At 32.0% G+C, this 72,089-nt stretch overlaps 6 protein-coding genes and 2 long non-coding RNA genes across 11 annotated transcripts; 3 read left to right on the top strand and 5 right to left on the bottom strand.

Moving 5' to 3' along the window:
- The first annotated feature begins 25,461 nt into the window (after positions 1 to 25,461).
- On the top strand, positions 25,462 to 32,234 carry ebo (ellipsoid body open). 3 transcript variants are annotated; one of them, XM_040724458.2, is made up of 10 exons: positions 25,462 to 25,854; positions 25,916 to 26,217; positions 26,270 to 26,770; positions 29,118 to 29,499; positions 29,562 to 29,654; positions 29,715 to 30,022; positions 30,100 to 31,006; positions 31,065 to 31,343; positions 31,407 to 31,637; positions 32,008 to 32,234. In XM_040724458.2, exons 1-10 carry the CDS (start codon positions 25,657 to 25,659, stop codon positions 32,125 to 32,127), a joined length of 3,321 nt encoding a protein of 1,106 aa, XP_040580392.1. In that variant the 5' UTR covers positions 25,462 to 25,656; the 3' UTR covers positions 32,128 to 32,234. The 3 variants fall into 3 exon arrangements, with proteins under 3 accessions (XP_040580392.1, XP_071749050.1, XP_071749051.1); XM_071892949.1 differs by lacking the exon at positions 32,008 to 32,234 and adding an exon at positions 31,816 to 31,953; XM_071892950.1 differs by lacking the exon at positions 32,008 to 32,234 and adding an exon at positions 31,813 to 31,952.
- Positions 26,770 to 28,889, bottom strand: LOC121128879 (tetratricopeptide repeat protein 1). Of its 2 annotated transcripts, none has more exons than XM_040724484.2 (3): positions 28,323 to 28,889; positions 27,988 to 28,262; positions 26,770 to 27,935 (listed from the first exon to the last, which is right to left on the bottom strand). In XM_040724484.2, exons 2-3 carry the CDS (start codon positions 28,013 to 28,015, stop codon positions 26,815 to 26,817), a joined length of 1,149 nt encoding a protein of 382 aa, XP_040580418.2. In that variant the 5' UTR covers positions 28,016 to 28,262; positions 28,323 to 28,889; the 3' UTR covers positions 26,770 to 26,814. The 2 variants fall into 2 exon arrangements, with proteins under 2 accessions (XP_040580418.2, XP_071749066.1); XM_071892965.1 differs by having other exon boundaries at positions 28,323 to 28,884.
- Positions 32,235 to 33,162: 928 nt separating the features above from the next.
- Positions 33,163 to 34,805, bottom strand: LOC139907024 (uncharacterized). The gene is made up of 3 exons (XR_011783328.1): positions 34,677 to 34,805; positions 34,297 to 34,410; positions 33,163 to 33,285 (listed from the first exon to the last, which is right to left on the bottom strand). It is a non-coding gene; the product is annotated as an uncharacterized lncRNA (long non-coding RNA).
- On the top strand, positions 33,315 to 35,218 carry LOC121128897 (uncharacterized). The gene is made up of 2 exons (XM_040724493.2): positions 33,315 to 33,451; positions 33,505 to 35,218. Exon 2 carries the CDS (start codon positions 33,627 to 33,629, stop codon positions 34,488 to 34,490), a length of 864 nt encoding a protein of 287 aa, XP_040580427.1. The 5' UTR covers positions 33,315 to 33,451; positions 33,505 to 33,626; the 3' UTR covers positions 34,491 to 35,218.
- Positions 35,219 to 36,256: 1,038 nt separating this feature from the next.
- Positions 36,257 to 39,379, bottom strand: RpL4 (ribosomal protein L4). Its single transcript, XM_040724467.2, has 6 exons — positions 38,481 to 39,379; positions 38,128 to 38,305; positions 37,523 to 37,893; positions 37,242 to 37,340; positions 36,788 to 37,059; positions 36,257 to 36,602 (listed from the first exon to the last, which is right to left on the bottom strand). The coding sequence occupies exons 1-6, from the start codon at positions 38,481 to 38,483 to the stop codon at positions 36,365 to 36,367; spliced, it is 1,161 nt and encodes a 386-aa protein (XP_040580401.1). The 5' UTR covers positions 38,484 to 39,379; the 3' UTR covers positions 36,257 to 36,364.
- A 116-nt stretch (positions 39,380 to 39,495) lies between these two features.
- Positions 39,496 to 43,030, bottom strand: LOC121128849 (protein CDV3 homolog). Its single transcript, XM_040724450.2, has 4 exons — positions 41,167 to 43,030; positions 40,959 to 41,096; positions 40,484 to 40,887; positions 39,496 to 40,408 (listed from the first exon to the last, which is right to left on the bottom strand). Exons 1-4 carry the CDS (start codon positions 41,263 to 41,265, stop codon positions 40,300 to 40,302), a joined length of 750 nt encoding a protein of 249 aa, XP_040580384.1. The 5' UTR covers positions 41,266 to 43,030; the 3' UTR covers positions 39,496 to 40,299.
- Positions 43,031 to 45,535: 2,505 nt separating this feature from the next.
- Positions 45,536 to 61,421, bottom strand: LOC139907025 (uncharacterized). The gene is made up of 2 exons (XR_011783329.1): positions 61,297 to 61,421; positions 45,536 to 45,775 (listed from the first exon to the last, which is right to left on the bottom strand). It is a non-coding gene; the product is annotated as an uncharacterized lncRNA (long non-coding RNA).
- On the top strand, positions 46,730 to 49,220 carry LOC121128839 (methylcrotonyl-CoA carboxylase subunit 2). Its single transcript, XM_040724444.2, is given in 8 exon segments — positions 46,730 to 46,998; positions 47,305 to 47,558; positions 47,629 to 48,139; positions 48,195 to 48,516; positions 48,583 to 48,689; positions 48,691 to 48,879; positions 48,881 to 48,942; positions 49,010 to 49,220. Coding segments are annotated over 8 exon segments (1,695 nt in total). The 5' UTR covers positions 46,730 to 46,866; the 3' UTR covers positions 49,128 to 49,220.
- Positions 61,422 to 72,089: the final 10,668 nt, after the last annotated feature.

Here is a 72,089-nt window from a genome sequence, read left to right as displayed (position 1 = left end):
TATTGAGGGGGAAGAATATCTTAATTGGAGGAAAGAGAAGAAAAAATTACTTTTGAAAATAAGTAAGCTTAAAAAAAAGAGTTATTTCTCTTCGAAAGAAAAATCTGTACCAGAAGGTATCAAAGAGACAGGAATCACAAGCCATAAAATTCAAGTTACAGCAGCGATTCCCATCAAGCCAAGTCAATGTGTTAATGAACAAAAAGATGAATGAAACTGGACTGCAGAAGACATTTAAAGTTGAGGTCAATGGCTGGAGGAAATGCATATAATTATCTTCAGAAGAAATTTCCCTTCCCTTTGCCAACTTTATCAACTTTGAGAAAAGGGATTTCAAAATTTAAATGTGCCCTTGGGACTCAACATAAACTTTTAGATATTTTGATGAAAAGAATGAAGGGCAAGCGCATGTAGAATTACATAGCAATTGCAGTATGGCATAAATATTTATAAATAAATATTTTAGATTGTTTTCGCTTCCAGAATTTTCTCTAAAGAATGATCAGTTTAAGCATCTTGGAGTGCTGTCTTTTGATGAAATTGATTTAAATGAAGTTACGATTAATCTCCTTCCCATGCTCAAGTCTTTGGCTTAAACAAGAAGATTCAGGTTGCAATGATTCGTGGACTTTGCGAATCCTGGAAAATGCCTGTTTACTTTGATTTCGACACTGCCATGTCTATTGAAAATCTATTCAATATCAAATAGAAATAGAAAAAGAGGAATTTGTGTAGTGGCTATGGTCTCATATATGGGTCCATCAAATGTGGGACTGTGTAACACATTAGGAATCACTGAGGATTCTCCCTATTTTTCGAATCCATTGGGCACATCAAAGATACGTCTTTCATGATGTGCCTCACCAAATCAAACTCCTTAGAAACTACCTTTTGGATAAAGAGTACCAGTTACCTGATGGGCACCAAATCACAAGGAATGAAGTAGGAAGACCATTGATGTTAAAACAAATCCCTGTGGATTTGGCATCCATTTGGATTAACAAAAATAGGTCCTCAATAAGATGAAGAAACAATAAAGAATATCCGGGAAATTGCTAAAGAAAAATCCCTTTTTCCTTTCCAGCATGGAATTTTGATTTCCATATCATCTTTTGGGAATCCTATAATCTTCCAAATAGTATTGATTGTATAAATCGATTCCGATTAGTTATCCTTGGCCAAGCTGATAGGATCCATATTGGATCATGAGCAGTTCAAATTGAAGATAAAGAAAACGATAACTTCCTTGATTGCTTAATTAAGGACTTGGAACAAGAAGTGAATGACCCAAAAATAGATTAGGAAGAATATGATGATGCTTTACTATAAGCAGCTGAATTAGCCTTACATCTTAATTTGGAACACAAAGTATCAACAGATTCCTCCTTTTCTGCCTTGGACTGTGGTATTCAAGGACTTGGTTACATAGTAGGATACCTGGCTAAAAAGGTTGAAGCTAAATACCCTAAATATGAATGCAGGACACGAGATCATCCTTCTTGTACTGCAGATTTAACACCATGGTTATCAACTTTATCCAGAGGAGAGTTGACTAAGTCAGAAGTTCCATTTTTTACACAAACAAAACAATTCGAGGCAATCTTTGAGGCTGATCATGGACCAAAAGTTTCAAATCAACCTCAAGTTATTGAGTCATTAATATCTGTTCTCCATGTGTCAGCTCTAAATTTACCTCATGATGTCATGATAAAATTTGCTTGATTAAGAACCTTTATTAGAATGAAGGAACTAAATAATAGTCTAAATGGTCAAAAACAAAGAAATTGGCCAAAAATCAAAGAAATTATCACATTATATAATATAACTTTGCATAAGTTATATTATATTTCTTATAATTGGTTAATAATAAATTTACCATATGTTGAAAAATTTTATCCAGATAATTTTTAGTATTAAGTTAAATCAAATAAAAATAGACATTTAATCATTTTATTATCAAATTACATTAAAAATTAGACAAAACATTGCCTACTGCCACTAATTAGCATGATCCATCTACGTCATAGCGTCAACTTACTTGATACACCTTGAGTGTTCCTCTATTCTATTACCCTGACTACAACGATTTAGCCTTTTTTTTTATTCTTGAAGAGAGAATATCTAAATATGAAATAATTACTTGTGCGTATTTTAAAAAAAATAGAACGATGTAGTTCAATGGACAACGTGCTCAGGATAAATTATTATCTTGAACGGAATATGCGTAAGCTCGATACTCGACGACTCCTAGGGAAGGAAATATTCATTATATATATTGACTTTAAAGACAATGTTCAGGTTATATGAATTAATTGTAATACTATAATGCTTCGTTATACTTAATCAGTGCGACTCTATCTGAACAATTAAAGGAGCTTTTTATAAAAAGTATAATAAAATATTAAAGAGAACAATATTACTTTCTGTCTATTAATTATAATTTAACTCGAAAAGGTTCTCCTCTTTATAGCAGTAATTCATTTTCTTTCCCCGGAATCATATAACAGGCAGCTGATGTTAACAAGTGACTTACTTCAATTTTGCTGCCACCCTCTACTTACGTTCTACAAAAATTATATATCTAATGATAGTGATGATTCAAGGATTGATCCATGAAGTACTTTTGTGTTCTAGTTAAGGCATTTTTTATTAGAGTATAAATTAAAAACGATCAGCATTTTCTGACAACAATTTCAACCAATTTATCTACCTGATGGTATGTATTTAATACCTTTAAGGCATTTATAAATTATGATGGCTATGATCATTCGTGAAATGTTTAATTTGTTTGAAAAAGAATCTTACATCTTACCCACAAGCCACAACAACGCCCATTTAAAATTATTACATAAAATATTTTTTTTATTTAGTCGGGCCAAACTATAGCACCTAGACGCCATTGAGTATTTTTGTATGTCTTAGGGAGTAATGCGCTAGGGATAGAGTTTCATCTTCTGCCCATGTAAGTATGTAATGTGTCTTCATTAGTGTTGTATTGGTACTTAAAAATTCGGTCCAGTCTAGTCCAAGGACAAGTCCTATTGATCCTTAAGATTGTCGTTCCCTGGGACTGCCAGTACTAGAACTGATTTATAAAAAAGAGAGATAAAGTTGAGTGTCATCATCAAGGACTGAGATTTATAAGTTTTTAGGACTGATATGTAGGACTCAACTTGACTGGATCGAGACTGGACGGGACTTCAGTCTTCACTCCTCCATAAAGACCAACACAACACTAGTATTCTTCATATATTGTGGATATTATAAAGGCTATCACATAATACATTCATATTAGAGCATATGGCTAACTGCATTGGATAAATTACATTCATAATTGCACATTTTAGTAGTATACATGTATATGTAATTTGAAAAGACAATATTCTTAAATTATTTCTAAGTGCAATGTCCATACAGACATAAATTAAATCTTGTGGAATTAAATGTTATTATTTGTGTGTCGATCAATCTTGTTTGGCTCTTTTTTTCCTACAATGCTCGTTCTCAACATACTTACAATACTACTATTACACGACTCTTGATGAAATAGCTAGGCTGTTATGTTTGAGCAATATGGTCCACTGCAATAAGAATTATGTATTTTGCAATATACATATCATAATGGCACTTGTAATAAAAGTTTTTTTTTTTATTGATCTATCAACTCTCTTCTCCTAAAAGCTCTACAACAATCCCCTTCGAAACACTCATAATGCATAATATTCCAACACTTTTATGTGTACAAGCAATGTGGTTTTTTTCTTTCACTAGACAAACTATTTTTTATCGATTTATTACCTAGAATTATGTTTTAATCAATGTACTTCTCTGATAAAAATGAAATCGTTCATTTCTCATTCTAAAATCAATTCTCAATTATTATGTCAGTGCACATTTCCGCAACGTTTGCACCGTTACCTTGTTTTTGAGAGATATAATGTTAGACGTATTTTGGTGGTCTCTGCCGTTTTCTGCTATTGAAAAAAAAATGAAGGAATTAATCAAATATCTGGGGAAATTTCGTCAAAAATTTTGAAAAATTGTTTATTTTTCCAATTTAGCATTTTGTCAAAAATAACCATTTTAGAAAATATATGCAATCTTTTAAAAGAATATTCCTGAAATTATTTTTTCCCCCATCATTTTCAGTGGTATAAAAGACGTCTAACCTATTTTATCTGTTTTATCAAACTTTGAATATAACTTTTGCTTTTAGAAAAACAATTTTTAGCCTCTTTTAATTTGGAGCCCCCAATGATTAAAGCTAGCAACACTCCTAACATACTCTTTCAGTTACACGTTGTTACCTTTATTGTGTCTCCCAACCTTTCCTCCCAAAAGAAATAGAAAAAGGCCCAAATCCGCTGGTAGCTAACTAATTCTAGGCTAATTCTTCCAAATTATATAATAATTATTAAATAATTATAGGAAACTTTTTATAGCATCGCAGGAGCGAATTCAAATTAAAGTAATCAACGTTCACGTGGTTAGGGCCGTGAAGTAAAATATATCTATATTTGTACAAATTATACGGTCATATGCTATTTTATAATTATGATATTTTGTTGATTTGATGGATTTCATAAAATGACATTATACGTAATTTATAGCAAATTATGATATTAATGATCCATGGTTATCCTTCTAAATAAATTTCCTCTGGCAAATAGGGGTAAATGAATTTAAATAAACTCAGCAGGAAGTAGTTACATATTGATTATAATAAATAATAAATTATAGATAATTTAACCATGTTTAATGCGACCGACAAAATGCACTCAAATTTTGATTGCAATTCTTAATCTTAGTTACATTTATCTTAAGTAATATTTGAGTTAGCGATACTGTTATGAATATTGTATTCATTCTCAAAATTTATCCAAAAGTATGAAGAATTTTCATAGGAAATTTCAAAAATATATTTTAAACTATACAAGGTATTTAAAAAAGAAGTTTTAGGTAAATTTTCTGTCTATATTTATCATTTATGGAAAACAATGCAAAGAATCACTAATTCTAAAAATATTTTTTGTAAAAATATTAAATGAGCATTAAATAATGATGAAAATCCGGTTTATTTTATTGTCTCGACCGTTTTTTGGAGTAACAATCTAGAGAGGTTTTTTTTCCTAAGCTGTTGTTATTGTTATTTAACTGTTTTTTCTACTAAAGTCAATTATATTCCAAACCTGATCTGTATTCATAAAAGAAGGAGAGTAATCTCGGAAGATTTGTTGTCGAGTTATAAGTGTAAGTCCTTGTTGGACTCGGAGTGTAATTGAAGATTGACATCGGAGTAATTCTCGTCAATGCCTTTGTTTGTTTCCTTATTCCTTATCAGTTACAGCTGATTTGTAGCTAATGACCTTTTTTTTAAATTATAAAAATGACGTTTTAAAAACAAATATTAATTCATATAAAAAAATTCGTTAAATTAAATACTAACATATTCTAGTAAAAGTGCCCCAAAAGTGTTGAGTTTTTTTAGAAAAAAAGTCATTGAAAAAATGAAATTCTACAAAAATTCGATAAATAAGTGACAAAAATATATTATTAAGAAAGGCCCTTTATACTTCGGAAGGCCCAAATTTTATTTTCTCAAAAAAGTCATCTCATATGTCTGTCGCAAAATTTGAAAAAATCACAGCCTTCCTTTTCTTAATTTTTGTTCGAGATTATTTTTAGTTTGACGCACAATATACTAGGTGTGTTCAAAGAGTAAGGGGACTTTTCAAATTTAATGGGGAATGGGTATCCTTGGTTTTTTTTTTATGTTAGTACATTCGAAAAAAACAACATATATTTATTGTTTAATGTTTAGTTTGTTTGTGAGAGGCATATTAGTTAGAAGTATTTTGTGTTTTTGACGATTTTTTACTATTGAAAAAACAATGATCTAAGAATTTCAATTTAAATATGTATAAAAACTTGAAATGTTGACAGTGGCATACGATGAAACTGTTCTGAGTAAAAAAAATGTTTATAAGAGTCAACAGCTCTTCCAAGATGCCCGAGAAGACGTCAATGATGAGCTCCGCTCTGAACAAGGTCAAGCAAGGTGAAAATGTTGAAGCAGCGGAGAAAATTGTTTCTGAAAATAGTCGAATGACTACCAGAGAATTTGTAGATGAATATGGAAATATCGGTTGGATCGTGCCATTATTTTTTTTTTTTTTTCGAATGTTTTGGGCATAGGACGTGTGTCAGAGAAGTTTCTTCTGAAACTGATTAATTTTGACAAATAGAATCGTTACATGAGCATTTTTAATGAGCTGTTGACAGACATCAATGATGGATGATCCTGATTTGTTCAAAAGGGTTATAACTGGTGACTAATCATAGGTATATGGTTTAGAAAAAAAAAAAAATGAAGGGACCCATGAATGGACATAAAAAAATAAAAAAATTGACGAAAACGCAAAATACTTCTTACCCTTATGCCTCTCGCAAACAAACTAAACATATTATATAGCTTCATACTATAAATATATGTTCCTTTTCGAATGTACTAACCTAAAAAATAAAAAAATTAGCCTACCAAATCTGCATACGTTGCCACAAAATTTGAAAAGTAGCCTTACTTTTTGAACAGACATCGTGTATTATAATTTTAGATATGTAGCGTCGGTTTTTCATTCATAGAGATAAGATGAGTCATATGAATTTTTATTTTTATATTACTATGTACATATGTCTAAATTGTAATTGCATTGGTGTGATCAGTTATTTAACTTATTTTCATTTAATATGTAATTTGCATAAATGTATGTACATGATATATTTGCGTTTCATATGAAAAGTTGGCAAGAATGCAGTCTCTTAATTAATGTTCAATTTGACCCTTTTACGAGCTACGTACATTGTATAATAAACACTACAATATGTGTTTTTGAAATCCCGTATAGAAACAATTTAAAGAGACGCCATTTTGGGATCTCGTAGTTGACATTTTTACTATATAAAATGTCCAAATAATCTAAACTAACCTGAACCAAACACTTTTATGAATAAAAAAGATTTCAAGTCTGTAATTAGTACTACTTGATGTCAATGCTAAACAGTGATATTTTAAATTAATAAAAATAATTTCTACTGAAAATCCCTAAAATTTTTAGATTTGTAGATTTTTTTTTGATCAATCAGGGACGAAAGGCATTAGGATAATAGAGAAAAATATATTATTCTTTCAATTGTAATAATTATTTTTATCTAAAATATGGGAAAAAGATTGTCTAGAGATGTAACACTATATTTCTAATACATATTAGGGTCAGCTATATAATAAAACTATGAATTAGAGGATAAGTGTTTTAATCTTTTTAATTGTTGGCCCCATTTTGGAAGCACTAGGAAAACTGCACTGGGGAAAATTGCACATTGAAAAAATTGCCCTGAAGGAAATTGCCATTTAGGAAAATTCCCCGTATTTTGTTCAAACTTCATGACGAATAATAACACATTATAAATTGGCTTAATATTATTTAGGACAAATATCTAAACATATTTGTTTGTTCCTTCCCCCAAGGGAGAACCTTCAAGTGTGAGTAATATTATTGCAGTACAATTTCGTTGCAATTTTTTAAATTAAATCCATTCTTCTAAGAAATGGATTGAGTAATGAGGGGGAGAGAAGTAAATAGCTTTGGGCCTTTTATAACATGGTTGAATACCCTCCGCCCTCAGATTCGCCCGGTGGTAGTATGGTATTCCTAAAAACTACCGCCAATTCATCCAATACATCCAAGGAACCTCTTTAATAACAAAAATAATAGTTCCAAGCCCTCAAGTTACGCGGAGCACTTATGGGTACCTCTGGATCCTTAAAAACCACATCAATACATACAAGGAACGCCTCTAATACTACGTTACATGGAAATAACATTATTTCTATTTGAATAGTCATATTAGTAATTATTTTTTCTTTAATTTTGTAAATTTTCAAAAAAAAATTACAAAATACGAGAAATTTTCCTAACTGGCAATTTTCCTTCATGACAATTTTCTCCAGGGCAGTTTTCCACGTACTCATTTAGACATCACGATAGTTCACTATTTTCCTAAATATTAATGTAAAATTTTGTTGCATTGTTATAAAACTTGTTTTTTACGCCCCCAAAAAGCGTAGACATCAACAATGCTGACGTCACGTGAAAAAACTTTATAGAGCGTTTTCACTGACATCATAAATGGTATCATAATTGATGGAGACGCCCTTTTGGGGACTCATAATTGATATTTTTACTGCATAAAATGGACAAATTTTAGTTAAATCTTAATTAAATTTCATCAAATGGCGTTAAAAATATAAGACTGAATACCTGCATTGAATTCAACTTAATACTAATGATAAACAGTGATCTTTGAATATAATCAAAGTAATAAAGTACTAAAGATCCCCCTGAAATGTCTAAAGTAGGATAAGTAAAGAAATATAGCTTACTATTTCCATTGTAATAGTTAATTTCTATCTAGAATATGGAAGTATGATTGTATAACGATGAAATAGCGTATTTTCAATACATTTTAGGGTCTGGTATATGATAAAAATAGGGAATAGGGTATATATTTTGATAGACAGTAAGGTTTAAGTCATTTTTATTGTTTAGCCTATATTAATATCCTATTTACTATTTTCCTCAATGTTAATGAACAATTAGTTTTTACTCTTATAAAACTTGGTTGTTTGGGCTACCAAAAATGAACATCGTCAACAATGCTGACATCACATAAAAACGCCGAACAAAAACCTGCTGACGACTCTGCAACGCCAAATGAAAACACTCTATGTACAAGAATGGCCACTTGTGCACCCGTTATCCAATCAACACATGACAGGATCTGAAAAATTAAAGTCTAAGATGAAGTCAAATGTCATCATTTTTTTTTTGATATAAACTTTGCTCTGAACAGTCCCTATAGAGACTGTTTAACGTCCGGCACGACTTGTCTCCAGATGTACGGCGCTCAATGGGGGTTTAAAGGATAATTATAACTAAAAAAATATTGAAATGTAAAAAGTCAAAGTAAACAAGAAAATGATATCATGGAATAATTTGACTTTATGACAGAAATTCGACTTCCTCAAAGTGTTTAAAATTTGAACTCCTTTCAGATTTTGATTAGATTAGTGATTATTCATGTACATCAAAGAATCCCTATAGGAATATTCTGTATATCTTCTTTTTGGGGAATACTTTTTTAACCCCTTTTCCAATTTATAATCCTTTTTATACAATAATCAGAACAATAAATATAACCTGGGTAATATGTACTAAGTATGTAAAGCGATATATATTCAACGAGAAGATGTATACAATGTACAGTGTATGTACATTGTTTGTATTTATTACCACAATATTGTGGACATTAAAGGAAAATATATAGTAACAGATGGAGGAAGTTCCATTATTATTTTTGTTACAACCTTATTTTAAAGAGACAATAATAATAATTATATGATCTACATAAAATTCTTGAAGAAAAGAGGCTTTAAGCTTGAAAATTTGTGTAGGTACAGTAGTATACTTCTCATATACTTAGATGTATTATACAGCTGTCCTGTTTGTGTGTTAATATTTGTATTCCCCCTGCACAAATACATTTTATGCTGGAGACAATCAAAAACCTAAGGACTCTCAGGCCATTTTAGTTTTTGAAAAAATTGTATTTTTTGAGTCAAAGCTAGTCATTTTCAGACCTCATATACACCTTTCAAAAATAATTTGCTCTGAGTCATAACTTGTAATTTTTATTATCAGTTTAAAATATTATTATGCACCTTTCTTATGCATTAATATATTTATTAAATTTTGAATTTGTACAATGAACAATATTATTAATATAAATGTTAATAGAAAATAAAATAAACAATACTTTATTAATTTGAATAAAATATTTTTTCTATTTAATAATAGTGTTACCTTTTCCCATCTCAAAAATGATGTAATGCCCCCTTGTTATCTTTGATTCAACATTAAAACATATTCGTTTAATTTAAAAATTGAATCTTTTTTTTGATTTTATATCCTAGAAGTTTATTATATATATATTGCAAAGTATATCATTAATATATTTGAAACTACTTCTAAAGATAGGTAGAAACTTTGAATAACTGGTAGTTTAAATTTGTTTGTTCAATTAATTTATTATTTGTTAACATTTTTTAATTATTCTCTATAGTCATATTTATTGATGTAAATGTAATGAAATTTTTAACTTGCCAATCTTTTTTTTTTTTGTAATTAATTACCTGAAGAATGAATTTTCTTTTATTTAGCAGTTGTCATTATTATGCAATTCCTGAGTAGTTAACTTCTTTCTTACAATATATGCAAAACCTCCTTGAGAATTCGTATGTGCTCCTAAAAGACGGAGATGATTTGTTAAAGAGTTAAAAATGTAAGTCCTTATTGGACTCAAAGTAGAATTGAGGATTGATATACGAGATGTCCTTCTCTAACTCTTTCTTTGTCACAGTTGATTTTAGTTGATCTGATGACAGCTTTTCTGCTCTCCTCCAAAACCTAGTTCTAATTGTCAGGGTTACCATGTGGATTTTCGGTTTCTTTATTTTTTAACATGCCCAAAATACACACGATTAGAATCACTGGGCATGAGTGTTGTTTACTTATACAGGGTACGGCATCAATACATGGTAATCAGGCTGTATACCTAAGTAGTAACAGGGTGAGCGTGGTTTAATTCTAGAGGTAAGATTATAAAGTTTCCCAATGGTCTCGATTAGCATCACTGCTAATAATAAATCATAGATTCAATTAATATGACAATTTGAAAAATGTTTGGAAGGAAAGCAGCTTGACTAAATTAGATGCGAGCAGCTGTTAGATGAAGGAAATAAACACAAACCCCACTTCGTATCTTAATAAGATATGGGAAAGAATAACCTATTGATTTTCGGGGTCTATTTTTTTAACATGCCCAAATATACACGATTTTTATCATTACTAGTGGCGTCCACAGAAGAAGGGTTGAAGGGGCTGTACCCCCCCCCCAAAAAAATTAAGGAATTTTTGAATCTTACAATTAAATTTAACATTTGATTTTTTTTTTTTTCAAAAAAATTAATATTTGAAATTTAATGAAATAGTCAATTTAAAAAAAAAAATTAATCATATGTGAATAGCTAGAGACTTTTGAAATTTTCCCGAAAAAATGTAATATTTGAAATTTAATTTTAGAAAATTTTCTACAAAAAATTTCATTTTTTGTGAACAACTCTGAATTTGTGAAATTTTTGTATAAATAACTTGGGATTTTAGTAATTTTTCTCCGAAAATTTAATTTTAGACATTTAATATTTTCTTGTAAATAACTATGTATCTTTCAAATTTTTTCTCCCGAAAATTTAATATTTGAAATTTAATGAAATAGTCAATTTAAAAAAAAAAAAATTAATCGTATGTGAATAGCTAGAGACTTTTGAAATTTTCCCGAAAAAAATGTAATATTTGAAATTTAATTTTAGAAAATTTTCTACAAAAAATTTCATTTTTTGTGAACAACTCTGAATTTGTGAAATTTTTGTATAAATAACTTAGGATTTTAGTAATTTTTCTCCGAAAATTTAATTTTAGACATTTAATATTTTCTTGTAAATAACTATGTATCTTTCAAATTTTTTCTCCCGAAAATTTAATATTTAAAATTTAATTTTTTAAACTTTTTTCCAAAAAATTTAATTCTATTAGAATGGATATAGATTTTTGAATTTTTTTGTGAATAGCTGTGGATTTTGAATGATTACATATATGTATTTATAAATTATATCTATATTTGAAATCCCAATGCACTGAGAGATAAAAACTAATTTGATGAATGCAGATCAAATTACGCGTTGTTGTTGTTCTTGTTTTTGAGTTTATATCGTATACATAAATAAAAAATGAGCCTAAAAAATTGCAGGGAATTTTACTAATCTTCTTATCTAATACTGCAAAAAATAAATATATATATTTTCTACATAAATGCATGTAACCTTAATATTTGACAAGATACTTGTTTTTATAGAATCTGCATACTTTTTTTATGCAGTGAACTTTTATTTCACAAAATATATAATGTAAACATACTAAAATTGTATCAACTTTTAATGTGGGAGTTAAAAATTGGGTCATCTCACACCTCGTCCCTGTTATTGCTTCTTGAAAAAACCCCAAATTGTAAAATATCATTCTCACTAATATTATAGTAAATTACCTCAGTTTACATTTTGTATTATTTTAGTGTGGTGATATTATTGTATCTATCCTTTGTACTGATTGTTGATATTATGTTTGCGAATAAAAGTATTTATGTATGTAACAATTTGTTTGTTGGATCTTACTTGTAGTAGAATTATGTCGAATAAAGCCATATTCTAGGTTAAAACATTTAGTAAAACTTTAAATATCTTTAAAGCACGTAAATATTTTCACATTATTCTTAATATTGATGTAATTAAAGTCTAAAAGAGGCTGATTAAAATTATAGAACAGTAATTAATTATGACGTCACTGGTAGAAATAAATGATGAAGTCATTTATTAAAGAACGACTTTTGCGTCCGATTTCCACGTGTAACTAAAATTTAGGACAGGACTGTCAAAGGTTTGGAACCGATACATCCTAATTCGTTAAACATTCCTCCACATCTAAACTTTGATTGGCTTACAATTATGAAAACAGATCCACTGAGTAACTAGATTATTCTAGTTTTGACTTAGTATCCTAGACCTGAATAGTAACTGGACACGCAATTTATATAATAAAAAGGGAAATAAAAGCTTCGATATTTTTTATTGACATAAAGAGAATCCGACGAATATTTTTTTGATAGGATATGTATATTTCATAATCGACTTCGGCTAGTCAACTTTGGCGCACCGGAGCAGGCATTGAAAAAAACTTTGGATTCCGGAAAACCTCGAATCCGAAGAAATTAAAGTATAAATAAGAAAAAAAAAAATCATTTGACCTAAAAATTATTAAATTATAGTTAAAAATAATGAACCATGTCTTAAGTTATATTAAGTGCCAGACTTAAAAAAATTCATTTAAGGGTAAGAAAGGAATTAAAAGTTTCAAAAATAGTATGTGTCTGAGTAAATGGTTGAGTAATTTAAAAACTTTTGATCTAGATTTTTTAATTGTTGATAAAAACTTTGACAAAATATCGATTGTTCTCAAGCAGCCAATAATTTCATAAATTTAGGACTTTATTGGGGTACTAGGAAAATTGCCTGATGAAAAAAATTACCAGAGGCTGAAGACATAAATTTTATCTAAAGAGGGCATGTCAAAGGCCCTGAGATAGATGTGGTTTACCTTACCCTCTAAGTGACCGCGTGATTTGTGAACTTTCTCAATGTCATTTCAGGGGGGCTTGATTTTCTTTAATATTTTGAAAAAAGAGTTAAATTTTTTGGTTTCCTGTCTAATTTGATCGAATGCCCTTTTAATCCTTAGAAAAATCCTTCACTCCATTTAGTTTAAGATGAGTCCTAATTATTCCTGTCAATGTATTTTAAGGAAATGTGAATGACATTTAAATTAAAATTATCAACAATTTGGTCACATTAACTAATTAATAATCAATTAAAATAATTTTTTTTTGTCCTTGATTGTTGAATGACCCAGGAAATTTGTAATTATATAAAAATAAATTTTTGTTACTTAATTAACTAACCGTTATTCAAGTACATAATTTGTAGATGAAATAATTAATGATTTTCTTAACTGATGAATAAATAAAACTATGCAACAAAACTCAGGCCTTGGTACGGCTGCCGATTAGACCCCACATTTATTATTATTATTTAAGCAGTAAAACACTTAAATGACCATTAAAATTTTCAACCGCAATAGGTTTGACCTTTAAATTGGTTTTTTAATAACGTTTTTACTGTAGAGTTACGATCCAAAGATTTTTTCAACGTCAAATAACTAATTACAGTTAAATTCGGATTTAAGAAAAATACGCTTACAGTATTAGATACCATTATTTTTTTAAATCCATTGGCCTATGTCCGGTTCCTAATGTAACACATCTCAAACGGTGGATCCAAAGTTTTAAAGCAGCTTTCTTATGAAATATTGAATAAATAAGGGTTTATTTTTTTTAAAGTTATTTTCCGAAATTCAGTATAAATAAGTCACTTATTTCACAAATTGTAATAAGTAATTAATATTTTAGATGCAAAGAGGCAATTTAAATATGTTTCATATTCCATGTATTTGATTAGTATAATTAAAAATTAAACCACTTAATCGACTTTTCATATTTAATTTTGGAATTTTTGATGCAACCTTTTTTGCTGCTTATTAATAAAATATTTAATAACAAAATTAAGAGTTAAACTACAAAAGTCAATAAAATATTGAATTTTTTATGTTTCAAACTAAGGTTTATTCTTAAGTTTTAGCTATAATATAAAACTATTGAAAAAATGATTCTTCATTTTACTTGTTTTTTTTGTATGATTAGACACATTTATAGGAACTGTATTCAATATAGCTTAATAAATCAAATAATTTTTGGTTACTGAAATGTTTTTATCAGTTGTTATTACCTTTAATTATCATTTAGGAGTATATATAGTCATATTTGGATACAGTAAACTACTATTTTTTCAAATGAAAAGTTGACTATGTCCAGATTTTTCTTATTTCCGAAGTATACAAAACCACAATTTTTGGATTCTTGTATAAATCAGTGTCACTCCTTTAACAATATCCTCCTTATTCCATTTTCCAAAAATTTACCACACTTAATGAGTTTGCATGTGGATTTAGTTAACCCCTTTTTCAAGATCTCCTTTTCATCACTTCCTTAAAATTAGATTTTGATTTTAATAAACTATTTCCTGATTGGAGGATTTTTACTTTTTCGTAAAGATGCGCATTCTGTTTTCTTAGTGAGTCAAGTTCTAAAAAATGAATGGATCGTTTCTGGTCATAGACGCCTTAAGTTAATTTTTATAACCTGGGATACAGATGCTTGATTCTATGCATTAACCTTTATATCACAGGTGTTTGAGTGGATTTTATGTTGGTTTGGGATGATTTGTCAAAAGTCTCAAAATACATTTGAGTAGAACCTTTTTCAAAATGGTCCACAATATTAATTCTTTTGGTTTTCCTAGAGCTTGCTCAAATTTTTCTCCAGGTATGAGACCTCTAAATGTAGAAGGATAGCATCTTCTTTCAATTTCCTTTCTAAAAGTAATCCAAACAACTCCCTTTTTCAATCTTTTTTACAAGCATTTTCCTCAAAATGATTATCATAAATTCTAAGGGATTTTTCTAAGGGACCCTTTTGATGACAAGCAGTTTTCCACTTTTTTCTCCTTGAGGGATCCTTTAGAACATTATGACAAATTGCGTTATTAATAGAATTTCAAATGACAATGCTATAACTAAAAGTTTTATTGCGCGAATCCATTACACTTTTTTCCGAATGGCGAATAGATATTATCGTAATAATAATAATTATATAATATATTTAAAACTAAGTGTCGATACGAAACTTGCAACCCAGTCTCGTTGACCCTAGCTGACTACTTTTTGATGACGTCAAAATGGAGGCAAGTTCAGTGTTACTGACTAGTGTTAAGTGTTAACTCATATTATTTCAAAAATAATGTGTTCTCCTAGAGGTACTAGGCGTATTTGTGCTTTGGCAACCTGTATAAATTAATCAAATGTTCACTATTTTTGTATATGTATTAGACAATTTATGTTCTACCCTATTTTCCATTCGAAACAACTTTCAATTAATTTTAGTACCGTTATCGTTGGAGGGTAAAAATTTACACTAATAGTATTGTCTGATGAGAATACCAAATACTATATTTCGTATTAATACAATTTGTTTCATCGAATTTCCTCCTAAATTTGCTCATCTGTGACGTCATCAAAATAGCCAATAAATAAAACCAAATAAATCTCTTATTGATACACACCGATCTATACAGGGTCGACAAGGTAAATCCGGAATAACTTTAACGGCTAATTATGAGAATTGTAGAAGTTATGTGATAAAAAATTTAATCTTGTTACAACCTAAATGAATCGAATTTAATAATATATTTTTTGAGTATCTTGTCATTCAAGCATGGAAATGCTCAGGAGAATTTCCATCATCGAAGCTCTGATCGAGAGATAATTTCCTTCTTCAAATATCCAAAATCAACAGTTTATGACGTGATTAAGGCCTTTGATAACGAGAGAAAGACTGAGAGAGCTGCTCATTCAACAAGATCTGATAAAATCCATATTAAAAGGTTCATAGCTGGCTTGAAACGATCAATTGACACTCATCCACACACGCCAATTGCTAAGCTGACCAAGGACCGTAACGTGAGCAAAGGGACCATCAAAAATACCATGAGGATTGACCTGCATTTCTTATCTAGGGTCAGAACCTCAAAACATCCGTTCTAGAGAAGAAAAAGGCAGACAGAATGAGCAAAGGTAAGATTCTTATTAACCAAATGAAGACAACTGGCGGTTACGTGCGGTTTTTGTTTTAGGACGAGAAAATCTTCACCATTGACACCAAGTATAAACATAAAAAAGATCTGTCCGGACCCTGATGAGGTCCAGCCAGTCATGAAAACAAAGAATCCAGCTTCGGTTATGGTCCTGGTGGTCATCAGCACGGAGGGACAAGTTATGCACCCCACTTCTTCCAAAAGGCCAATAATGTGACCAAGGAGGTCTACAAGAACATAGTCATCCCACGGATGAATGAAGTCACTGATGAGAAGCCATATACATTCCAGCCAGACTCAGCACCTGCTCATTAGGCCAAGATTGTCCAAGAGTTCTTAGTACAAAATTTACTAGATTTTGGACCTGTATTTTATGGGCCAGCCAACAACCCAGGCCTAAATCCCTGTTTTACCTCTGAGCAGGGTAGAGAAGATCGCCTGCAAGAAGAATTATGCCTAAGTTGAGGCCTTGAAGGCCCCCATCGTCAATACAATGAAGGGCATGGATCCGCACGAGGTAGCAAAGCATGCAAGGAATTCAGGCGCCGTGTACAGATCGTGATCGAGAACAAAGGCTTTCATTATGAATAATAATTTTACATTCAATGTGGCTTTCAAATGTATACAAAATTATCTTTCTATCTCTTATACAAGTTGAAACTTGTATAAGCACATTGTACAAGTTACAATTCCTTCGGCTTCAAAATGCATTACTTAATTACAACATAGTGACATTCTGAACTATAAAGAGGGAGGTAACATCATTATTTTCATCACTTCTATCTATAAACCCTATTTTATATTGGACTCTATTAATTTCAATTCTAAAAATTATTCAATCATTCATTGGGAATCATTCACAGCTTTAAAAAGTGCTAATTCTAATTCAATCAATCAACGTTCAGAACAATGATAGGGACACAAGAAGAAGTAAAATCAACAGCTGATAACAAAATACACTGTATAATTTTGTGTTAGCAAGCTGAGTTAAAGCCGTGTTATATGTTAAATATAATCACCCCTATATTTTACTAAACAGAATTAATTACAAAATTTTCGTATAAAGAGAATCCAAGTTTACTAAATATGGAAAGAGCAAGCCCCTCCCTCCTCCAACTCTCTCACTATTCACAATTTTTGGTGAAGGCTACGTTTACTTTTTCAATGCTAAGCAACGTTATATAGACACTAATTAAAAGTATCCGTTTTTCTTTAAGAAGACCTGTGGTCAACGGTAATGTCTTTAAATCTGTACAATATAATAATATATTGAACTTTTATTGTGATAAACACTGGGATTTTTTAAAATATTACCTTGAATAAAATAGGAAGTAATCTTAAAAATTATAATTAACGCCACTAATGGCCATAAGGTACTCATAGGCTTATTCTATGTAAGTACAATTTCGTTAAAATCATTGTATTAACAGATGTAAGTATATTTGTATATTTGAACATAGCTTGTTAAGTTGTGTCTAAATTTAACACAAAGTTTAGAGTGAGTGTGGATTAAAAATTATAAATTAATTGGGATAAAAAACAAATAAATAAAATAAAACACATTCGTGGATAATAATGATAATCAGCTAGAATTGGCACTCGGTAGAGCACAAACCTCCCCCTATGTCATTTTTCATGAATTGACTTTTTCCTATATTAATCTTTGTACCAAGGTTAATAGAAATACAAAGTTATACCATAACGCGTGTACGACTGATGTTTGATTTCCACCAACATTTTTAATATAGACGTCATAGTGTATGAGTGGTTGTATGTTTGATCAAAATCTGTTTTTCTTGCCCAGTAGTCGGTACGAAACATCAAATTGAAAATTCTACAAATAGTGACGTCATAGACTATGATTGGTTGCGTGTATTGTCAAAATCTGCCTGTCTTGCCCAGCAGTAGGTACGATACAAGAAATTGAAAATTCTAGTAAGCCCGATTACATTATGGTCTAACCTTTTATATCTATTAACCTTGCTTTGTACCAAGCTTGGTCAAAATCGATTTGTAACTTTTGCCATAACCCTATTGACCAGTGGTGTCGCTAGCACCTTTTGGGGGTGAGGGGGCTTGAGCTCCTTAAAAAATACTGAAGCTCCCTCCCCCATTTTTTTAATCATATCTTATAAATTTTTATGAGGCTACTTTTATTGTTATCACACATGTAATTCAAAATGTTCGAACAGATCAGTCTAAAAATTTAGCAAGTAAACGTATAAAATAACCAAACATGTTCAGCATATTTACAGAAATGCCCAAAACACTTCTAGACTTCCGCTCATGCCTTCTGCAAGATTTTCCCTCCCCATAAATCGGCATTTTATAACTACCTAGAAAGGGCGTATCGGAGCTAAATTAAGCTCCATAAATCAAATGAATTATATGGGTGAGGTAAAATGGGTGTATTTTAGTTTTCGGTCGATAACTCTACAATCGTAAAATGCATAGAATTTTCCTTTGGCTATTTAAATGCAGCCCATACTATGGGCTATGAAATTGCATCAGTTTGATCAAATTTATATAATTGATTGGTAGCAAAATATGCTTTAAAAAATAATAAAGGAAAATTCACTTTTTCTAACGTGGGGTCAAACGGGGCTAATATAACTAAAATTAAATTAATACATGGTTATGTCAACAATATATTATGTGGGGTGTCTCTAAAAAGATTTTCCGTCCTCCACTCTTTCTAATCTCCTTCCTCCACTCACTGCATATGAACACATCCTATTTCCCTCCCTAGATTTAATTGTTTTCTTCGATACGGAATAAGACACGGAAAATTCTTCTTGTTATTAAAATGACAGTCCTTCTATATTTTTAAAATGAACTTCTAGACAAAACGATAATCTTAAAGTATCAAAACTTTAGTATCAAATTCTTAAGATTCTTTAGATGAAGATAGGCCTTGATCAAGGTTGTGCCCAGTTCAGGTTCCGCGGTTCTATTGGTACTGATCTCGGTTCTTTCATTTCAACGGTCTCGGTTCAGTTTTATCAGTCTCGGTTCCAGTCTTTAGTCTCTATTCTTTTTTTTATACACGCTCTGTTTGGTTATAGACACTTAAAACAAGGGGCCCAGAAAATGATATTAGATACAAACAGGGCCACAATGAAAAATATTCACCCAATTAATACAAACATCGATAGCGGAATAAAAAATAAATTGTAAATTTTTTATGTTAGCGCGAGATAACGATGTGATATATAGGGCAAATATAAAGATTTTTGTTACAAGGTTAATAGTTTGTTAATAGCCATTATAGGTATGAATTATTATACTATATATCTATTAATTCATGTTCTAGCCAACTGATGAAACATCCTCATAATGAAATGAATCAATTAATTATTAATTAATAAACAATTAATGTTTGGAATTAGGTGCTAATAATTAACTTTTCATCTTTTAAAATTTGTGAAATATGAATGGGAAACATAATTAGATAATTTAGCAGGATGGATCATAATAAAATATGTTTCTTATTTTTTAGCTTAAGTAATCATTCCACAATATGACGTTCGGAAAAATGGTTTTCATTAAATTACCTTTAGGCAAAAATGTTTTCGACAAAATGTCCGAGAATGTGTAATATAATTGCTTATAGAAGCAGTCTCCATAAGTGTAAAAAGTTTATTCTAAAGTAAAATATATAGGTGATCAATTATATAAATTAGGTTTTTAAATAAATTATTATTTCAAAGGAAAACTACATAACTTGATCAGATTATTAGCCTATTTTAATTACATAAAAGGCCCCAAATCAAAGATTAATATAAACAAAATTTCCTTGAAATATTCACAGCATTTTGTCTATGCAAAAAATACATGACTTTACTCTATGGTATATTTTGGTCTCTAACGGCCTTCTTAGGCCATTCAAACATACAAAAGAAAGAGGGGGTAATTAAATTTATAATTATCCACTCTTTCATTCTTAATTAAAAATAAATTAGGGGTCACTTGTAAAAAAGATATAAAATTGCTAATTGAAAGGTTTATGGCAAAAAAAAAAGTTGGCAAATTTTATTTCACTTGATTACCAAAGGCGCAGCAAAATCTTTACTGGACAAATTTCAGGATGATTGTTCATCCAATTGCATGTTTACCCCCAAAGAACGAAATATACATTATTATTGTTTGTTTGTTTTTTTGTTAATATAAAGATTAAACGTAAATCTTCGGAAGATTTAAAAGCATCAACAAACCTCATGTCTATGAGTTTAACTCTGATTATGTTACACTCTCCTGACATAAAACATCAAATATGGACATGTGGTATGAAAAGAAAAAGTGACGGCTGCTATCCAGAAGAAACGTTATCAAATGAAATAAATCATATTATACAGACTGCTTCAACTTTAAATTCATTTAATTTATATATAAAAGTTCAACCAAAAAATTTTCTTACAAAAATAATTGAAAAATCTTCCTTTATTTAAACTGTTCAATGTATAATTAAAAGGGTTTATGAATACAGTTACAATTATTTTAAAGGAATTATTGAATGGAAATCACGCAACTGAAATAATGATATACATATAAGTAATATTCTAAACATTCTAATTCTGTAATAAATTATTCATCACTGCGTTTAATTTTTAAAACATATAAAGGATTCAAATATCATGACACCTGATATTAATATCAATAGAAATTATTATAAAAATGCACATTGGATATTTTCTTGAACCCCTGCAGATGAGCAAAACGTAGAGAAAGACAATCATTTGAAGATTAGAAAAGGAAAAACGTTTTGGTCCTATTAATTAATAAGATGTGGTGCTAACCATATAATCATACATGTAAATCCGGTTTGTGTTTTTGCTGTCCCGTTAATTTGTAATTGGTAGTATAAAGAACGAATTTTATTATTTAATTCTTAACACTGCGCATCCTTTCCTTTATAGATTCAATTATATTCCAAACTGTTTGAACGTTCGTGTTTGGTCATAAATGACGGAACGACCCCTGAAGATTTGTTCGAATGTACTCCTACTCCTAAAAAGAGGCCTGTGATAGGCTTGATATTGGAATTCAATAATTTCATAAAAACTGAGATTTAGAATTTCAAAGGTCTTATTTTCTTATACAAGCATATTTTTGACTATTTAAATATAGTAAATATTTTTCCTTTTCTTAAAAATATGACAATTGGTCAATAAATGGCGTTATAAACTTATGTTATGACATTGTAGTAATTTTTCTATCTTTCTATCCCATTTGTAGCGGGTATGCTTGAACCTACAGGTTCATAGCATTATATGTGTCAACATCTCCCTCCAAAAAAAAAAAAATTATTATCGCTAACCTTTGGTGTAAATTGTTTTAAAAATGTATAATATAATAAATATTTATGCATTAAAATTAGTGATGGTACGATTAATCGGAATTGGAGAATCGTGTGCTTTTTCTGGAATCGGCATTTGAAAAATAAAGTGTAACTTCCGATTCTGATTCTTATGTACTATTATTCATTACTTTATTCAGTTATGAAAAATTTTATTCAAAATACAGAATACGAACTTATAAATTTATGACTTTAGTCTTATAATTATTTAAATTTTGCAATAAAATAATTTATAATAATAATAAAAATTATAAGCACATATGGTTGTTCCAGCAATTGTTATTTTAGTGCCATAATTTTTGTAAATGTAGTGCATGTTGTCTCATATCTGGACCGTAACAAACGTTTCTTAACATGTATGATCATTATATAAAAAATAATGCCGAGGAAAAAATATTCCTCGCTAACTGGTTCATTTTAGGCCACATAAGTCAGCTTGTTTAACGTGGGACTAGTGTTGGATCGGTCTAAAAAAAAAAAAAAGACTAGAGTTCTATCAGTCAAGTCCTAATAAAATTTTCAGTCCTGGGACCGGTCCTTATCGGTCTTCTGTAGAAACTAAAACAGCTGAAATAACGTAGTTAGTCTACGTCATTTGAGGCGCTGAAGTTACTTAAAAGATATAAGCACTTAAACCTTACTGTCTATAAAAAAAATTATCCCCCCATTCCCTTGTCTTATAAAATATATTAAAAAGGTTATTAGATCGTTATAGGTTCTCAATTAAGCTTCCTAGGATTGTGTCTGCAAGACTGTTGCGTTATGCTATGATTACTGATGGGACCATTATCGGAGAATAGGGTGTTTTTTCTGGAATTGGGATTGTTATCAGGAAAATAATGTCGAAATTGCGATTCCGATTCTTATTTATTACTAGCAATTAACAAAATTAAGGAATTTTTGCTTTTTACTAGAAAATTTAATATTTTAAATTTTTGTTCCAAAAATTTAGTATTCGAATTTTTTTTTCCCAAAAATTTAATATTTTAAAGTAAATTCAAAAAACCTCTCATTGTCTCCACCTTACCATCCTTAAACCAATGTCCAAACAGGAAAAGCAGTCAGAACAGTCAAAAATCTACTAAGCCTCAAAAGAGAAGAGTCGACTCCTTCCTTTGGTGGGGAATTTTGTCCAATATGAATAGTCCATCATGTCGAATGCTATTGTAATTAATAACGAATAATTAAGTGATTAGCACTCCTTCCATTGGAACCAATGTCGTGTTTGTTTATTTTTCTTTTCTCTTATTATATATTATATTGGTGATAGATATTATATCAGTTTAAAAGAATCTTGCCATTTTTCCCCAAAATCGCTTTAACTATCTTACTTTTCTTGCCCCTAATCGATCAAAAAAAAGGTAGATATCAAGCCAATTTTTAGTATTTTAAGTACATATTTTTTCAGAAGATATACTTTGATTTAATTCAAATATTACTGTTTATCATTAGTATCAAGTGATATTCAATACAAACGTTAAGTCTTTTTTTTAATCATACAGCCATTTGATTGAATTTTATTAAGGTTTATTGGGAATGATTCCATTACAATTAGTAAAAATATCAACTTTGAGCCCCAAGATGGCGTCTCCTTCAATTATGATTTTATCTCTATAATTATTTTACCATCATTATTTTTATACTATTGCTACACATTCATAACGTGACAAATAATAATTTGCAATGAAGTAAAAGGACTACAGTTAACGGCTGATTTAATTATATCTCTAGTACTTCCCTCTAGAAGTCCATTAGTAAAGAAAAAATACAGTAAAAATATATTTAAACCCAACACTAACACAAAAATACTCCAAAGCAAGGACTCTTGTAAGGATTACTGGAGTCCTTCCCCAAGGTTAATAGAAATACAAGATTATACCATGCCCATAACGTGTGTACTTCTGATGTTTGACTTCCACCACGCTTTTATTAGTGACGTAATAATGTATTAGTGGCTGTGTATTTTCTCAAAATCTGCCTATCTTGCCCAGCAGTATGTACGATACATTAAATTGAAAATTCTAGCTAACCCGATTACATGATGGTCTAACCTTGTATTTCTATTAACCTTGATTTAACCCTATATTTTTTAAATTTTATATTGCATTTTTAAAATATATACAAGACTAGGTGGGAATTTATCATTCAGTGGGAGATGTTAACATGCCAACGATCGATACCAATAGTCTTTAACCTGGGTTCGATCAAACATCAAGGGTTTGGAAAGCCCCTTGCATCCCCTGACGCGACTGTTGATCTGGGTAGTCTGCTTTCAGTGCAAGTGTGCTGCAACAGTGTTGAATCGCTCAGAGCGGAGGGATCCCAGGATGAAAAAACAACAGAGGTGGACCTGAGGCGAGATTCAAAAAAGTTTCTTCTTCGGAAAACGACGAAAAACGTTTTGGTATCGGTGAATCGTCACATACCCTCTTATTGCAAAGAAAGCCCTGGAGATACTCATACCGTTTGTAACAACATATCTTGATGAGAAATCCTTTTCGAGGATACTCAACATAAAAAACAATGAAAAGACTGTGGCAAAACTATATGTGAGTTGCAATTACCAAGTTGAAGCCACGCATTTCTTAGCTTATGTCTGGAAGGCAATAGCAAAATACCCATTGATTTGCAGGAAATATTAATTAAGTTATGCTTTTGTGTGAAATTCATGTTTTTTTGGTTTTTTTCCTTGAACACAGTGGTTTTTGGTTGCAACTGATGCATGGTTTGTGTACTAATAAAATATATACCTATGTTCTAAAGAATTAATATTTTATTTTTCCACTCACGAAGGGGTTCGGTGAATACACTGACGAAGTTTGTAAGGTTCCGTACCTCCAAAAAGATTAAGAACCATTTATCTAAACTATTATATAAAGTATGATGGAAAAAAAAAAAAAAAAACACTCGCATCAACCGTTTTTCCTTTTCTAATCTCAAAACTGTTATGTTTCTTTACTCTTTGGCTGACCCTAGTAATGATTAATCCCTTTACAATTAAAAAATGTATGAATTTAATTTCAAAATATCGTGGATTGCCTCGGTTCAAGCAATCCCCCATGTGAAGACTATACTCACAATTAGCTTTTTCAGAATAATAAAGATGCATAGTATTTTCGTTTAATTTGTTTTCATTCATTTTTATGAGTTGACTCCATAGAGATACAAGGGTATTACATAGGATTTTTATTTTTATATCAATGTATATATAAATTAAGGACTTTAGTTCAATGTTTATTGTACTTATATAATATCCATAAATAAGGTAATATTTATTTCTCTATGATTATATCTAAATAATAAATCCACCCATAATAATTAGCAGTCTCACTAAGAAAATTATAGAAGACTAAGCTACAAAATGTATTTTTTCAAATTTTTTATTTCCCTTTTGTCAGTCGAGTTTGCAAATGGATCCAAAAACTAGACGTGGTACTGATCCAACATTGGCATCCTCATTAATAATTACATGCGTTGTTTAACGCATACTATGCGACATAATATTCAATTTTTAAGAAATATATTTCTACTACAAAATCTCAAAGTTGAAATTCAGTCTTAATCTTCAAGCAGACTTGACAAAAGAAAGATACATATTCAAATATAATATATGATCGAGTATTCAGTAGACAGTATCACTTCACAGTTGTATAAATAATACAAGAGCATACTATCTGACTCAGTTCGAGAATAAGAAAGAAGAAGAAGGAGTCTATCCCTAGTGAAAGAAAATAAATAGAGTTCGGCGATCACAACAACATTAAATAAACAACAAAAGAGTTAAGAGTCGAAGTGGGAGTGATAAACCAGGATGGAGGAGAATCTTCGTGGTTTAGAGGCCCTTCTGTGTGAATTCTTTGATGAAAGAACGAACAATGATCGAAAAAGAGCAATTGAAGCTTTGCTTGAGGGGTTTCAATCCTCGAAAGGAGCCTGGAAAGAGGCTTCGTATTTCATGACTCATACTCGTAATCAATATGTTTGTATGTTCGCCATCAACACGCTGGAAGTAAGGGATTCCACTTAGACATCAATAAATACTTACTCCTATATTCATTCATTCATTTCAGAGCATTATTCATAAGCAATGGGTTGTACTTCAAGTCTCGGATAAATCGGAAATCCGCTCTATAATCACGGGGATTCTCAAGGAGCACAATCAATCCACTCCTCCTTTTATTCGTAACAAACTCATCAAGCTCCTTGTGGACATCGCACGCACAGACTGGCCACATTTCTACCCGGAATTCTTCATAAAAAATATCTATGAGTCTCTAGAACAGAAGAAAACCCTGGTTTTAGGGTTATCAACGCTGCTCATTGCTTCTGAAGAACTAGCCACTCCCAGGGAAGAAAACGTGTACACGCTCAGGTACTCTCTTTTATTACTTATGTACAGTTCATAGTTTGTTTACTATTCATAGGCGACAAGAATTGAGAAAATTGATGAATGAGCAAGTTCCCCGAATACTCAGAACACTTCATAATATCCTTTTAAAAGTATTATCTGGAAAAGGATCCAGAAATACACCGCCCCCCTCTCCAAGTCATCGACCTCATGCTATCAAAACTTTTGCTCCTCTCAAGTCATCCAAAGAAAACAACAATCTTAACCCTTTAAGTTATGAAGAAGATGAAAATGAAATTGTAGAACTAGCTCTCAAATGCTTGGCTCATCTATTTTCATGGATATCCCTTTCTTCTGTAAGCTTAGACTTAACAGACGTTTTGTTTCGTTATGCTCGACAGAGTGTTGGAAATCTTGGGTGCTATGCTATGAACTGTATTAATGAAGTTGTGTATTGTCAATTTGTTCCCGATAATTATCAAAACTTCTTTCTGCACATTTTTAAGAATGCATTTTCTTTGCTGAGTGATTTAATGAATGGAGATCCAACAAATGGACTTGTGGCATTCGACGAAGTGTGAGTATTTGCATGATTTATTAAGTATAAAAAGATAAAGAGTATTAGGCAAACAAATCATTTTTAAATTCTGTGTCGGATCTATTATTCCAAATTTCTTCTTTCCCAAGCATATCTACTTCAATATATAATTTTACTTCCTTTTCCATTTCTGTTATTCCTTTGTATGGTCTCTCGATGAATGTCTCAAATTCATCAATCACATCTTGATATTTCGATAAGGCCTCTCTTATTGAGTCTGGTGTCTTCGCTCCTATAAACCTTTCTTTAGCTATATAAATATCTTTTTTCAGTTCGTGAAGTCTCTTCAGATGTCTCCAAATGTTGGTATCCACACCACATTGAGGCAGTGGACATATGATGACTTGCTCATTTGTTTTTTCCTTAAGTGGAAATGATAGTTGACACTTGGGTGAGCCCTCGCATTTATATAGAACAACGTCATTCATTGCAGAGCCCATGTTGGCCATACTTTTAAAACTAATGACATCATCCTTACGAATCCTACGGTTTGAAATGACCAGCAGCTTTTGTCCTATGAAATGTGTAAAAACATCATTTGAGTGACTCGGTTTTGATTTGGAGATCAAAAAACTGAATTGAGGATATATCCCAATTGCATAATTCCGTCGAGGATGAACTTTGTCGTTTCCCTCTATTAATTTGCTTCTGTCTTCTTCTTTTAAAAGCATAAATATAGGAATTTGGGTTTTCAATGAAAAGATGACGAACTTGGCAACTTCGCCCATTGAAAGTGACTCCGGGAATTTTGCTTTGATCAAGGCTTTATGCAGATATACACCTACTAATCCTCCAAAAAAGGCTTCCTCCTTAGAAATCTTTTCTATTTGATTTTGAATAATTTTAGGGTTATTTTTTAGTATGAGTCGCAGAGCTAGTCGACCAATGGGAGCCAAGTTTTCTTTCAAATCCTTGATGATAGACCATTCATACTTATGGAACAAAGCAATTGCTTTAGCTCTTGACTCTTCATCATAAAATAGTTCAGATGAACCAAAATTACATACAACTGGAGCTGACATTTTTTTTAGCGTGTAGGGACATAATTTTCCATAACTTTTTGGGTCACTCAAAATAGTTGCAATTGGTGATTCCAGTAGTAGTCTATCCTCAGTATTAACTTCTTTTATTACATTAATTTTATCTGTAAGAATAAAAATGAACACTGGGGCTGTGAATATAAGGATAGGTCATACCCTCCTTTACTGATAGTTTTGAACTCATCTCTGGAATTTCTTCAGATGCTCCGTCAGTTAGATTATCGAAGGGGTGCAACGATTCCTTTGCTGGTTGAGCATCTTTTTTTTATGGCAAAAAGATTGATTTGTTTGTTGGTTTTATTTCGCCATTGTTCCCGTATTTTGGTGGGCATATCCGATTTACCAATCATGTCTAAGCATTTCTTGTAGGTTTCCTTGGATGAAAAGAATTGTCGTGTTTTTTTGAATGCTTGTGCTTTCCTATTCAGGACCTGTGTTCGTCGGTAAAAAAAATAAATAATAATCTTTTAATGGCTTAATTAGTTAATTACTTTATAATGCATTTCTCTTGGGTATCCATATTTTAATGCTAAATCAACGTCTTGAATAACACCCTGATAAATTCCAAGTCCCTCTGATGCTGCAGATCGGTTTGCAACAATGATGGCAAAATCCTTATTTTCCATTGGATTTTTCTCATTGAGAGGACAAAATCTCATGGCCTCAGTATAAACTTCTCGTGCTTCCAATAAGTTCCCTTCTTTATAGAGTTCATTTCCTTTTGTCTTGAGTTTTAATGCCTTTTCCTTGTTTTTTACCACAACTCCGGATATTACTGGCTCTGGTATATTATCCTTGTAGGTTTCGATGACATAAGATAAGGGATCCTCAGATTCAATTTTATTCCAATCCACTTTAAGACCTTTAATGACTTCAAATAGTTTCCCTTCAGGAATCAAAAGATCCTCTTTGAGTTTTTTTATAGCAATCTTGTTCATATTTGGTGTGATACTTATTAAATGGAATGGTCTCAATGAATCTTCCACATTTTCTAGAGTGTCTTGGAAAAAAGTTTGTTAAAAAGAGAAGTCATGCTTTCTATATTAAGAAATTTGATTAAAAAAATTTGTTATATAATTCTGGCAAATTGCCAACTTTGAAAAATGCCTACATATATATATATATATACATTACACATATAATATATTGGTGAACGTAATGGAAGTAATTTCATTAGATTTCCTAGCTAATGAGCCAGAATCCATACATAACTATATACTATGGCCACCTATGTGGTTTAAATTTACATGTATGAATCTATTTTTTTTTTTTTTTTTTTTTTCCAGATATCTAGAAAAGTTTACTGAGCTTTTAAGAAATTTTGTCCACATACATATTCGTCGATTTTACTCCAACCCTGAGTTCCCCATGATGGATTTCCTTTCTCTTCTCTTTAAATATTCATTTCAGCAACCTTATTTAGAAGGTTTTTTTTCATGTTTGGAAGTTTGGGGACTTTTTATTGATTTTGTTGGGAGCTCCCCCTCTAGGGTCAGTCATGGATCTCCTACAAAAGCATTTATGAAGTTTTATTCAAACATCAACTCATCTGATAATCCTTATGCTCCACCATTAATGGCGTTGGTGAGGGATATTCTAAAAAAAATTTCCTTTAAATTCAACGAATCTGAATTAAGTTCTTTGAACAATATTGTTATTGATGATGATGTAAGTACCATACAATTATAATGTAAGGTTTGAAGAATAACTTGATCATTGCATTTTTTTAGAATAAAACAGAGTGGCAAAACTTTTTGTTTCATTGTATCGAAATCCTGATGAAGGTTGCTTCCAATTTTCCAAACGAAGTATTTCAGCTCTTGGTAAGTTATTGATACTAGATACATATTTGTATGTTTCATGTGAATTAATGATTTTATTAGGATGAGGGCTGGAAGGAGTACTCTAGCGTCTATCTCCAACTAACTAAATATATTGTCAACTCCTCCTTTGTACTTCCAAGTGAAGTTGAGTATCGACAGCTCCATTGTGTTCTTAGAGACTTTTCCACTTATCTACAAATCATGGGTCGAATATCATCTTTTACGATTGGGGAGCATTTTAATAGTCAATTAAACATTGCGGGTTCATATATGAAGCAACTTATAGAATTGGTATCCTTTGGATCCCAGTATAAACTGTACCTTCTTAATTCTCCATTTCCTGCTCTGTCAGAAGATTTCATGGATGTGTAAGTATTTACAATATATGTACATACATTCATAAACGCTTAATAATGTATTGACTGTTGTTATTTCTTTACTATAGACATGCTCAATCTCTAGCTGCTCTCAAAACTTGGTGCCATTGGCTTGCTCAACTTCATAGAGAGGCCATTAAAGAACCTCAACAATTCGATTCTCATTGTCGTGAACTCACTTCTTCCATGGTCATATCCGTCATTCCTGTAATCAAATCTGGTTCTAATGATAAGTTAATGCATGCTGTGGCTCATTTTTTAGTGACTCTGACTGGTACTGTGAGGCCTCCTTCTATATGGAAACTCAAAGAATTCACGGAACTATTCAGTGATCTTCCTCGATTGAAATTACTTCCCGACGCAGAAAGACTAATGGTTAGGGCTTTATCCAATGTTTTACTTCTTACATGGCCAGGAATATCGGATCAACGTTGGGACGAAAGAGAAAAACATCTCAAAAAGTTTCTTGGGGAAATTACAATCAACTTTGGAAAACTATCTAGCACTGACATTATAACAGTTAAGGATGCAGCTAAGCCTGTAATTATACATGCCTTGCGTATCCTTGGAGACTTGGTTGAGCATATACTGAATGAGGTGACTCAGTCTAAGAAGCTCATTCATGATTGCATCAAAGAAAGTATTAACATTTCATTCAGCCTTTTCCCTCTATACCTTGACGATGCGACCCTCACAGAGTCTCTTCTTTCCTTCTTTTTGATTATTTTTGATGTTCTGAAAGCCCAAATGGGACATGAATATGTCGAAAAGTCTATTCAAAACTTATTGTCAGTATTTAATCAAGAGCAGTTGAATCACATTTTGTCAACAGACGAAGGATCTGGACTTAAAGTAGTTGAAAAGTTTCTACAGATTTTGCAATTTGTTGTGAAGGAGCCCGATTCATCCTTTAGGAAATTCATTCCACTTACACTCTCACTATGTCTGGATCATATATGCCCTTTAGTAATTGATGTAAGTGTAACATTTTAAAACAATTATTTTCATTAAATTATCTTTTCGCATTCGTTAGAAGCCTTCGTCGGATTTAAAAACACCGCTATACTCTTTACTCTTCGAAACTCTTTTCAACAACTGGCAGTATTTCTTTAAGTCCTCTGTTGTTCGCTGCTTAGCTGTTGCTGGACATTCCAAGATCAACAATAATGATTTAAAAGATCAGAATAAAGAATTATTTCATCGTGTTATGGAAGCATTTGGACGATCCTTTTTACAGCCCGATATATCTGTATTTAAACAAAATCTTCTAAATCTCGAGAAATTGCATAATAAATGGAAACTCTACGAAAAGGTGACAAATCAGAGACAATATTAAGAATCATTTTACATAAATTCACCTCATGCTCTTTTACAGGAAGTTTTTATGGAATCACTTATAACTCAATTTCTGACTGTTTTGCTCCAAGTATTAATACATCGATCTCACGATCTACTTAGAGAAGAAATAATCACAGCGGTTTATAACATGGCTTCAGTGGATTTCAACGCTTTCTTCTCGGGTTTTCTGCAAGTGTTTCTATCTGGAATGGAAGGGTTAAACGATCAACAAAGGGACACTCTCAAAAATAATTTTAAATGTGATTCAGTAAGTTTTATTTCATTCCTGCCTCTCAAAAAATATAATATTCTGCCTACTTTAAGTGGCTAAGTAATATTTCATGAGTAAGCGTATTGTTGTGGCATTCCTTATTTATGCGGTCCAATCCAGTCTTAGGACCGGTCCTTCGGGCTGTCAGTATTAGAACTTTTTTTTTTTAAAGTAGAAATAAATAAAGTTGAGTGACGTCATCAATCACCGAACTTTAGGTATACGTTTTAAGACTGAACTGGACCGGACCAAGACTGAACTGAACGGACTGCAGTCTTCATGAGTCGTAAATAAGGACCGACACAACACTTTGTAAACATAGGTATATATACAATTGTCTAATTCTTGCATCATCTTTTTTCACTAGGATTTTCCCACTTTTAAGAGTAGTACGGACAGATTCATCAACGATTTGAGATATTATAGACTTTGCAATGTCAATCAGATGCCTCTAACTCAAGGTGGGATGTCGTTTACCCATCCATAGAAACTTAAGATACATGCTTATAATATATATTTCTATCTATTTATTAATAATATTAAATATTTTAAAATTACATCAATCGAGTGCCGAAATACAAGAAATAAATTTGATCGCATCCGGCATTATTATGGTTAATAATTATTATCACTTACAATCATGGCGTAATAAAATTGTTCATTAATATTGCAATGAGCACTGCAATTCGTTCATAGCCCTATGGTTGGACTTCCACTTATGACATTGCATATAACTATACAAGCCATCATTAGTGCAAAAGCGAATTGGTTTGAGTTTTTCACAGGGGTAATGTAACTAGTCTTTTTACCCCTCCCTAAAGTATAGAATTTCAAAATTTACCACACCTTATAATTTTTTATAAATTTATCCAAGGATTTTTTTACAAAAGTAAATTTTGCAATTATTTGTAAGATTAAATCAGTATTTACTCTCTGGAGTCTAGTTAACACAATATTTTATCTAATTGTAGGATGTTGAGAAATTCAGGAGCATCCCTAGCCATACACAATCATATTGATACTACTGATGTAACATTATTCTGGGATATAATATATTATAATTAGTTAGGAATAGGCATTTCGTAGAGCGCAGAGAGAGGGGAGCGAGACATATGGTACGACTGAATTAAAACCATCGTTAACATCAGCTGACTGTTATATTATTTTGGATTTTATTTAAAGGATTGTAAATATAAAAAGAAATACAATTCAGGGTATCAACAATAAAACTTGCACTTAAAAAAATGCTTGGGATTTACAAGATTAATTATAATTTATTTACAAAGGAAACTAAGTTTTAAAAAAAGGGAAAATATTTAACGTAGCAAAGTAATCAACTCAATCAGATAAAAGATTTCAGATAAGAGGTAACTAAAATATGTTTTCAAGACCCAAATATTAGGGCAAAATTAGTTGACACAATAACCCCCACCCCCCAAAAAAAAAAAAAAAATCATCTTGGTACTCCGTAGTGATAAAAAGGTTGGTAATCACTATTCAAAGTAATCATTTATTTAAGAGATGGGGACATGAGCGCATTCGGCGTGTAAAAATTAACTCCTCCTTTGTTAACATCAAAAACGACATTTGCTGTCGACGTAACGCTATGAATATGAAGGCTGCTCGGGCAGTAATACCTTTGGTCCTACAAACAACGAAGAAAAAATAATAACAGTTAGATGAAATAATATTATCAACGATAATATATTAAATGATCATTTATCTATAATTATGAAGGAGGTCAACTGACGAATGTTTTGAGGTCTCCTCGCACGCATAAAAATGCGCGTATTTTCCCTTCTGTCTTTAGAGTAATTGACTTATTATACATTAATGTTCCTTCATCAAGCTGTTTTCCTTTCAGTCATTCATTACTACTCCCTACTTACTACTTTTTGTATTTCATATTTGTGAACTTTGTTTAACATTCAAATACATAAATAATTCGCGCCGTTTGGGCTTATCAAAATATACCAAATAACCGTAATGTATAGCGAGAGTAAATTAATGAGCTGGATTGTCGCAAACGGAGGCGAGTCTGTCTGGAGCTACGACAACCAAAATTATGTGTTGACCTGCCGTCTATGTCAATATAGTAAAAGTGTGGATCATATGTATCCCCTCCTTAGACATGTGAAACGCAAATACCATGAAAGAAATTTAGAGATATTCAAAAAGAGGCAGTCCTCTAATGTAATTGTCAATGAGGACTCAAATGAAGTAGATTTCACTTCCGATCTTGTTAAAATGTTTGTTTCTTGTAATATTCCCGTGACCACCGTAGAAAATCCGAATTTCGTAAAGTTCGTGGAGAAATACACGGGTAAATCCGTTCCTTCTCGATTTTCAATGACCAAGTCCCTGGAGACAGAAAGTAAGGTTGTCCTCTCTAAGGTAGAGAGAGAATTAGATGGAAAGGATATTTTCATGGCGATGGACGAGAATAAAGACTCCAAGGATCGTGCAGTTGCAGTTTTGATTGGAACTCTTGATGGGCAGCACTTAGGGAAACGTTACCTCATTAATTTGGATCATGTTGATGTTGGCAGTAAAAATAGTCTGGCAATTGAAGAAGTTGCCATCAATAGTATAAATGACACTTTGGGCTCTAATTTTAAAAAGAATCGGTTTAAACTATTTATCACCGATGAAGTACCTTATTGCATGGAAGCGGCTGAAAAACTTAGAACTACGTTTCCATCAATGAGGAACATCACATCTTCATCGAAATCAGATAGAGTGTTTAGCTTTTTAACTGACATTAACTCTCCTAAAAGAAATAAATTGTCAAGTTCTCATGTAAAGGATATTCTTATAATGAAATGTAATCATGAGCTAATACAAATTTAATTCTCTAAATGTTATTATTCTATATATTTAACATTTTTTAAGAATGAGTATTTTCCCCACTTTCTTTACATATATTCGCTGTCTTAAAGAATAAAACTTCTTATTACTATTTAATAGCTATTTTCAAACTCGTAAAGTTTTAAATAATTATAAATTCATTTAAAAGTTTAATAATTAGCTTATTACTCTAAATGTGAGAAGAGCCAATCTTTGAGAGATGTATTGTTATAATGGTATGAAGATAATAAAATAATAGATGAACAATGTAGGTGATATTTAGACCCCAACTGGAGTGGAAAAAAATGGAAATAAACATTCAGTTTATTTATGTGACATCACTCATTGGATTACAAGTGAAGCTTCAATTAAATAATGGAGTGATTTTGCATTCGAATGATTATTTCCAAGCTGCTGGATGTGATCAGACCTGGGAAGGGAAGATACAAAATTGCTATTTGAATGTTGACTTTGCGACATTATATTTCTAGAAGGTTTTAATTTTTATCATAAATATATCTACGTAATACAAACGAATGATTTAATGTAAAAATAACCTTTGTCGTATCATAATAATTATTGTGATTTTGGAACCTACCCCTCATTCTAATAGTGCCTTGCTTCTCATAAATTCATTTCTGGTTGTGTGAAGAACATATTTATTATATTATAGAAACATTAAATTGGACTTCGAATGAAATATGAAGATGCATCAAATTGCTTATATGATACCTAATGCATTGTTATTTATATAATTACTCTCGAACTGAAAAAATACGGATTTAAGGAAACTAATTTTACGTTATTAAAAATGACAATCATATAGATGAGATTATATCATTTAGGGGCTGATGATGAGTTCACATTAAAAAAAAGTTCCTTTTAATATTAAAAAAGTAGGTAATATAGATGTGAAGAAATAAACCCTTCCTATGTATGGCCCCTCAACAAATAACTAAAGTAATAATTGCCCATTATTGTTTAAAAAAAAGTTTCAACAGAAACTGTCCAAAATATGATTCAATATTATATAAACGTGAGGGAAGAAGATGGTACATAACCCTTCCTGTATAAACATGTTTATACAAAAAGATGTATACAGTATAGGTTTTTAAGAATATAAAATTCATATCTTATTCTGTAAATTCTCATTTATAAACTCAGAAGTTCAGTTGTGTTACCAAGTTACTCCTGTTAAAAAAATAAATTTTAACTACGATTTTCTGCAAAAAATTTCATAATAGGGGGCTACAGCCCCACACTCTCGCAGACGCCTCTGAACAATGCAAGGAATCAGGAGATAAAGAATATAATATTAAGAATAACTCCTTCAATTTAAATATTTCGTGTTCAGCAAAAGTAAACCAACGAGTTCTTAAATTATAAGTTTAGTATAGGAAATCACTGGTGTAACCCATCAATCGAGGGTTTGATCACAGCAATTAGTGTCTGTATTGTCAATAAGCCTCCCATAGAGAACCGTAAGCACGTAACTGCTACACCGATGTTGAAAGTCTTAAGTTATGGATGGTATCACTCCTCATGATGGGACCATGAGCGTATCAAACATTCCCAACCCACATTATTTTCTTTAGAATAATAAAAAACATAAAGTCAAAATAGTAAATACCTATAGTCAGTTAAATAATTATGTACCTAATTTCTTGAATATGTTGGTGACATAGAAGTTCTTTTCTCTGGATCTTAGCGTCTACAATAACTAAACACAACTAACACATTTCTGAACTGATGAAGAAAAACCATAGAAATTGGAAACAATGAATATATGTATTTTAAATTAAGAATAACTTTGATTTTGATAGGCATAGTCAGATGTATTTTCAGAAAAACGTAGCGTTACGTTAACAACACATTATTTACTTCTTAGGTTTCTTGCTACTTCTTCTGGCCATGGCGGCAGCTCTTTTAGCCATAGGATTGACAGGAGGGGTCTTGCCAGCCTTCTTAGCTGCAATCGTTGCTTTTTCCCGAAGACGCTTTGCTTGAACTAACTCGGCACTGCGCTTCATGACTGCTGCATAAGGATTCAACCTCAAGAGTGTCCTGACATTACGGAGAGGATTGTTCTTGGGCACCTTTCTATTTATCTTACGACTGTAACAAAAAGAAAAACATAAGTCTTCAACATAACAGGATTTTGTTTATCATAATTTTTTTTTTTTTTAATTTCAGATAATTATACTCATTCATGGTATGTTCAGAACCCAATGCTCTGAATGTAAATAAATTTGGTTTCATCACATTAATACGAAAGTAACAAAATTGTAGTAAATACGTACTTGGGAGCCCGGAGAACCTTCCTGATCTCTTCCGACTTGAGGAGTTTAGTTAGGTCGGTATTAGCCATCTTAGGTTGAGGAAGATTCCATCCCTTCTTTTCAGATGAGGGTTTCTTCCATGTACCGTAGAGAGTGTCTAATTTTTTGAAGGCAGATTCAGTCCAGATACAAAATCTACCAACATGACCACCAGGAGCCAATTTAAGGAGATTTAGATTTTCTACTTGAATAGTGTCGCATCCAGGGATGTTACGGAATGCTCTTCTCACACCCTATTGTATAGAAAAAATAATTAAATAAATAGTTAATTTGAAACATATCACTTAATAGCATATTTGATTATATTGAATTCAGCAAGATAAACTCATCAATTAAATTAAGAAACACGGACCAACGTGAAAAAAATCAAAATCATCACAACTGCAGATTTAAATAATATATAATATTCATTTACCTCATCTTTGTTGTAGACTATTAGAGGACCTAATTTTTGGATACGACGACGATTTCTCATCTTACCCTTACCAGGGCGCATACGTTTTGACTTGTATACCTAGAGAGATAGAGGATAATTAAGACTCAAACCTACACAAATACATTTAATAAGATTTCGAATCTAATTTTCAGAGGGTAAATAGAATCAAAGAAGAATCATAAACACGGACCAACGTGAATAACGTGTGATCATCAGGTTTTAAAAAAAAATCTGGGGAGAGGAATGGCAGATGGAATTACCTGGTCAATATCTTTCCAGGCTTTGAGGCGGTGGAGGAGGATCATGGCGTCCTTGGTCTTGGTGTAACTTTCAACCTTATCTTGGACGACTAGGGGTACTTCATGTACATCTTGGATCTGATGACCCTTGGCCATAACCAATGCAGGTACACCAGAGGAGGCAATGGCAGAGCACATGGCATAACGCTTCTGAGCTACATTCACTTTTCTATGCCAGCGTCTAAAGGTCTTGGTTGGAGCGAACATGTGTCCACCACGGCACATGTTGCCGAAAGCTCCCTGTCCAGAGCGGTGGGTTCCTCCACCACGGACACGGGGAATACGAGCTACAGCACGTCCAGTACCCCAGGACTCGGCGCTGGTTTGATGACCTAAGGAACAAAGACAAAAAGTTATAATGCCATCAATTCAAGAGTAGCAAATCTGTGCAATAGTGTGCTAATTCATAGTTAATTTGTCGTAAGGGCGTTACCACCAAGTTCCCATGAAAAGGAACTCCGAAACGCCAACCCTCCTTTACTTTTGCAACTCTTAAGGATCGTTCGAGGTATGGAATTAACCCCAAACGAGGACATGGTTGCCGCACAATATCCCTCAACACTCACCAGCGTCTTGATTCACGGCATAAGGTTGACGACGGTTCTTGGCGACCTCATGATGGATGAAAGACACCACGTCAGGTCTGATGGGTGCCTTAAATACGGCGGGGAGAGTAACAGTACTCCCGGCGGGTAGTCCTTTCTCAGAACGCACCGTCACTAAAGGACGAGCCGATGCTAGAGACTGCAAAATGGAGAAAACAAGACAAGTATTAATACATGTCTCTTTCAAGTGGCTTCAGACAGCAATCCTAGAGTCAGAATGAGGCGCCAAGATCCCTCCTGCACGACAAGTCGAGAGAAGAGACATGTAGCCTGTACTGAGGATATGCCATAGATGGAGGTTGGAGGATGCTTACCATACTGATAGATTCTCTCGGCGAAAGATTAAAAGAAGAGTTCCTTGCCAACGAGAGGAAATTCAAAGAGAGAGAAAAAGAAAAGGAAGTTGTTAAATTATCAACTCCCGCGGTAAGGGGCTAGGCAATACTTTTATTAAAAGGCGTGCGCTTTATTTATTACATTTTTTTTAAACGTTCCTAGACCCTTTTCTCCAGATAAATCAACAAAAGAAATGCAGTAAATAAGAATGTAGCTTTTTACCTAATTTACAAAGTAGCTATATTTTAATTTTAAGAAAGAAAACTTTGTAGCCGTTTCTTCTAGCTATATACACATGCATATGTTTACGACGATGGGTATTGAAATGCCGAATTTGTAACAAATAACAGAGGTTCCTCAATTGATTTCTATAAAATCTTGATATATCAATAATCACTATATTTCATTTATCAAAAAAATATTTTTCATCTCTTAAAACGATCTAATTAAGCATCATACTAACTAACTTATTCATTAAACAAAAGGTTACGAGTCTAGGCCAAATTGGGTTTAAAGATGCATGAATCAACAGCTTGACCACATCTTTTAATACGTCACTCTTTTAATAAAAACATTATCACGTGGCATGTACTGATATCCACGTTGTACGCTCAATCCTTATTAGTTTCTCTCCTGGTACTCTTACCGTTTATAACTTTCCTAGTTATGTAAACACCCTTACTTTGATTCCCTTGAATATTTCAAGCACACACACAATCAATTGTAACATTGCATAGAAACTTTTTCTTAAGAATCGTTTTTAAACCTACCTATAATAAGTGAGGGATGTGAATGATAATTTAAAAAGCACAGATTTGTTTTTCTTCAACTTTTAATAACATGTATTAGATTATAAATAGGAGTAAGAATGCCCCCCACCAACAACTCCCCTCCTTAATTAACTTTCTACTAGACCAGAGAAAGTTCTGAAAGAATACCAGGAATCACCACAATAACACTACAGATGACATTAGAAACAAACTAAATCAGAAATTATCCTTACATAACTTTAACTTTTATTATTCAATACTTTAATTTACAAACTTGAAATAATTAATTCATAAATTTTCTAATTTAGAAGAGACATACTCCCAGGGAATAAACTTTATCTGAAATGTAAAATACGAGATAAAGATTGCTTCAGTTAGCTCAGACTTTTCAACCAGCGATGTATTATACTAATTACAGATAAATGAGGCATGAGTAGACACACAAAAAATATGTATTGATATATGTAAAATGATAATTGTGAGAATTTGCAAAATTAATTTTGAATGATGTATTTTTCTTATTTCAACAAGGAAACAACGGATAAATAGTAACATTCCATAAATCAACTCAGTGATGACAAACTGATTAGTAAATAAATATATGAAATATATAATTAGAGCGATTGAAATATTCTTTTTTTCTTCTTTCATTTTTCAAACTTTTTGGACAATTTACAATACACAGTAGAGAAGGACCAGCATGAACATCATCCAAGTAACAAAGAAAAACAATGGTCATTTGTGCAGGTGAAGGGCGTTTGCACCAAGTAATTTTTTTAAACATTTTTTTTTCTTCAAAAAATGGATCACTAGTCTTCAACAAAAAAAATTAAGCACAATTTCTTTTTTTTTCCTAAACTCTTGAACTTATATTTGTCTTACAGCACTGAGAAAGAACTGATGGTGAAGTGCAGTATCCTAACTTCATCAATTTAGATTTGCTGTTAGGCGATATCAAATAATAACTATGTATATATAAAAACATCATTCAATGAGGGAGCTAATATGTGGATAACTATATTTTAGTTCATTCACGCAGTGCTGAAAATTTGTTGTCCAGAGTGAGTCTAGGTGCTTCAGATTTGTGATGATGAGTGGAACTGCCTCCGCCCCTTACTTCTTCAAATTCGTATCGCCTGAAAAGAGAAAGAAATGGGTTGTTAGTCTCTTATGACTTTGTATAACAAAGAATATGTTGAGTTGAAATTAACCTAGAATCGTCTTCGCAAGGTATAACACTAGATGCAAGGGATGGGAAGTAAATTTGGCTGTTAATATCGGGGGCGGCCTTGGATCTCCTGGGTTTCATGACACCAACGTTGATAGCATTCCTTTTTTCCGGTGGGACATATTTCGCTTTATCCTCTGATGGAGCTGGGGCTGGAGTGTATGAGGGCCCATTATCTGACTCCACTTCACCTTGACTTCCATTTGAGGTGACACGACCACTCCAAACGGAGCTGGAGTCTTTCTTTGAGTTTTCCTCCGAAATTTCATTATTGGCATCAGACGTCTCTTCGTCCTTGGATAGTTCGTCCTGTATCTGAAGAGCCTCAATTTTAAGACCAGTATAGTCCTTTTCATCTGGGTCATAGTCGTACCATTCCTCGTCCTTCTGGAAAATGCATCAAGACAGACAATTTATGAAATGATTCAATGTAAAAGCAAAGAGTGGATAGTAATCACCTCATTACTACTTTGAATATCCTTCGTAAATAGTTTGGTCGTGCTTTCATGAGAAGCTTGATTGCCTATGGTCGTGGCCAGAGGAACTGCATGTTCAGACTCTTTCTCCTGGTCCCGGTGACGTTGAACTTCCAGGTTCTGAAAAGTTGAAAAGTGGTAGTACTCATTAGCCAAAGGACCCCGTCACCCGTCAGGGATTTCTCCTTACCTTAACTATAACTTCCGTGTTGGCTTTGGAAAATCCAAGCGTCGTGGACTTTTTCTTTTTCTTGTCCTTTTTAGCAAAGAAATTATCTAAATCCGCCATGATGAAATCAACAAGGTAAGGAACTAACTTAGTAAGTTTCGCCTCCGTCTGCTGTCTGGTCTCTACCTAAAATCAATTCCCTCCTCGCCTCACGTTCCCAACTTACTCACTTCTTTACTTACGTAGCTTAATTCTTCACTCACTCACTCACTCTCTCCATACATCAGCAGCAGCAGTAGCAGCTATCGCCTATCTCACTCGAGCTCACAGTCACCATCCATATACATATATATTTATTGTTATTATAGATTTACTTCATAAGAGGTTCTATTCCTTTTCGCCAACATACGCTTTTCTATTCCTAATATATAGATTCTGCTACATATTTCGTCACACGTACACGCTACATATTTCAATGCTAGTAATCGTACTGATAAATGATACATCACAGGGAGCAGGTCCAATAATACCAACTTATTAACGTTGTCTTCTTTTACTTTCTGATCTTACTAGGTTGGTAAGTGGAAATTAGTGTTGAGACTCGGTCCAAGACCCATTTTTCCCCCTTACGTCTTGTAGTATTTTTTATACATAGATTTTGAACGCTATTTTGGTCCAGACCCCGATCTTAGAGTGAAATTTAATCTTTTCAAATACTAGACCGATTTTTTTGGTTTCAATATTATATTGAACGATTTTCTCCTCTATCCTGATTTATGAGTTATACAGTTAATATGTTATGCTATGCTTTTAACAAAGTATGGCATTAAATAGTGGATATAGTTAATGTCTACCATTTATGCAACACATATAACTTCATACTAAGTTATTGTGCCCAAGATACTTGAAGAAAAACATCTCTTAATATCTTTATCGCGCCAATGTTCACAATTTTGAAACACAAATGACGTCATCAACAATTCATTTATAGAATCAGTCCAGACCAGGGGTTCTTAACCTTATTTACTCCAATTCCCCCTCTTTTAGTGAGCAGCTCTCCATTTCCCACCACAGCATCGATCTTTGACAAATTCGATGTTAAGCCATGTTTAGTACGTAAAAACATATAAAAATTGTAACACTTAGACATACAGGTGAATGAGACTTTCTCGGACCTGTCTATGATTTTCAGACCGAAAACCAACACTAGTGGAAACTTTTGTTTATTTTGTTGGTACCTAATAGATGAAGATAATTCATCCATATTCCTAAAAGATACATTCATCCTATCAAAACCATAGACTTAATTGAAATAAGAACAAACCTACTTCTATAAATCATCAAAATGTTAACTTAATATGCAACATTCAAGGACCTTTTTTTTCTAATAAAAAAAGTGTAATTATTATTATGGATCGACAGTCAAGATAAAGAGAGAAAAAACCTGATTATATAAGTAAGTAAGCTCAAAGCTAGACTCTTCTAATTTCCGCTATTATATAATTTGACATATTATATAAACACAAGTAGTTCATTTCTATCAATTAACAGAGGCACTTATTGTTTATAAGTGCATCCAATATAAAGTATAAGCATGAATTAGAATATTTCCTTCAAAAGAATTAAAAAGGCTTTGGAAAGAAGAGTTGGATGGGTATGACACCTAACAAAATAGAATAATCAAGTGGTCATTTTGAATTTGAATATTATAAAATTACGTAATAAGAATAATATTAGAGAAGCGCATTCAGAATAAAAATTAATTCTTACATTGTAAATTATAATTATCATTTATCAAAAATTTTGATACTGCTATTGATTAAAAAATTGTGTTGGATCTGTCTAAAAAAAATTAAAAAGACTGCAGTCCTATCAGTCTGGTCCTAATAAAATTTTTCAGTCCTTATCGGTCGTTTATGGACACTAAAACAGCTGAAATTAAATAGTTACTACCAAGGTGAGTATATATAAAGGTGAGGTAACAAGGAAATTCTACGTTTGTTTTTTTCAATATCAAGAGAAGAAGGGGAAATTTAATGACGTCATTGTTGAGGCCCATAGCACTCTGTCCTATATAATTGTAAACTAAAAAATTTAAAATCCAGACAAGTAAGGCAACACAAATAAAATAAATGCATACAATTAAAATTCATTTATAGTACAAAATGGTAAACTTAGGACTATGCCAAAAAGCATAAAAAGGCAAAATATTTAACTTATATCGATTTTAATATCTATAAAATCCAATACTTATTTCGATTGTTATGAAATTTGACGATATCCTTGCTTGATACTTTATAGAATAATAAAATCAATTTCAGAACTAATTATTTAAAAAGACTAACATTAATTTACATATTCATAATAATCTGTATGTAAGCTTATATTAATATGCTATATGTATATGATCTTAATTGCCATTTTATTACATAATATAAGAGTGGTGAATAAAATAATAGCAATAAGTAAAAATTAAAGCCTATATATTTTTTTTACATAATGGATAATAAATATTAATTTGTAAATTGACCAATCTGTCTAAGTTTTCTCAGATTAACGCCACGTACGTTCTTCAGTTTGAGCTTTTTATTAAGGTTATTTACTCTAATTCGTTCTTGTTTTCAAAAAGGAAACGATGACTTCTTTATGCCAGTTAGGATATAATTCTACTACATGATTATGCAGCCTCTGAAATACGTTTGGGGTTTTTGTCAATCGCGTCTTCGTTGTTACAATGAAAAACATTGAAATGCTTTTCTAGACAAAATTTTAAAAACTCACACCAGGGGATTGTAAGGCTTCCTTTAGAGACCAATTCAATCCAAGGGATAGACGTCTCTTAATAAAATCCCAAGTCATATGTCTTTTCCCCTAGATTTGGATAAAGTTCTTTAATTTTTTTTTTGCCAAAAACCCTGACTGTAAGCCAGACCCTGATCTGAACAAACTTGAGATGATTCTTCTGTATCTGCTACAATTACTTTTTTGGCTTCAAGAGCTTCAATAAATCTAGAATCTTCTAAAATTTCTTATGATTCAATTGCATCTTCATCATACTCATTTTCTTGCATATTTGACGAAAATAAGTGACTCGTTATTGATTTTGTAACTATTTCGCCATCATCCTCATCATTTAACTCCTCTTCAACAGCTGGATTTCTCAAGACATGTTCACGATTTTTTCCAATAAAATTACTTTTAGTCTTCTGAGGGCTTCCACTGGGGTTGGATGAGTATTGTTTCCTGTGATGGCACGAATCCGTGAGAATACATTCTCCAGACAATCTTGATTTAGATGAGTGGTTAAAATGAATTTCATTCCATTATCCTTCATACTTTGAAATAATGATTTTGTTAAACGAATGGAGATTAAAATTCCCTTTTGAAATGGAAGCTGAAAATTAACAGATCCAAATTAGTGCACTTCACTTGAATGAAATTATCTGAACTCCCGCACCAGTGACGTCACTACGTCAGTTGAGTCAGCTGACGCCATCCAGACTGTCTAAGAAGATCCTTGTTGTCTCACCTTTTTATATATTCACCTTGGTTACTACTATCTACGTCATTCAAGCCGCTGAAGTTTCATCATAATTCATAACCTCTTTCAAAGAGAGATGATGATTGATGAACTACTGCAAAGTCACCAACTCACTTTTTTATCTAAAAACTGATTCACCAAGAGGACGAATCATCAAAAGAACAAATAATCAAAAGATGATTACATCTTGTAATATCCCAAAAATACACCTCGGCTTACAGGTAATGCAAGTGAAATACTGAGCCAAAGGTAGTTTTAACTCCACCACCGTCGCGTTTCTAAGTATCAAGGACCTCTTATAATATGCTATAATACACCTCGACCCGGCAGGTTAAACTTCCCTGCCCCGCTTTCTTGAGCATCAATGACCTCTTTTAATATCCAAAGATACATCCCGGCCCAAAGGTTGTTCAAGTCATCTTAACTAATAATCATTTATTGACTAAAATTAACACTTACATTAATAATGGGGTAACTAGAGGACAAGTTAAAGTTGTTATTCGTGCGGTATGGAAGTTTTAGGATATAGGGAATGCTGAAGTGACGTATGAACTTTATCATCAAGTTTAAAAGACGAAATAAGGATATTTCGTCTTAATGTATAAATAAATCAGATTTATAGGTAATTTTTAATTAGGAATTTTATAATCAAAATATGTAATGTGTATTTCTATATAACATATTAAATTGTTGTATAAACCTCATTTATTTATATATTAAGGCTAAATATACTTGAGACAAAATTATCGGGCGCCGTATTTCCTCCTATAAGTTCCAACAATTTGATAGTATTAGTTTAGTTATTGTAAAAAATATTGGCTTTAAGAATAATAACTAGGTCAATCAATCTATTAATGATCTTGTCTTTTATTCATTTCCTGAATCAAGAATCAATATATTCACACTAATTAAATCTATTTCAAAATGTGATGCAGGTATAAAATTATATGATTTGGGAAAACTTGAAAGTAAGAAAATTCCAGGGACCAAAGTTCGGAGCATACCCACGAATTTTATTCAATTTAAGAATAAATATTTTTTATTTTTGAATTGAATTAGTCCGAAATCCATCATTGATATTTTGAAAGACTAAATAAAATTATAGATAAATTTAAAAATTGGAATAAATATTATTATAACTTAAGAAAATGATCTTTTTAAAAATACTTCATTAGCATATGGACATCTCAAGATTGATATAACTATGGTAATAAATTATTATATTACAGTAATGCTTTATACAAATTTCAAAAATTAAAATATTTGAAGCACCCTCTATGTTTTTAATTACTTTTTCATATCCTTACTACATTTTATCTCTAGCTATGCAATGTCCAACCTCTTTCCTGTCTTTTTTCTACGTCATCAATATAAATATTTATAAGGAGAGTTTAAGCTGACAAGCATGAATCAATAGGGAAGTAAGTTGTCACTTTTTTTTTTTTCATTTTTAATGAACTTAGGAGATCTCGGGCTTACAATTTTCCAAAAAAATTGCAAGTTTCAAAATATATCTATCATAAGTGTAATGAGAAGTAATAAAACCATAAGATCTAAGATAGTTTTTTTTTAATTATAAATTTGTGAATAATAACGTTATCATTTGTTGAAAATCCCTAATAATTATTTATTTATTTTATGGACATTTAATTATATAGATGACATGGGAGATCAAACTTTTTACATGACAATTATATTATATTTATACATCAAATATTCTCCCCATTTTCAAAAACATTTTTTTAGTTAGACAATATACAACTTTATTAGTCTTCCCTACAGAGAATGACGTAGATTATTATTACAAACACATTTTTTAAACCAATGACGTCAATGAAGCTTAATTTAATTCCTAATTAAATATTTAAGTAAATATACCTATGCAAGGGATTAAATATCTAATTATAATATTTAACTTACATTATTAATTAGATGCCAATTATAATTGCTAATAAAAAAACTGGGCTATTTGTATATAATACTCAACTATGATCATACAATGACAATTTGCATAAGGTGAAAAGGGAGAATCAAGTTTTAGGAGTGAACAGAGTAGTGTCTACGTTCTACTTACTACTCAGGTTGAGTGAGTTACCTGAGATAGGCATTTATCAGATCCTTACGCTTTTTTGGGTATTGAGATTGAGATTGTGGAATGAAAGGAAGCTTAAAGACCTAAGATGATGTCCATTAGAGGGTTAAACTTAATGAAGACACGACATTATCATGGACTGTTGATGCAAAGTCGTTCCTACATCGGAGATAGTGTCTCCGTCGTAGGTTCCACTCCAGAGAAATCGTCTGAGTTTATGGTACTTAAACGGATTCCGATCTCCTCTTTCTAATTCTTCTCCTTCCTTTTTGTTGTTTCTAACAATTAACACGGCTTTAGTGTGGTGAATCCATCCAAGTAATTACGATTTAAAGTCACATGACAAATAACAATCCTATGTTTTTATCCTTTTTTTAAATCACTTTGTAAAAAATTCCACCACCTAACTCTTGCTTTAATTTACATTAATGATGGTCAACCTTCGAGGTGATGGATTTATTTTATGGACTCAAACTTTATTATCTATATATTAATTGAGATATAATGATTTTTGCTTTGGTTTCAGGAAAATGATAAACGAATGAGATCCTTGGTCTCTGTGTTAAAATCCAAGATTGAAAAAATAGTTGAAGGAGGAGGAGAAAAGGCTGTACAGAGACACACTTCCCGAGGGAAATTGGTTGCAAGAGAAAGAATTAATTCTCTTTTGGATCCAGGATCTCCTTTTTTGGAGCTATCTCAATTAGCTGGTTATAAGTTGTATGGAAAGGAGGAAGTTCCTGCGGGTGGAATCATTACTGGAATTGGTCGGGTGAATGGGTAAATTCAGATTTTGCTATTATGCGACGTTGTTTTATACATTGATGGATTTTACGTACATATTTTAAAGGATTGAATGTATGATTGTGGCCAATGATGCAACTGTCAAAGGCGGTTCCTACTATCCCATTACAGTCAAGAAACATATTCGAGCTCAAGAAATCGCAAGAGAAAATCGTTTACCTTGCATTTATTTAGTCGACTCGGGAGGTGCAAATTTACCTAGACAATCTGAAGTATTTCCTGATAGAGATCACTTTGGGAGAATATTTTTTAATCAAGCTAATATGTCGTCTCAAGGAATTGCTCAAATAGCCGTTGTGATGGGCTCCTGTACAGCTGGTGGTGCATATGTACCTGCAATGGCTGATGAAAGTATTATTGTCAAGAAGCAAGGAACAGTTTTTTTGGCTGGACCTCCATTAGTTAAAGCTGCGACGGGTGAGGATATATCCGCTGAAGATCTTGGAGGAGCTGAATTACACTGTTCACGCTCAGGAGTCACGGATCATTTTGCTGTGGACGATCATCACGGACTTCATTTAGCTCGTAGAGTTGTTGGAAATCTCAACAGAGAAAAGGTCAAATTCGAAATTTTTTAATAGGAAACATAGTCATTTAACTTATTTTTATCAGGTACCCCCTGTTACTACAAAGTCAATTGAAGAACCCTTATATCCTGCCGAAGATTTGTATGGGATTGTCGGTGAAGATCTTAAAAAACCCTTCGATGTTAGAGAAATTATCGCTCGAGTGGTTGATGGATCCAAGTTTGACGAATTTAAAAAGAAGTATGGGGAAACATTAGTAACAGGATTTGCTAGGCTTTACGGTTACCCAGTTGGTATTATGGGGAATAATGGTGTACTCTTTTCTGAGTGTGCCATGAAGGGAGCTCATTTTGTCCAGTTATGCGCTCAAAGGAAAATCCCTTTGATCTTCCTCCAGAATATTACTGGTACGGGATACAAAATCATTATTATTTGATCTTGGTGTTAGCATATTAATTTATAATCCGAAATAGGATTTATGGTCGGAAGAGAGGCTGAAGCGGGTGGTATAGCTAAACATGGTGCAAAGCTCGTCACTGCCGTCGCTTGCGTCAAAGTACCTAAAATTACTCTACTTATCGGGGGGGTCATATGGTGCTGGAAATTATGGTATGTGCGGTAGAGCCTACAGTCCTCGCTTTTTATATATGTGGCCAAATTCTCGAATCTCTGTCATGGGTGGTGAACAAGCTGCCGGTGTTCTTGCAACCATTACTCAGGCTCAAAAGGCACGAGAAGGAAAGGAGTGGACAAAGGAGGAAGAGGATGCCCTTAAAAAAACCTATTATCGATAGATTCGAACAAGAGGGAAGTCCTTATTTCTCAAGCGCAAGGTACGTCATAGAAACTAATTATTTTTAAACCTGACTTTACAATGTTGCTTATATATATACATTATAGATTATGGGATGATGGTGTCATAGATCCTAAAGATACTCGTAAAATTTTGGGACTGAGTTTAAGTGCATCTCTCAACGCTCCAATTCCGGATACAGACTTTGGAGTTTTCCGCATGTAAATTGTATGTGATAGTTAACTTTATTATACGTTATTCTATTTATCTCATTTGATATACCTACATGGTTTATGAAAATAGATTGAACGAAATATTCTTGTTTTATTTAAATTATATACAAGGGTGTCTGGTAAAATAATTGTGGTAAAAAGGTTGTGGACAAAAACGTTGGGTAATATCTTTGCGTGGTAATATCGTTGTGTATATTATCATCGTGAGACAAAAACGTTGTGGCTAATAGCATCGTTAAATAGGTGAAGTGCTGTGCCCAAAGGTAGTTTTTTAAACTCATACGCCGCTGCGTTTCTAAGTTCCAAGGAAGCCTTTTAACATGCTATAATATACGCTGGCTCAAAGGTATGTAGGTGATCTCCCCCCCCCCCACCAACCAATGAATGAGGTCTTACAACGGGTCTGACAATAAGTATGTGTATAAATTTTCTAAATTTATTTTATGATAACAGTATTTTTTTTTTTGCTAGTTCCATTTTGTAAAATTAGAAAATTTGCTGGAAAAGATATTAAAGAAGCTTATTTTCATAGGTTTCATCTTGTTGTATGTGTAACTTACTCATATTACCTATGAGTACTTACAAGTTGCATTCTCGTGAACAAAGTACTTCCTATTGATTTTCAGATTTCACCTACACAATCTTAGGGCCAGCGTATATTATAGCATATCAGAAGGGTTCCTTGGTGATTCGAAACGTGGCAGCTGTAGAGTTTAAACTGCGTCGGGGGTTAGCTCTCCACTTGTACAACCTGGGGGCTGGGGGTATTTTGGGATATAAGAAGGGTAATTTGATATTAAATGAAGGGGCGGTGGATAAATTTAACTTTCCTCGGGGCCCAAAACTTCACCTAAACAACCTGTGGTCCGGGGTATATTATAACATGTTAGAAGGGTTCAATCCTGGTATGTTTCTACATCATTCAATAGTTTAATCTTCCGAATATAATATTAATTGCACCGAAATTGCACACGATATCATTGTATTGTAATGAAATTACTCACAATCATATTGCTTCACGTTGATACTACATACTTACAACGTTTTTGTCTCACAATGATAATGTACACAACGATATTGCCCCAACGTTTTTAAATAGGTGATTGTGGTAAAATTTTACCGCAATCATTTTGTAATGAACCAAAAACAAGTTGGGTCAGTCCAGGAAGGCCTATATCTAGACAGTTTGTCTAGGTAATGCCGTACTTTAACCCATTTGTGCCGATAGGGTGTTTAAACACCTCAGTATTCAAACTAGTTAAAGCATTAAATATATGTATTGATTTATTTTGAATTATTTTTTTTTACTAAAGACGCTCATGATAATATAGATAGTATCATATTTTATTCTTCTTTTAACTTTTAACATTGTTAATTCTAGCTTTATTCATGGGATTTAATTAAAAAATGGTGAACCTAAAAGTATACAGGATACTATTTATTATTTTGGAACATGAATAATAATTGTTATAATATATCAAGTTTAATTTTTAGTTTTAAATTTTACTAAGTATAAATGGTGATTCACAGAAAATATATTAATTTATTTTTGTACTCCCAAAACCTTCCCTATTTTTAAACAAAAGTGCCTTGCCTCTACGCTAGTCTAAAAATGATTCTATATTTGTGTTATTCTGGGCTAGCAAAAAAAATATATATACTACCCCTGTTGGCTAGTTAGTGAGTAACGAACATTCAGGTGAGTAACGAGTATTCAAGTGAGTAACGAGTATTCAGGCGAATAACGATTATTCAGGCGAGTAACGAGTAAAGCGTGTAATTCCTCGTGAATTTTTTTTTTCTTTTTTCAGAAACTCGAAGATTATTATGCAGCAAAATTCAGGTCGCTGTACATCTTATCAATATTGTTTACTTTAAATAAAGGAAGGCGATTTATTCTATCAATTATAATTCTTAGAAATTTATAGCAAATATTTATATTTTTTTTGGAATCGTCCCATCACTAATATATATATATATAAAAGTTATTGTGTACAAGTTGCGATGTTTGTACAATCCCCAAAATTGTATAAGCAAATTGGGGCGGGCACGTTTACTAAATTCTACCATCACCACTTTATCTTTCTAATTATTCTTCCTTTTCCTATATATATATATATCTCTCTTTCTATACCAAGAACTTTTTTCCCTAGACTAAACTAGATATTAAATATGCTGTAACATAGAAAAGTATAGATACCTATAGGAAATTAATGAATTAGATACTATAAATTTTAATTTGAATGTGTATGAATCAATGAAGTAGCTAAGAGTGAATGATACTAATTTCTATGTTTCAATATAAACCCAAGATATTTTTTAACGACCACTTTCACCGCCCTGATATAAATAAAATAACAATTTTTGATTATTAAAGTTTTATTTATATAATAATATTTAAATTAAATAAGTAAAGTAAGATTATGAGTATAGTAATTACCGTTGGTGTACTTTGAACAATCCAAATTATCATGTCAATCATTATTATGGTTATACTATTTATTTATTGTATGCAGTATGATGCATTTTAATATATTAGGTTGCTGTAGGATTAATATTTAATTGAGTCTAGGGAAAAAAAGTTCTTGGTGTAGAAATAAAGCTGTACACCAAGTAGCGAAACGAGCACGAAAACAATAAACAGGTGAAAAATGTCTTGGTCAGAATTTAATTTTTATAACCGCTAGGTGCATTATTTAGTTATTATTTCTATAATAACAACTCTAGTTATAAACTGGAATGTATTCGCGTATTAATAGAAATAGCTAGATTTGAGTCACAAATGTAGAAAGTAGACTACTGAATATATTCTAATTCTAGTATTAATAAATAACCCTTAACTATAGTTTAATTATTTTAGTAATACATTATGTGAAATGATAAGATGAATGTATGGGAGTCTTCCGAAAAATGTCGGCTTTGACAGCTCTGCAACTTGTCCTTCAAGGGAGCGGATGAGGTTTTAGACCATATCAAGAGTAATTTTAGGGAATAACTCTGCTATTCAATTGACCCCTACTAGTACTGTATAGCTTTTCTTCCCACTGATGATACCTACTGGAACTCTCCATGTTTTGGAGTAGTTCAATTCTAAAATTGATCAGGTGGTCCTTGAAGAGGATGACATGAGTTGTTTTTTTTCTCAGACAAGGCTTTAAAATTCAAGGCTCCATCTAAAAATCCTTCATATAATAATTTGTTGGGCCTCTTCGGAGGTGGAGAAATTGATGGAATTTCATGAGGTTAAATCGGAAGTTGGGACCGCTCAATACTGGCCTGGAAAGGGAATGCTCGTTTCTTTAGACAGAAAAGAGGGCAAATGGACCCCGGGACTACATGTGACAGATATTGACGAAGCTACGGAAGAGGCCATTATTGAATTCGGAATATAATAAAATTTTAGAGTATACCTCAGATGAAGGATATATATTCCATAATTAATTAAAAGATTTAAATTTTGTAAATTATGGTTGAATTTGTGTTCCTTCTTTTCAACTTGTTTGCTGTAAAATTTTTATTTGCTCTTAAGTTTTATATTCATTTTTGGGAAGATACTCACTTCACACATGTATCACCATCAGAGAGGATCTTCTCATGAAGATGTAAAACTATTTAGTCTGCAAAGAGAATATAAAATAATTGAAACAATATATTGACTATTTTAATATGTTTCTTAAGTAGTTTGCTGTTCATGGTGTGTTCCTTCAGTTTTAATTAGCTTAAAAATCTCGGTTATGATTATTTAATGTTTCTATTAGTAATTTGAATTTATATTCCAAAACTATTCAGTCGCACGTATTGCAAGCTTTGGGTATAAGAGCGCATTTAAGGTCAATTTCCCTAGAAAATTCTTTATATATAGCCTGTATGACGATCTTCGTTTACAATCACTTATCAAATTCTTGGGAAAACTTGGCACCGAAAACAAAGATCCAGAAGATTTACTGCCAGATTATGGGAGCCAGTGGATCGCTCCAAGGAAAGACGGAGATCAAAATTCATTTATCCATGGAGATAGGAAGGAATTTGGGCCTTATAATATAAATTATATTTTGAACTGCATATTACTCACCCTGCACTAGCAATGCTGAGACGGTGCCTTCAGGCTTCTTGATTTAATCTGTGTAGGTAATTGTAATCATCAAAGATTGTATTGACAAATTGGCGAATAAATTGAGCAAAAGTTATGCCTTTAGGCATATTGATGTGTAAATTTTATCTCCTCTCGAGATCATTCTCCTCGCTGAAAACTCCCATCCGAAAAAAAGATGCCAAACTCAGACGTTTAAGCATCAGTATTAATTCCAAAATATGGATATAATTCCCGGAGGATGAAGAGCACAAGTCTCATAAATTTGAGCATCATTTTAAGTAACTCAGACTCTCATATGACAATCTGATTGATGGTTTATAAGGAGCATGAATGCCCCCTTTAATAAGATCAAATTGTAAAGCTCACATTGTCCACAACATAACTAAACATTCTATTGCCTGGCTTGGTAACCAAGACACATGAGTTTAAGCTAGCTTGCTTGGGAGTACAGGCCCGTAATAACAGATCATCATGGTAGATGCTGCCACTTAAATGAAGTTCCTATTTAATTGAATTAACAACTGGTCTCTTTATTTATTTTTAATAATATTAGTAATTTTAGTAATATATTTAATTAAATATATAACTTATTTAAGACTAGAATATGATATAAGATATTAATTTACATAAAAAATACGTGTAACCGTCTTCAGAAGAAATAAATGAATGAATTTATAGGAAAGGGACATCTAACGAAAAAGTATGAAAAAATACTGACCATACTATTTGCTCAGGCTAACGATCGCATTTCGCTACTTGGTTTAAACCTTTATGTAGAAAGAGAGAGAGGAAAAAAAGGACGAATAATTAGAAAGAGAAAGTGGTGAGGGTAGATTTTAGTAAACGTACCCCAACATTCTAATTATCAAGGATACATTGATACTATCATTTCATTTTGATATATTAAAATTAGATGGTTATTATGTATTTATGAGTAATATAAGAGTGTACATTTGAACTCATAATGTACCGCAGAATACTTATATTTTAGTCATTTTTATTAAAATTGTCAAAAATAAGATCACTAATGGAATATTCAATTATTGCATAACCCTCATCCCAATAATTTTAAATCCTTCATTTAAAATTAGTCATATTATTTTTGGTTGCAACTGGTACAATTTGCTTATACAAGTTATAACTTGTACACAAGATATATATAATAATCAAGAGTAGCTATAGTTTTATTGCCTTCTTTGATAATAATATTGTGAATTTAACCTTTTTCAAGGAGTCAACTAATACGGCATGAAAAAAAGTTGGCATCACAAGGTAGTCGGATTAACCAAATCCATGCTACTAGTCTATGTTTTATACAATCATATTCCCAAAAATATAGACCATGATTCAATTTCATTTATTTGAATTTTGAAGATATTGGACACATTTTTTACTGGAATTTAAGTCAGCCGATAAAATATCTATATAGATTTTTTGAGTTCAATGTCAAAAAGAAGCAATTCGATGACCTACTAAAAATATAAATAAACATAGAATGAATCGTTCTAAAACTTTCGAAACATCAACTTATAAATGAAATATAATATCTTATTTGAGAAATATTGTATAAAAATTACCACACTTCAATGGATCCACCAATACAAGAAGTTACGAGAAAATTAGAAATCGTATTAATTGCTCTGGATTCGAGTTATCAATTTTATGAAGATATTTTTTCAAATTTCCTAGATAAAATATATTGATCGTTGTTTTTCTCAGTAAAACATGGAAAATTGTTGAAGGATAGCTAATTAATTTAGTTGTCTGGTGTTCCATATATTATACATAGTTTTCAATAAAAGTAATATCCACTACGACGTTCAAAATGACATGCAACTACTAAGTTATTCCCTACGAATAACTTTTATAAATTAATGATTAATTCTACATCCCATCAATGCAAAAAGTAATTTCATTGACAATTTATAGGTTCATTTAACATGAAATTACTCAAAAAAGAAAATTATTACATACTCCACTTGTTATAAAGTGTGTTTTTTTAAAAACAAATTTGGCCAAAGTATGGGTACAGCCAATTTTCTATTTTAAATCCAATCTCATGTTAAACGAAATAGCCAGAGGTATATGAATAGTGATGAAAATCGCGTCTATTTTGGGCGTGTTAAAAAAAACAACCGAAAATTAACATGGTAAACCTCACAATTTGAAGAATATTTTGTAGAACGTATCATTAAATCAGTTACAATCAGCTGTGTTAGTCATCATTTTTGAGTTCTTCTTTTGAGTATGTAGGATATGTTGGATGCATTTTGCGATGTTGTACTAAAGTGTACAGACAACAAAAAACATAGGGTATTTTTGTATTAGTAAGATAACACCATGACTTATAATTTTTTCTCAACATCATGTGGTATTTTAAGGAACTATTTCTTTTTTTTTACATATAACTGCCATGAAGTTATTATTAGGACTGGTGAGTTATTTACTCCCGGAGTCAGTTTGACACAAAGAGAATATGCATATATATCTATGTTTTTGAGTCGCAAATTTTAAATTACCTGCAGATTTAGTGCCGGGATCTCTAAATATTATAAATCTAACCTCAAGGAACTATTTGAATCATACTCTAGAAATTAAATTTAAAGCCCTTAAAATAATAAATCAACATAGACCATTTTATTAAAAAATACTCACATCTAATAATTAATCAATTATTCTTGACTTATGGTTATAAATAATATTTTGAGATCTTGGCTCTGAATCCAAACATTGGAATATTGCCATTATAAATCCATATGACTAATTGTACAAATATACTGACTTTATGAAATAATCACATTAGTATTGAAAGATCAATCGAAGAATAATATTTCATATTAATTAGTTATTTGAATAATGGTCGTATGGTTGCTATTTGTTGTATAGGGGGTAAAATGCTGGTGGGGTAGATGGCTCGGCGGGATAATTGTTTTTTTGTCTTTTATTCACCAATGCTGGCCGGTTCAGTTCGATCGCCAGCTTCAAACGTTCAAGTTGTTTACAGTAGAGGGCAGAATTGAGGAGGAAAAAAATAGTTCTTAGTAATTATCATAATTGGTATTTAAAGAAATGTCCTCTTATCAACGGGATTAATACTCTTCCATAACACATGCATTTAAACTCTCAAGTCTTACTCATTATGAGTAAGACCCTCGCTTGGAGAAGCTTCAGAACGCAAATACAGTCCAATCTGTATTAATCAATTAGAAAAAAGAGACTGCTTAGTTTAAGTGATCTCTTTAACAAGATTACCTATTTTGTAACAATTCTAAATTTGAAGTACTGTGATATACTCTCATCAAGGCGTCTGCAGGGGGGAAGATGAGGGCTGGTCACCCTCCAAAATGGAGAAATTTAATAAAATTATTGTTTCACTATTTTTGACTCATATTTTTTGAAAGAATAGAACTATAACCATGGTTCTAAAATGAAAAAATATAATACTTTAGTCAAATATATGGATGTAGATAATCTTCGAATGAACTAGATTTGTTGCCATGTAGCGATGAAAACATTCGTTTTTACCGTTCTCGATTTTTTTTTCTTCTTTCATGTTTTTTTCTACAGTTCATAAATGAACGAATGAACGACGAAAATAAACTTTTCGGAAAATGAACGAAAGAATGAAATAAGGGTGAACGGGTCCAAACCTGCAAAATATTACTTGTTATAGATCATTCACGAGACCAAGGTTAATAGAAATAAAAGGTCATAGCATAGCACGTTTACGACAGATGTTTGACTTGTATTTCTATTGACCTTGCACGATACTACGAGGGTCGTTTGAAAAATCCTTACAAAGGCCGAGAGATGGCACTATTGGCCACATTACCTGGGTCTTGATGTTATTTTTCGTTAGTAACATCTCTTGTAAGAACATAAACCAACTTTCACTCAGATTAGTCTACTTGTTTCTGTTTGGTATTCGTTTGAATCGAGGAATTACTCGGAAATATTATGGCGACTGTCTTTTGGATTTGCAAGGAATTATCCTCATCGAATATATGGAAAAGGGTACAACTATTACACACGCATAATGTTCATCGTTATTAGACCGCTTGAAAACTGAGCTGCAGGAAAAACATCCACAATTGGCCCACAAAAAAGTCATTTTCCATCACGACAATGCACCAGCTTACACCTCAGCAGTTGTGATCGCAAAATTAATTAATTAAAGGATTCCAATCTGGTGAGGACAGAGGCCAAATTAACCAGGATCTCCAACTCGAGATGCCCACAGCTCTAGCAATCTAATGCGCCTTCACTCCTCTGTCATCCATCACAATATCAAGGATTTTATCAATGATTTCTGGAGAAGTAACCTCAACAGGGCGCAAGAGATGCTACATTCTAAACGTAACCTCGATACGCACCAGCAGTGTTAATTATCGGACTTTGCACGGACTTTTAAAACGACCATCATATATACATGCAATATAGAGGGTGGAAAATCTATTAACGCCCGTTTTTAACCTTTTACTGAGATCTCTCTAACTTTCTTCAAAATAAAGATAGAAACTTGAAATTTGGTAGGATTAATCTACCAATTAATGTAAATAAGAAAATATTAACGAATAAAATCACCACCAGCTGCAGGTCTTGATGATATCCTTCCTGGGGATGTGGCTGAATACCTCCATAATAGAGGTGATGAGGGAAGCCAGGGTATGTAAGAGTGACGATTGGTATTCCTTTCCTTCACCCCCCACACATAAAAGTCCAAGGGGTTGAGGTTGGGGCTGCTAGGGGGCGATATCTTCTTCTACCCGAAATGAGTGAGGTTCTGCTTGGACTATTCCTGTGCCCTATTTGTATTGTGGGCCGGTGCCCCATCCTCTTGGAAGATGTACGGTTCTCCATCGGCCACCTCATCTATCCAGGCCTTCACTACGTTTATCATCACATTGAGGTACATCTCAGAGTTCCCTCTGAGGCCGCTTTTGAACGCGTGGGAGGCATGACGTCCCCTTGTTTCTGACGACGCCCAGGACCACATCTGTGGACGGAAAGTCGGTCTTCATAACAATGGAAACTTCCTGAGGATCAGCATATAGCCATTTGTTTTTCCTGGAGTTTACCTTTTGGTCATGGGATTAGGTTTTCTCATTTGAGTAAAGGATGAGGATGTTCTTCGTGGGTGGCTTTTTGAACTTGATCCGCAGTTTCTTGGCCTTGTCAAATCGTCTCTGTTTGATTGCAGCGCTCATGAACTGGCCTCTCCGTAGTGCATATGACTTGTATCCTTCACAACCTTATTCCTGAAGGTGTGAGATGCCCCAGCTCCCTAGACATTGACCTGATGGATCTGCCAGGGTCCTCCTTGATGAAGTTCTGTATAGAGTTCACAATATCAAGATCCTGAATATCAGAACGACGCCTGTGAGTTTTTTTTACGTCAAACTCTTTAGGCTCCCCTCTCTTCTCACAATATTCATCATAAATGCACCGGAAGTGCTTGAAATGTTGTAGGACAAGTTGTTGAATTGGGCAATCTCCTTTCTGGTCCTTTGTGCGCAAAATACACACACCATGGCTCCATGAGTCGCCTCCGGCAGATTCCTGTTCATAGTTGAACGTTTTGTTTGTTTTGATATTGCAGTTTCTGTAAACCGACTTTTAGCTGATGAACATAGTTAGCCTGTCTGACCTTATTCATGGATATATATTGGACATTTAAAAACAGGTGTCATTAGCGTTTCCACCTTGTGCATATATTAGGCTGACCCACCAGCCTCTTTTCCCCAGATAAGCCTTTATTTACATCCTTTCGAGGAAAACCGGGTATCACTTAAGAAATTTATTAAATATACGTTTTTTTTTGTGGGACAAACAATTGAAGCAGATAATAAAAGTAAAATTGAAGAAAAATAATTATATTAACAAAAAAACAAGATTCAAAATATCATATAAAGCTATCTACTCTAGCTAGCAGGCTGGTTTTGTCATTTGGTTTATATAAAGAATTCTAGACACAGTTTATAAAATAAGCATAAAACTGCTGCCCGCAGGGCCTATCTGGCGGAGCAGGTCTAGTAATGTTTTAATGATAATAAAATAATAAGACGGCATGATGTTTTTTTCTCGATTTTTCGTTCCCCAAATACAAAAGATTTCTTTTAAATAAATCATAATATTTCCCAAGTAAATTACTTACAATTTCCAGATATCCTAGGAATTTGAAAATATAGTCTCAAATGAAAAGCCCCCCGCACAAGTCATCAAACTAATTATTCGTTTTCAAGTCGTCTCACTCGAATACAGAATTTAATAAAACAAGTATAAGCCAAGTGGCGAAACGATCACCATGTTTTCATTTTTTTCCATATTAAGTTGGTTGCGAAAATACTTTTACCGCTAAGAGCGTTGAGTATGCTTGAATATTACTCTAAAACTGATTACGCAGCTTCCATAAATTTTGTAATTTTATTCGAATGAATAATAAGGCGAATTTTGTAAAAATGACTACCTTGTACAAATATTGATCACCAGATCATATTGATCGTTTTGCCATTTGGTTTATAGCTAGTGATGAAAAATTTTCAGCATTACTTATAAAGCTTTACAGGAGACTGAATATTTTAATTTGTTACAACCTTACTAGGCTAAACATTGCGAAAATAAAGATAAAGTGACGTCATCTGTTGTATTATAAAAAGCGATGTCTTATATTGGAAAAAAGATATCACTACACCCTGGAATCTACTCAAGCTAACACTCACATTTTCTCCCTTTGTTCTAAAGTTTTGCATTATCTATATGATATTTATCTCTATGACATTAACCCACAAAACTAAACGTTATTAAATATTTTTTGTCAGTTGATTTTCTTTCTCTTCTTGTTTTATCACATAGGTATCTTAATTATGTTTCTACACTTTTCCTCCAAGGCTCAACATCAGTTGGAAGTTGAATAATAGGGATATTTAACTGACCAAAGAAAATATAATTTGAATTTAGCAAATGAACGTATATTGGTCTTTTTCATTTTTTTTTGTTTGAGAGGTTGAGAGATGAAATAAATGTTTTCTTATATCATCCATAAAATATAGATTATGTACATATAATCTATATATATCAATTTCTGTGTAATGATAAGAGTTTCGAATTACAGTATCTCATATTGCAACTACTAGCATACTATCACGAAATTAGATCCCCTTGTATAAGTAGGTAAAGATTTGTCCACTACAGATAACATATGTTGCGCAGGTTTTTACATATGTAGATATATATACACATTTTGACCTAAAATGGATACTTTGCAGATGATCAGTTTTGGTGTTATTTTTTTAAACATATAAACTTTTTTTTATCCAATAGTAATACATATATTGTAAGCGATTGCAAACATTAAAATATGCATTTGAAAAAGCCAAATTGAAGATATGTATAATTATATATAATGTTTATATCCATACACAAAAGAGTTCATCTTAAGGATTGTTGCTTATAATTCCATTTGTTATAACTAGTGATGTCCAAATAATGTATAAAAATGTAGCTAAATATGCAAATAAATCCAATAAAAAAGATCTATTTTGTTTTTAAATATTTCTATCAAATTTTATTCTTTTATTCCTGCTAGCCCTTATTAATCATCTGATCCCTCAGGTGTTCTTCTGTTAGCCTGACTTCTTATTGGTGAGAAGGTCTTTCAAAATGCTAAAGGGTCTTTCACAGACCTCGGATGTCATGGGGGTGCAGTCGAAGCTCGCTATGATGTTTGGATTCTCTTTCACCCAGACACAAACTCACCAGATAGGACTAATCCATTATTACTTATATTATCAAATACTGTATTCTTCTTGAGAATATCTTCCAGCTTGTGGGCAAACTTGGGGATGGTCAGGCTCTCACGGACCTTGTTAATGATAGCCGAGATCTGGAAAAGAGACAATCTTTCTTCCAGCTGAGTGATGCTCTCCTATAGGACCCCGAAGTTTGACTTTATTAAAACAAAGTCTGGATTAAGAGAATTACGCCAAAAAGCTTCTTGGACTCCTCGATGGATCTGCTCTCATCGTTTTGCTGAACGATGAAGAAGGCTGCCTCAAGCCTTTTTCCCTACCTTATGAGAACTGGCTCTGGAGGGTGGTGAACATTAAAAGAGGTAGCAAACTCACAAAGGTCAATATCTTGTTGCCACCGAGCTCCTTAAGGAGAACTGAGGGTTCCACAATCTTTGGCATGGTCAAATACTGTGAACTGTAATATTTAATAAAACACAGAATAAAAGCTAAGTGTTTTCCATTAGAGTTATGTATCAGCAATGAAAAGAAAAATGGATGCACTTAATATTTATAGTTCTATAAATATTAAGTGTATTCATTTTTCTAAGGAAAATTAATTGTAAAAACCTCGATAGCTTTGACGGGAAGATGGATAGTATAAACGGGTTGGGGAACATAAGAGATAGAGCTCTCTTGTTTTGGAGGAGAAAACTTAGAGAGTATGTAATCAGGGATAAAAAATTGTACTAATAAGCTTTTTCTACCTTAACATGCAAATAAAGATCAAAATGCAAATAAATCTTATTTACATAATTTAGACATCACTAGCTAAAACTTATAAATAAAGAGGGAATGTTTGTAAAGAAAAAAACAGGTATAGCAATTACAAAAGAAAGACGTTTGATTTCTGTGCTCTTTCTTCTTTTTTGTTCATTATGTAATAAGTTGTGGTATGTTAACATCTCCCTTCAAAAGAAGAATTCAGGCCTATCTTTGTAGTAAATTTATTTAAATGGCATAATAAAATAAACTTATATGAATTTAAATGTGATTATAATATTTTCCCTGAACTAATGTTATTTTAAATGTAAAAGTTTTTCCACTTTATAGCAGTAATTCATTTTTCCCCTCCAAAATCATAAAAAGATCTTAACAAAGGTCTTAATTCAGATGTACCATATGTATTGCTCCCGCCTTCTCCTCGCGCTCTTACAAAAAACCCAGTTCTACTTCGATAGATACTGCAATTAGATACGTATCAGCGGCACCGGAATGCATTTCCAAGTGGGGGTCGTATATATACTGGTATTGTCATAATAGATGTTTCAGTCCACGTGCATTTTCAGTGTCAAAATCAGGGACACCATGGACAGGGGACAGGTTACCCAAAATTGGAACTGTTCCCAAAAATCGGGAACATCTGGGTACCTTAAATTGATACCACCAGCCTGTATAAAATCTCAACTTCTATTTGTCATATGAATAAATATATGTTGCGTACAAGTTGATCTTTTGTAAATGTTGTAGTTTGTATACGCACATTTTAGAAGTTGCTACAAAAAAATAAGATGAATAATTTATAGATTATGTGTTGAATATCATGCTAAAAGTGAATATTCTTTGTATGGTTGATATATTAATTGAAAATTATTGTTGAAATTAAGTACATATAAATATCTGGAAACTCAATTGGTGGCCAAATGTTGATATCCAAAGTCCACTGGTTCTTTGCTAAACTGCGTGGGTCTGTATCAAGGCCGATTGTCTTTAATTTATGTTTACAATCCAAGTTTTTAATAACAATGTAAGTTAATTTGCTCATTGTTTTGCCTCTGAGTACATAGCCTCTATAGATCAAGCAACACTGGTTTATATATATCCTTGAAAATACTTATGCAAGAACATGCATTGTCAGAGACAAACTCATTTTGGGGTTTCCTACCCATAAACCCTCACTACACGAATTCATTACACAATAAATTGTTCAACATTGAGGTTGACTCCTGTAATTTCTCATTATAATTATTATCATGAGCGCATGAATAGCAATTTTACCCTCATTAATGTTAATAATGATACCTAATAAATGTACCTAGCTAGTATCTACCTATGGTTATACCCCTATACATACATCTACGTTGAATAAGAGCCTTGTTAACCTCCAAACGAATTCAATTTGTCACTTTCTCCCTATAACAATTACCATTATTTCTTTATAACTTCAAATTATTATTCTTAGTTTTGAATTTAATATTATGTATATGTTATGTAAGTAACACTACTAACTGCCCCCTCTGACTCTATCCATCTATCTATCTATCTATACATAATTAGCATTTGAATTTCAAAATCAATTAAAGAATGATTATTTTGAAGAAGAATAAGGTAATAATATATGTGTATTAAATGTAGGGATGGGATTTTTAGAGAGTGCAAGGAGAAGGGAGGAGCGAGAGTATGATATTATCAGTAGTGTTGCCTCAGTTCTTATTTATTCGGTCCAGATCAGTGTTAGGAGTGGTTCTATGATGGTTTATTAAGCCGAATAAGATATATGCAGAGCGTTAGTGCGCTCAAAAAATCCTGAACACGATTCCATTCCCGCTCAGTTACTAATTTTGTGAGCGCACTTCCGCTCTCGCTCAATAGAAAATGAGTGGTGTTCATTTTTTCGCTCGTATTTGAACTTGACAACTCTTTACGTAGCAAATACATCTTTTACTTTATGACTTGAATGGGTCACGCAACCTAAACTCAAAATAAACTTCAATCATCGTAATCGGTTTAATAAACTTCTGTGCCCCAGGTTGTAAGTATATGAATATATATATGTTTGTGCTTGTGCAGGATAGCTAAACTGTTTAACCCTCATTCCAGGCAAACATGCTGTTTCATATATTTTCTTTGATTAAAACACAAATAGACGAACAAATGTATTTGGTACACAACAATTCTACGGGTCCTCGTACCACTTAACGGCCTTACTATTTATTTGTCACTTTGAAGCTATTCTTTAGCTGGATAATTCATAAAAGACTAGAGATATCTGTAAATGAATGTAAAATTGAGTACGTTTTTTCCACAAGAGATTACATAGGGTTGTTCAGCTAGCTTTTTTATATATATATAAATCTCCTATTCCCTTCAGTATTTAGTTTGTTGTTGTTTGAGTGGTTATTGTCTCTGTTATTCAAAAAATATTTTTTTTCTACAACTATAAAGCTAAATTATTATTTTAAGTTAATTTTTTACGAATTTTCCAGGAATGAGTCAGGAGCGGTTAGCCAGACAAGCCTACAACAAGAAGTGGAAGAGGGTTCGTCAAGAGATTTAATCTGTGCGAAATGGATTGATAGAAGAATTGCTACAAGAAAACAATGTACCCAATGTTGAACAGCTTGAACCGAAACAACAAGAATCTATCAGAATTCGGGACTCTAACCATGAGGGTTCCTTATTGTTATTGTCAGATACTGAGCCTGAGAATAGGATGACAATTGGAATACCATTAAGTAAAAGTGTGCCTCTTGAGAATATTGAAGATATAAAAATACATACTACCGTTGGGAATAGTGAAGTGCAAAACACTGGGCTTTGAAATACCCGGCACTTGATGATCTTTTTGTTATTTCTTATTTATATTATATTATATATATGTTATTTTAATATAGTTTTTATATGCTATTCTTTTATGAATACATAAGTTATTATTTCAGTCTTGGTGTTATATGTAAATGTATATGATGTTAATATTTTTAATTTAATAAAATATAATATTGCGGTACGTAATATTCTGTGCATTAGAAAGCGTTTTCATTACAATAGGATTATTAAGGAATTGAGCACAACTATTAAACAGCTAAATGATAACGTTAGTTCAACGTTTTTGAAAGTAGTTGTCTTTAACCGTTAAATAACTATGAGATAACGTTCACTCAACGTTATTTGAAAGTTTTTTTTAACCATTAGATAACGTTAATACAACGCTTAGACAACTTTCTTGCACAACCATGCATTAAGCATTGAGCAACCATGTATTAACCATAGAGTAACCAAAATTAACGTTTACACGACGTTCAGACAACTTAAGGATTACGTTAATACAACGTTATATCAACGTTAAATTGTTGCTTGGGAGTTAACTCTTATTAAATTGGGACTTCGAACTCCAGGAGGACTCGATTTGGACTAGAAAAAATAAATTTCAGATTTGACTAAGACTCGTAACTCGACTAGAATTCGTCGTCTGATCGAAATGGTTAAGATTTTAATAAGACTCCAGGCTTAAAACTCACTAACTCCCGTACTCAAAACTCACGACTTGACTTGGAGTCGTACTATATTGTACTTTACTTTTGAGACTTCACTCGAGCATATCTCTCAATAATTCAAATTCTACTAGTGGGCGTAAAAATTACTTGTGAACAGGTTCGTTTACGATATACTCGTAACATAGAATTTTTATTTGATATGTGTCAAAATAATTCTACAAAAAAATGATCCTTATCGGATACAATTGTTAATATGGAACTGAACTCTGTTTGCACTTGAATTCGACTTATATTTAAGATAAGTCATTTGATTGACTGTAAGAAAAAAAAAATTATGCTTTCGTTTCATCCCTGTTCATAATTTTTATACAAAGTTTTACAGTGAAGACACAAGATAAATGAATTATATTAGAAGGTGTAACCAATCAACCTCTATTATTTATATTTTATCGAATTTCTTTTAAATGGTTGAGCTCTATCAACTTGCGCACATCATTATATAAATAAAAAAATGGTAGTAGTTTATAACATGCATGGCATTTTGTGACTTAATTGACAGACCTTGTTATAAATATCCTGTAAAAGACGACTCCTTTACATCTTGACATCTTCATCATAGTCGTTAATGTCAATATTGGGCAGTGCATGATTCACTATTTGTACAAATTCATAAAGACGACTCCTTTACATCTTGACATCTTTATCAGTGTCGTTGATGTTAATTTGGGCAGAGCTTGATTCACAATTTCTACTAATTTATAAGGATCTTTTTAAATGCAATAGTGCATTATCAGAGATTAGAAGATGGTCAAATGAGAGTTTAACCATAAAAAAATCATCACCAAACAAACGAAGGCTTTATCAATAACAGCGGATACCTAAACCCCAAAAATGATAATATGGACTTGTCCTGGATGAAAATATTAGTTGTTGGAGAAAATAACTAACACATATAATATTATTCTAATAGATTTATTATGTGTAAATCTGGAAAGATACAAAAAATGATTATTAAGTAATAATCATTTTTATAGTAATTTAATTATTGAGTTTCGATGTAACTGATACTACAGGTATTATACCTGGTGCCTAATTACTTGGAATTGCTCTTTTCTATTTATTAATCATCATTTATCTACGAAAACTTATCCATAACAACTATCCGCTGAAAGTTTGTAAACATAATTATAATATTAATATAATATTGTTTGCTTGATTCTAAGCGAATTTTATCTGCATATTTCAAAAGTACTGACTAAGAACCTTACGACGATAAAATTAATATTCAATTAATCCGAACAAAATTGTGGTTTATGAAGAGTGAATGGATAATGACTATAATTAATTAATGAATATAATAAATCAATTATATTAGTAACTACTAATGAGAAAATGAAACATAGTTCTTGTAAAATACAAATGCGTTTTAGCGTTCAAGTCCTGTAGTAAAAGATGTTTTTGTTTATCTAGGTATGTTACAAAAAATTATGACCAATTTATCATCGTAATTTTATGCCTTTTTTTCGTAGTGTTAACTCTGTTAATGTAATAACCTACATCGAAACTGTGATCTAATAAAATATGATATTTCAATAAAACAACCCAACTTTCTTAAACATCAGGAGAATGGAATAAAATTTTCATGAATACAGTATTGTTGAAAAGATGATATTTGTAAATACCTGCAATTGAATTGTATAATATGAAATTTGAGTATATGAATAGAATATCTTCCCACGCTCTCCAGACAATTAATGACAGTTATTGAAAAAAAGAAAGGTTAAAAATTAAGACAAAGTACTTTCGTATTGCGTAGTAATAAAGATTGAAGGTAATAATGTCGGCTTAAAATTGGTGTACGTCGCATAAAGATAGTTTTTGAAATCTTTTTAACATAATAGAAAAATAAATTTAAAATAATCCATGATACTTTTTATTATATCCATTATACTTAATTTGTAATTTTGAAGGCTATTTTTAGTTAACTTATTTTCTAGCAAATGGTGAAATTAAACGAAGCAACGGATTAAAAAAAAAAAAAAAAAAAAAAAAAAAACAGACTGGGTTAAAGATTTAAAATTTATCTACATTTAATATAAATGAGATCAAATTGATTTTCATTTAAGTAATAAACATCCAGCATTTCAACAGGGATCTCCAAAACACTTCTAAACTTCTGCGGACGAGTTCCTGCAAGATATTCCCTCTCTGTAAATTGGCATTTTTTAACATAACTACTTTATGATTGCAAATAAATTAGGAAAATGTAACCCAAGAAATAAAGACAAATAAGTTATAAGAATAAATAAAACTTAAATATCTAAAATTATAGATAATAATAAAAAAAATCAGTAAAATCATTTAATACAATGATATAACTATGAAATGTTATTCCATGACACAAGTAATTTTTTTTTCAAAATTCTTTCTATAAACTTTGACATCAATCTTTAAATATTTTACCACCTTTTGAAAACACTCTCTCAATGACCGCTGAGGACGGAAGTGTTGTATTATTTTGTGGAAATATTTTTTGAATTTTTGGGAAAGATTTTAAAAGATCTAAAGAGGTGTCTTCTAAATTCATAAAATTTTCTACTATTTCAGCGGCGGTTTGATTTCTTTTGAATTTTTTTCCTTTGGTAAAAAGCTTGATGTTGACTCTATTGCTACTAACTCCTCAGGATTGTCAGAAACAATCTCAGTTTGGTCGCTAACTCATTTTTTCGTTTCAAAAATAACATTCTTGTTCATATGTGGAGTCAATCAGACAATGAAAATATATTGTCTGAATAAAAATTCTATTTTATGTGGTAATTAAAATTCATATTGAGGCTGAACTATACCCTTTGGAACCAAATACTCTTTTATAAATCAAGCTCTAACTATTTACTTAATTGGGTGTGAAAACAATGGAAAAACCGAGGCGGTGTTAGTTCAATTTTAACAAAATCCTTAAATTATTGGATTTTTAACCTTTAATTTTCATTTTCATAGAATGGAATGATCGTATATCAAATATCAGTAAGTATTTGAAATCAACATCAGATTTTAAAAAAAGACAACTAACTTTTATGTAGATTATTGATTTTTTTCATACTCAAAAGTTCGATCAAAAACTTTGTAAAAAGTTCAAAAATACTCAAAAATTACAAATTTCATGCGAAAAAACTAATTAAAGGTTTTTAATTAGCTCATCAATTACTACTATAATTAAATTATAGACTATCTTTTTGTTGACTTGACAATGCTGTTTATACCTCAAAAGTTATAGATCACGTTGATGTGACTCCTTCCTGTTTCCAATAACATCACAGTGGTTTCTGATGTTACACTTTTTTTGCATTGGTTTAGACGTTGCAGCACATAAAAATATACTGTTTATTTTTTGTTCGATGGCGATTATTGGCCCCGTGATCCCTGTTCTGAAAGCTAGTTGGTTGAATTATGGCTATTCGAATAGGGCAGGAGCAAACTAAAAAAATATGTATTTTTCGCAAGGTAGTTTGACAGTCTGTAGCTTGTTGTATTAAAATTGTACATGCTGAGAATAGTTTCGACGGCGACTTCTATGTGAGTAACATACGGATATGTTATTTTTTATTCAATAATACTATCATTCAGGGAGTTGTATTATTTTCCCGTAAGACGACGCCACTTTCTGTCGCTTTACTTACAAAAGAAAATATATAAACAACGCTCATAGCCCATTAGGTCTTCCACCTGTGAACAATTCCCTACTATCTTCGAAGAATAATCCCAAAGTTGCAAAGATTTGGCTAACTACTATCAACTGATTTTGAGGCTTTATTTCTGCTTCTTCTATTTGAAGATAGATTAGGAGATGCAATAAAGGCAACGGCAACGATGTAGTAAATCCTTTTTTTTTATAGTTTTTCCGCAAATTAACCATACTACAAATGTCTAAAGTTTTTGTAGAAGGACATATTTTCTTGGACTTAACTCTTCTATACACTTCTTCTGCAGTAGATGATCTATTAAGTAATTAAATATTTGTAGGTATACGACGGCAAAATAATCCATGTTTGTCAAATACAACTTGGGTGAAAGGGATTTTAACTTATTACTTCCGCCAACGAAGTTTCACTGAGGTTATCTTTTTGCCTCTCTTTGTCTGTTTTTAGTCGCCAGGATGACGGTAAAAGTTATAGACCGATTTTGATCAAACTTGATACGAAGGTTATATATGACCCCAGTAAGAGGCCATTAAAATTTTGAGAGTTAAAGGTTAGGCTAATTCAAAGCTTAAAAAAATGCATAATCCAACATAGCTTTGGAAAAAATTGAGATACATAACTTAATTTGATTGGAGGTAAAAGTTTTGCACTCTACCAAGTGTCCATTGTAGTTTCTAAATAGGGTCAACGCGAATCATTGCATCTTTAAAATGCTATAATCATAGTATATTAATGAATCTCAAAGAACAGACTTTCCATCTCAAAAACATAGCATGATATTTAACGTACATGCATGCAAAATATGTGTTGTAACTAAGGATCTCTTTCTTTATAAAATGTGATATAATACCTTCATAACTACACATAAAAAAATACGGAAGAAACACGGAGGTTGAACACGGATTGAAGACAATATTTCATAATATGTATGAATATAATATTTCCTATCATATACATAATTATATTATTAAATGAATTATTATCAGTTAAATGTAATCAGATTACTCGTGCGTTGAATGAAATTGGCTCATTCAACTAGGGAGAACAAATGATATTTTATGAGTTGATTGAATATACTTGGTAATGTTTTTCCTGGTTGAATAGCATGAGTATCATTTGGCCCTCTCTGCTCTACATGCATATGTACAATGTACATATATACATACTAAACATATGATTGACGATATTATTATGTACTACTCCAAGGTGTTAAAATCAATTTCAACATAATTCACCCTACCATTGGTTTATATGCATAATTAAACTTTATTGTGTGCCAACTATTTATGATAACGTTACATATAAACAGCAATTTCCTTTATGAAAGGTTAACCCTTCGGGGTTTCTTCCTTGTGTTTATACGTCTTACCTGTATTGCATCTCACTATTTTTCCTCAAAAAAGAAACTGAAAAAAGCCCCAAAGTCATCTGCTAGTTAGTCAAATAAGTCAATCACACCAACTGTCATATTATTTATACACAATTTTTCAAATGAATTACATGAAGATATTCCATAATATTAAAATCTACATAGGTTTTTATTCGATACTGCATTATAATATTACTTAATAATATTTTATTAAAAGCGGAGCTACAGGGTTCGGAAGCAAAACGTAGACTATTAATAAATGCTAATTATTTAATTAAAAAAGAGATGTTTTGTAACTTTTCCCTTCATATTCCGAATCTCCTGTCTTTTCTGCATAAGTAAACAATAATAAATATCTATCAAATCTTTCATTATGAGTGAGCAAGAAGCAAAAAAGCAGAGGATCTGATACCTTCTGGATGCCAAAATTGAGGTGACATAGATTATGAACATTAGGAGCCTCATTTTCAAGGTGGGCAAGATGACAGAGGATGGAAAAGATCTCTCAAGGAAAGAAGGAAGTAGGGGACACAACTTGAAAAGGGATTCTGAGTTTCTGGGTGACCTAGAAAAGAAGATCTAGGAGGACCTCACAAAATCCATGAATCGCCTCTCTAACGAGTTTTACGTGGACGAGGAGACAATAACGAGGGCTGTGAAGGAGTACTTGGTGTTTTCCTCTTACACAAGGACCCCACGCCACCTGACCGACACTCTGAAGGAAAGGAGACTGCAGAGGTACAAGAAAGTTTTAGTGTGGATCAAGGCAAATTGATCCAAAGAAAAAAATTTTTCTCTCACGAGAAGATTTTCACTGTGGACCAGGTCCACTATTTTTGGAACGACCATTGGATTGGGGAATCACCAGAGGAGGCCAAGGGGGAAGCCTGCCATTACGAAGGAGGGGAACAACTTTTCCAAGAAGCTCATCATCACCTCCTGAAAGGCTTTCCGCCCCCGTGTGGAGGCTTTGATTGCTGCTGAGGGCGACCATATTAAATTAACATGTTCACAAAGGTCGTGTCTCAAAGTTTTGTTCAACAAATTTCCTAATTATTTATCAAAAAAATAAAATTATTGACATTTTTCTAAAATCTCTCATTCAGCCCACGTTTTGCTTCCAACCCCAGTATATATTTGTAAATGATAGCCAAAATTTATATACAGAAACCATTAGATATCCAATTTATAACACAGGGGTTGGAAATAACTGAAGTAGTTTCACACTTAGCACAATAAATCAAAAACTAAAGTACAAATTATCAAGAAATTTTGACAACTGTCTTTTGAAGGTTGGTACTAACTGAAAATGAGGTAAATTAACAAAACAAAAGCGCTATCTATGCGTGAAGTAAGGGACTTTTAAGCCCATGTGCTATATATACGACGATGAATTAACAAGACATTGTATTTCTATCCTTTTGGAAAGGGGTCATAAGTAGTTATAAGTTATTTCTTCGTTTATTTTTCAAAAATAATAAATTATGAAATAGTCATAACGTATCAAGTGAGGCCAAGGTATCGACAACTGACAACAAATAACATATTTTTATGTTCCTCAGCTCCCTGTATTGTAATTTGATTATATTTTTTTTATGGATCTTTTCAACTTTTATAGAAGTATATTTTGAAATTTATAGCCTATTGATCTCCTTACACTTGTCTCCAATTATTAGCATTTTGAATGATGATTTGTTCAAATAGGGTTAAATTTTGTTAAGTTACTATTAAATAAATAACCTGAGAAAGTTATTATGTTTCCATTATGTATAGGAAGGCAATAAAAATTTACC

The sequence above is a fragment of the Lepeophtheirus salmonis genome, chromosome 1 (assembly GCF_016086655.4).
Source record: "Lepeophtheirus salmonis chromosome 1, UVic_Lsal_1.4, whole genome shotgun sequence".
Classification (NCBI taxonomy): Eukaryota; Metazoa; Arthropoda; class Copepoda; order Siphonostomatoida; family Caligidae; genus Lepeophtheirus; species Lepeophtheirus salmonis.
The sequence above is the reverse complement of the archived record's forward strand: the minus strand, read 5'-3'. Positions and strand labels throughout refer to the sequence as shown.

What these genes read in the sequence shown, in the direction of transcription:
- LOC121128849 (XM_040724450.2), bottom strand. Translation starts at nt 41,265, where the DNA reads ATGGCGGATTTAGATAATTTCTTTGCTAAAAAGGACAAGAAAAAGAAA. An exon ending in ACACGGAAGTTATAGTTAAG is followed by an intron (nt 41,097 to 41,166) that starts GTAAGGAGAAAT and finishes TCAACTTTTCAG; the next exon opens with AACCTGGAAGTTCAACGTCA. An exon ending in CCTTGCGAAGACGATTCTAG is followed by an intron (nt 40,409 to 40,483) that starts GTTAATTTCAAC and finishes TTCTCTTTTCAG; the next exon opens with GCGATACGAATTTGAAGAAG.
- ebo (XM_040724458.2), top strand. Translation starts at nt 25,657, where the DNA reads ATGGAGGAGAATCTTCGTGGTTTAGAGGCCCTTCTGTGTGAATTCTTT. An exon ending in TCGCCATCAACACGCTGGAA is followed by an intron (nt 25,855 to 25,915) that starts GTAAGGGATTCC and finishes CATTCATTTCAG; the next exon opens with AGCATTATTCATAAGCAATG. An exon ending in TATGCCCTTTAGTAATTGAT is followed by an intron (nt 31,007 to 31,064) that starts GTAAGTGTAACA and finishes CGCATTCGTTAG; the next exon opens with AAGCCTTCGTCGGATTTAAA.
- LOC121128879 (XM_040724484.2), bottom strand. Translation starts at nt 28,015, where the DNA reads ATGAGTTCAAAACTATCAGTAAAGGAGG. An exon ending in AAAACTATCAGTAAAGGAGG is followed by an intron (nt 27,936 to 27,987) that starts GTATGACCTATC and finishes TTATTCTTACAG; the next exon opens with ATAAAATTAATGTAATAAAA.
- RpL4 (XM_040724467.2), bottom strand. An exon ending in CCTGGAAAGATATTGACCAG is followed by an intron (nt 37,341 to 37,522) that starts GTAATTCCATCT and finishes CTATCTCTCTAG; the next exon opens with GTATACAAGTCAAAACGTAT. An exon ending in TAGTCTACAACAAAGATGAG is followed by an intron (nt 37,060 to 37,241) that starts GTAAATGAATAT and finishes TCTATACAATAG; the next exon opens with GGTGTGAGAAGAGCATTCCG.
- LOC121128897 (XM_040724493.2), top strand. Translation starts at nt 33,627, where the DNA reads ATGTATAGCGAGAGTAAATTAATGAGCTGGATTGTCGCAAACGGAGGC.